The sequence below is a fragment of the Uranotaenia lowii genome, chromosome 3, assembly GCF_029784155.1.
Source record: "Uranotaenia lowii strain MFRU-FL chromosome 3, ASM2978415v1, whole genome shotgun sequence".
Lineage (NCBI taxonomy): Eukaryota > Metazoa > Arthropoda > Insecta > Diptera > Culicidae > Uranotaenia > Uranotaenia lowii.
This window is the reverse complement of record NC_073693.1, coordinates 361,234,981-361,307,069: the sequence shown is the minus strand read 5'-3', so window position 1 is coordinate 361,307,069 and position 72,089 is coordinate 361,234,981. Positions and strand designations below refer to the sequence as shown.

The 72,089-nt window shown below is 35.4% G+C and overlaps 1 protein-coding gene across 1 annotated transcript; it reads right to left on the bottom strand.

Moving 5' to 3' along the window:
* Positions 1 to 24,992: 24,992 nt before the first annotated feature.
* On the bottom strand, positions 24,993 to 38,755 carry LOC129754017 (uncharacterized). The gene is made up of 2 exons (XM_055749872.1): positions 38,648 to 38,755; positions 24,993 to 25,232 (listed from the first exon to the last, which is right to left on the bottom strand). Exons 1-2 carry the CDS (start codon positions 38,753 to 38,755, stop codon positions 24,993 to 24,995), a joined length of 348 nt encoding a protein of 115 aa, XP_055605847.1.
* Positions 38,756 to 72,089: the final 33,334 nt, after the last annotated feature.

The window sequence follows — 72,089 nt, the reverse complement described above, 5'->3', positions numbered from 1 at the left end:
CCCTAGAGTTCAAAAAGTTATTTTTCTTCTAAATGGATCGTGATCATTGCTGATTACAAGATAACGATTTATTTATCCAATAACTGATATTTATACAATAATTGTCTGGGAAGAAGGGCTAAGAAAGTTGATTATCTCTTAAATTCAGAAAATAGCGCCTAAAAGTATGCAATTACACTAGAGTTGAGACAAAGTTTTGGAATTTTATTTTTTTTGACATTTATAAATTGTGAAATGAGAAAAAAAAACATGACCAAAATAGTCAATTGACATGCTTTTTTCAAAGTTTGTTCGATTTTTTCCAAGGACTAGGGCTTCCGGAATGAACTATCTAGTCTCCTTCAATAAGGGATCAAGTCTCCCTTAACTTCAAAAATATTGCTATTTTTTCTAGCTGAAAATGCTTCTAGTTCATCTACGGGTTCATCTCGCGTTCCAAGTTTTGGAGCATATAAATTTGAAATTACACGCTGTCAGAAAATGCAAAAGACGACTAATTTTTTTCAAAAAGATATGATAAAAATAAGAAAAGGGGATCGAGTATCCCCATTTTTTCCTATATTGATCTATGTACATCCAATTTGCTACACTTGCAAAACTTAGTTTTAGGGTTACCGGAAGTTAAGAATTTGTATTTGACAGACCCCCACCTCTGCTTCCTCCTTTTCGAACTTTTTACTCAAGTGAGGGGTCTTTCATAAGCAGTTGCGTTGAGTAGTATGTAAGACATCACAGTTTGAATGAAAGAAGTCCAAAAAGTCAAATTTTCGAAGGAGTACTGTATCTCAAATCTCAAAGACTCAAGAAACGCCAAATTTGGTCATTTAACAGTAAGATAGTTTATCTAACTGTTGTAAAAAGTTTGAAGAAAAAATACCATTGCATGAAAAAGTTATGGAAGGGCAAAGTTTAAAACGCACGATTTTGAAAGTGACTGCATATTGACGAAATGATCCACCAGAATTTGGAATAAAATTCATCCAAATTTTTGGAGTTTTCTGAATGATTGATTACGATGTCATAAAAAAGTATTCGAAACATTCGCCACTAAAGTATTATGGATTATTCACAAAGCTAGATAGTTTAATATACTTTAATTTAATGCTAGAGGTACTTTTGATTTGGCAACTTTCAAATTTCTTTATAAACATCATCAAATTATGTTATTTACTGAGTCTAGTCAAATGTGAAATTTCATAAAAGTCTATTCAAAAAGCGATTTCTGATCATTTTAAGTAATATCACAAATTAATTCATTTTAGGCTGCTGGTAACGACGATTAGAAATGAAAAAAAAGGTAATGGACATTTATTTCGGTAGGCCATACAAAAAAACCAAAACATATTTGTGTTAGAAGTTGTAAACGACAGAAACAGGTAAAAAATGTAAAATCTTGTATGCAAAAAACTTTCATACAATCCTAATTGAACAAAATCGAAAATTCTAGTTCTTTCGAGTCCGCAATTTTCAAGAACTAATGAAAATTCTTACTGAAATCACTCCAAAGCTTGAGAACACGATTTTTTCAAAATATTCCCCCTCTAGCGTTTTTAATATTTTGCGCACGATGTGACCACCGTATTTTGTTTTTATTAACGGCAGGCAGCTTTTTTTTTATTGCAGATGAACTTGTAGAAAAAAAATTGTCGCGCTTGATAAAACTTCTAATATTCCCTAATTTCATGGAATTCGTAATCTTCACTTCATGAATGGTAAAAATTTGAATAAATAAGAACACTTTTAGATCTACTTGGACTCCTCAAACGATTTACCATAGAAACTTTAGAATAGTTGATTTTCAGTTGTTTTTTCAGTTTCCCACTGGGATTTTCCTGAATTTTTCGCAATCATGCCCAAAAAATTGTTCAATGACCTTCTGTATTGGACGATATCACATAAACCACTTGACAGAACATCACAAAAATTTGCACATGAAAAAAATACACTGATAGGTAGCTTCACTGAAAATTTCATCAATTTTCATTTATGCATGCAGAAGTTATTAACAAGACAAAGTGTTGAATATTTTTTTTCGAATACACTCCTGAGTTCAAAACTACTTCCCTTTCTCTAAAAAAATGTTCTGAGATTTTAAATTCTTACTTCAATTAAGCTTTAAATTTTTTTCAGTGTTGCCAAAATAAATAAATTTAATTTTTCAAAGGATGTTTTCACCTATTTTTACATTTATTTTTAACATCTAGGCGTTTGATGGTCGCTTCAGAGTTGTCTCATTATAGTCAAATTTCTTACAGACTGTTATCTGGATAAGGATCAATATTTCAATATTAGGGGTTGAATTCAGAAAAATTCCCGCTTTGAAAAACCTCCAAATACATTATTAATTATTATTATTATTAACTCCAACAATTTTACTGTTGAAAAAAGCCAAACAAAAGTTAGAATTGAGGTCATTTGTAGTTCGTGCACTTCATACATGTTATCCAATTTTAACAGCTCGAAGAGAATTTTACTGATAATCTTCCGTTGATCGCAAAAGATTTGAGAAACTATTTCAAAGACATTAAATCTTGCTATTCAAGTTGAATATAAAGATTTCCATTTTCCAAGAGATTAACAAATCGAGGATGGAAGTTTCACTTTTAAAGATGAAAATCTCCGATGAAGGTAGACATTCATTTTATAAGCATTCAGAATCAACTAGGATAAACGTATCTATAGGGGAGAATGAGGATACTTGATCTCTGAGGATACTTGATTCATTCGCTTTATCTCGAAACCGGAATTTCTTACAAAAATCAAATGTTCTAGAAAAATGTGTTCAACAGAAAAAAATGCTGTTATCTCAATAAATTGTTTTTTTTTTTAATTATTGAACTGTGTTTGAAAAACCTCACAAAATGTAATTTGAAGATCTGTTTTGTTATCACTTTAAAATGTTTCCTTCAAAAAAAGAAAAAAATATCATAAATAGTCAGTCGTTAGAGACTAATATGAACTACCATATTTTCAAAGCAATAGTAAATTTTGATTTTTTTTCAAGAACAAGTTTTCCAAAATGTATGTTATAGGTTCAATTGATCCCTAGAGTCTAAAAAAATATATTTTTCTTTTGAATGGATCGTTATTTTTGATTATCTTGAAGTAACTAATTTTTGTTCTATAACTAATGTTTATCGAGTAATTATCTGTTAAAAAGGACTCAAATACCATATTTGTCTAAAAATTAAAAAATTGCGCCTTAAAGTATGCAATGACTCAAAGGTAGTAGACAAAATTTTAGAATTCTCTAAAAGAATCAAGTCTCATTTAACTTAAAAAATATCACAATTTTTTGTCTCACGAAATTGCTTCTAGTTCCTCTTCGTGTTTTACACGCTATCAGAAAATGCAAAAAACGGCGAGTTGCTTATTTTTTCCATAAAGGTATAGTGAAAATTAGAAAAGGGGATCAATTATCCCCATTTCCCCATTTCCTTATGATATAAAATCAAAGAGCAATGCAACGAAAAGCATTCGATTCAAGAACGCTGTAGGGTTAGTCGTTTGCAATTTGAAATTGTTGAAATAATCGTTAACTAACAAAATCGTGAAAAATTTATGAAAGATTTCCAAAATTTTCAAAACTGGCAACAAAGTCCTTTATTTTTATTTTGTGTATGGATCAATTAATGTGATGAATAATATTAAATAGAAAAAAAATACTTTGTTAGGGCCCAGCTTCAAAGCAACAGAAAAAATTGCATTTGCATTATTAAGTTGTATTAAATTGAAACAAAATCCCATGAAATATTCTATCAGAAATAATTTAACAAACATGGTTTATGTTTCAATTAAGGTATGCAAATTGCCGCTCTGTGCTTTGTGATTTCGACTACGATAGTCGATAAATTCCGGTTTGAAAAACAATTTCACACCTGCTTATCGATGGAAGCCAACCTCAATTCGATCTCTGCCAGAGATAGTTATCGCCCTCCCGAGGATTGGTCACGTTCAATCAACAAGTCTCATGTTTCACCCAAAGTTGCTCCATTTAAGAGTGGGAGGAGGTGGAAAACTTTGAAAAATTTCGACAAAAATTACACTTGACATTTTCATGGCAGCAACACCATTTCGAACTGAATTCATACACGTGGTACATTGGATAGGATACTTTTGGGGCCGCCAGGAATTCCCATCAACCGACTAACGACTTCAGTAGCCAAACCCCAACACCCAACCGAAGGATTTTTTTCTCCCTCAACTAGTGGGTGGATGGGTGGGAAAATAGTTGCTGGGCTCGTTTGGTTTGACTTTTGACTATACCGACTACTGTTATAATCTGTCCGAGTAAAAAAGAGCAAGCCTTCGTCCAAATGGCCATCCGAGGGTCGAGAACGACGCTCTCTATTTGGCTTAGCCGGTTCATCATCATCGTTAGAATGTTAGGAAGGCTGGCAAGTGCTAGCAAGTAGAGAAAAAAAACACTACGTTCCCCCCCACTACTAATGCCCTCAGAAGTGGATAAATTGGGGTAATATTTTTAGACTCATCATGTGTCTTCATACTTTACACTCAAGTGACTCTCGAAGAGGATGGCTTAATGCCTACAACAGAGAATGGGGAATTCGGTTATGATGGGCGCTGGACGTAAAAATTCATGGCATTTCACTTGAATGATATGAATCTGTAATTAACTAACATTTCGAAGTGAAAGGGAACGAAAAATGGAGTAATTCATTTGCATATTTTGTGAGACAATCACCATCAGTATTTTTTTTTCTGTCAAATATTTCAAACGAAAATATCTTTGAGGTCATCATTGATGTTTTTTGAAAGGGATTGTCCAAATTGTTCATCAATTCAATCAAAACGGTTTGAAAAATAAAAAAAGATCCCTAGAAATGATCTCCATTCCTACCAATAATTCATAAATATAGCGCCAAACGACGTCGTTAAATTGAGCACAAAATTCAATAAACGTCCCGAAAATAATCCCTGTTGATTGTTCCTACTTTGTTTGCGGTGCTTTTTGGCTCACATTTGATTAATGTTATTGGAATGGTAATCCGGTGGTAGGATTCTCGTTGGCGAGACGAATGGCAAAAATCGTAAGCGAAAGTACCACATTCAATTTCCCCAGTGAATTTTGATGGGTGGTCCACGTGCGGCTTTTGGGGTCGTTATTGATGGTTTTGAATGGAGCGAGATGACCTGCTTCCCCACGTCATTAAGATTTTGATTGATAACCGACCGCATGTATCGAGAATTTTGTGAATGAAAATAGCGACTTTTCGATTGACAGCAGCAGCTGTGTGTTATCTAAGAATTTCTGAAATAATAAAAGGCTAATAATTCTCGACAATCATCATTGATTTCGAAATAAAGCATTAGAATAATGCAGTTCATACGAGTATTGATTAAAATTTTTTTGGAGGATGACGCAGAAACCTTGAAAATTTCAACAATTTTGACAATTTTGACAATTTTTAAAATTTTAACAATTTTGACAATTTTGACAATTTTGACAATTTTTACAATTTTTACAATTTTTACAATTTTTACAATTTTTACAATTTTTACAATTTTTACAATTTTTACAATTTTGACAATTTTTACAATTTGTTCAATTTTTGCAATTTTTACAATTTTGACAATTTTTACAATTTTTTCAATTTTTACAATTTTTACAATTTTTACAATTTTTACAATTTTTACAATTTTTACAATTTTGACAATTTTTACAATTTTTACAAGTTTTACAATTTTTACAATTTTTACAATTTTTACAATTTTTACAATTTTTACAATTTTTACAATTTTTACAATTTTTACAATTTTTACAATTTTTACAATTTTTACAATTTTTACAATTTTTACAATTTTTTAAATTTTTACAATTTTTTGAATTTTAACAATTTTTACAATTTTCACAATTTTAACAATTTTTACAATTTTTACAATTTTCACAATTTTTACAATTTTGACAATTTTGACAATTTTTACAATTTTTTCAATTTTTACAATTTTTACAATTTTTACAATTTTTACAATTTTTACAATTTTTACAATTTTTACAATTTTTACAATTTTTACAATTTTTACAATTTTTACAATTTTTACAATTTTTACAATTTTTACAATTTTTACAATTTTTACAATTTTTACAATTTTTACAATTTTTACAATTTTTACAATTTTTACAATTTTTACAATTATTACAATTTTACATATTTACAATTTTTACAATTTTGACAACCTTTACAATTTTAACAATTTTTACAATTTTGACAAATTTGACAATTTTGACAATTTTGACAAATTTGGCAATTTTTACAGTTTTTACAATTTTAACATTTTCTACAGTTTTTACAATTTTTACAATTTTTACAATTTTTACAATTTTGACAATTTTTCAATTTTTACAATTTTTACAATTTTTACAATTTTTACAATTTTTACAATTTTTACAATTTTGACAATTTTTACAATTTTTACTATTTTTTAATTTTTTCAGTTTTTTTTTTTAATTTTTATCAAATAATCCAAATATTTAAATTTTTTCAATTCTTTATTTTTTTGAATTTTTTCAATATTTACAATTTTACAAATTTTGAAATTTTTTTTTTAATTTGTAAAGTTTTTAATCTTAACCATTTTTAAATTATTACAATTTTAAAATTGTAACAATTTTTACAATTTTGACAATTTTGACAGTTTTGACAATTTTGACAATTTTGACAATTTTGACAATTTTGACAATTTTGACAATTTTGACAATTTTGACAATTTTGACAATTTTGACAATTTTTACAATTTTTACAATTTTGACAATTTTGACAATTTTGACAATTTTGACAATTTTGACAATTTTGACAATTTTGACAATTTTGACAATTTTGACAATTTTACAATTTTTACAATTTTTACAATTTTAATTTTTTTGACAATTTTTACAATTTTTACATTTTGACCATTTTTACAATTTTCACAATTTTATCTATTTCTACAATTTTACAATTTCTACAATTATAACAATTTTGACAGTTTTTACAATTTTTTCAATTTTTTCAATTTTTACAATTTTTACAATTTTTACAATTTGGACAATTTTGACAGTTTTCACATTTTTTACATTTCATTCAATTTCTTCAGTTTTTACAATTTTGACAATATTAAGATTTTTTACAATTTCTACAATTTTTACAGTTTTACAAATTTTGACAATTTTAACAAATTATATAATTTGTACAATTTTCTATTCCGATTGGTTGAACTTATTTTTTTGGGAAATTGTATTCGGGATTAAAATAAATCGGTACCGTAATCCGGGGTAATATTGATCACTTTTTCCAATATTTTTCGATTATTTTTTCTGTTAAGGGAAATGTGACATGTTTTATATTTTTTAAACCAGTACTGGACTCCTATGAACGTAAAACATGGATGCAGAAATTTATTGAACCTCTTTAAATTTGATTTAATAATCGTTTTCGTTTCTGTTCAGAATTTTATGCTTTGGGGTGACATTGATCAGTCTTTATTCTGACGGTTTTAACGCGTTTTCTTGATCAGAAAGGATACAAAACACCTCCATAATATTTAAAAATGCTATTTTATCAATTTTACCTTGATTTTTAACGTTTTATTTTAAAAATATTAATATCGAAAAAAGAACTATGATGCTGCCTACATTTAGGGGCAAAAATAAATTATAATTGCTAAATAGTTTAAGCTTCGAAATACAAATGAAATTTTACCTTCAAACATTCTCCTAGACCCTCCCACTGTTTCTATTTCATTTTTTTCTTCAAAGTTAACGATTTGATAGGGTTCCTATTCATTTGTCCAATACGAGCTTACTCTTGGAAAATGTCCTTATTTTTTACATATCAAAAATTTATCATTAAATGATTATAAAAATTGCACTATAACTGTTCATATACAAAGAAAAAAAGTTGTTCTTTCATATTAAACAACCCGTTTGCTTCTAAAAGCTTTTTGGAAACATCAGGAGAGCTGTTTGTTTGCGAGCCTTGAAAAAATAGATATTTTAAGATTTTGAAATTAGATTTTTTACTAATACAAAAAAATTCAAATACAAACCAAATTTTGCCTATTTGATACTCAATTAATAGGCTTTCAAACGAAGAAAACAGTTTTGATGAATTCAAACTATAGACTGAGTTATTGATGATAATTTGGAAAAGTTTCTTGCTGATCAAATATACCCCGGTGATCAATGTTACCCCGTTTTACGGTAAACAAAATCGTTTATCGATAAAAATGGGAAGCTTGTTTTACATTTTATCAATTCTTCCATTGATCAGCTTTGTTAAAAAAATTTGTTTTGTTCTGTTTATTTTTTCAAATTTCCATTTCTTTTGAGCCTAATTCAGAAAGCCATGCTGACTAAAATTTATAAAGTCATAAGATATGAGATATATGAAATTTGGATAAAAATTGTAAGAGTATAAAATGCTCTGACTTAGCCATTAGCAGCTCTTTAAAAACCTTGAAACCCCTGATAGTAGGCATATTCACAAGACACTTATCCTCTTTTAAAAAAAAGAAATAATGCATCAAAGACATTGGAAGCATGAAATTAAATGTGTTTTATTTTGGAAACGACTGATCCAAATTCATTTGATCAAATTTTTTACAAAATCCTTAATTCTCCTTATAAGACAAAAACTTAATCTGCCTGTTCGAAAATTTTGTGAAACATAAATTTTGAACATGAAAATTCCGGTTCTATACCTCATAAGCGACATGTAATAACCTGAAAAAAAAGTTTTACGATTTTTTTTATTAAACTTTTTAGTACTCGACTTAGCGTGTTAACATCAAATTTTACTACGCCTTTTTTTTCTCATAATTTCACCATTTATCGCTCTGATGAGATGGATCTATTGTTTTGATATTACAGAAACGTTGGAGGTTTCACAGCTAAACATGACTCCTGAGAGTCCGTTCTAACTTTTGCTAAGTGTGTTTCAAGTTGTTTCTCAATTTTTTGCTTCTTGCACTTGGTCGCCCAGGACAAAACATTTTCCATCAGCATCGCACAAAAGTCTCTAATTTCGGTGGCTCGTTCAAGTTGATGTCGGTTGGCGACAGTTGGCCAGCAATAATGGTAAGAAAATGTGTTGAAACTTCAAGTTTAGTTTTTTTTTTGCGACTCCCCACCACTTTACAAGAGGTTATCAGCTGGAAGTGGTTTCGGTCAAGCGAAGCAGAAAAAAAGTTATTATCCTGCCTGGATGGAAGAGAGCAAGAAAAAAAAACCCCAAAAATAAGTACACACTAAAACCATACACCACTCTGCTGGATGAAATCGAATACCCTCGAATTGGGGGGCCCAGCAAGAAATCGCAACCATAGAAGAAGAAGCAGAAGGATCACAAAAACCAACCCCGAACCTGGACTTGCGCAATAGAACGTACCCGCAGTATCGCAGTATCGCTGATGATGACGACGATGTCCCTTCCAGTCGGCAGCAAAAGCCGAAACGATGTTCCGGAAAGTCGTAGAAGCACTTCCGGTTGGTTGGTTGGTTGGTTGAAAGTGGATGGAGGGAGCCTTGGGGAAGGTCATGGGAATATGTATGCCGGCCGGTAGCCGAGGGTAATCGAGGAAGCCGAACGAACGAAGGCCGCCGGGACGGTTTTTGATGGGCCGTTATTTTGTGTTTCTCTTTTTTTTTGCCAGCCGGAATCTCTAACACGATATGAAGTGTGGTATTTGCACTTTTTGGAACAAAATGTTGAGCAATGTTTTTGTGCTTTATGGTGGAGTAGTTTTTTTTATTCAGAAATATCGCTCGCTTGTTGGTCAGAACAGGAGCATTCTAAAATTAGTTTACAGCGGAACAGAATTTTGAAGGATGAGATATAACAATAGGTATATTGAATATTATATATGCAAACATGCATCATGCATCATCAACATGCATATTAAAAGAATCGTTTAATTGGCAATAATTCTTCATTGAACAAGTTGATCATTTTTTATCATTGGGATGATATTAGTGTTATTGAATTTTAATTTAAAACAAGGATCTTTAAAAACGTCGAATTGATAAACACCTTTCGGTTTGCAAAAATAAATCAACATTACCAATTTAACCATATATTTCCAATTCAAAGTTAAGTATCCAAAATTTATATTGACATAAAAAATTGAATTTTGAAAAAAAAAGACGTAAAAAATATTAAAATTCTGTGAAAGCTGCGAATATTTCTAAAATTCTGTGTTCTGTGACACAGATTCTGTGATGAAAATTGGCTCAAACTTTGCTCCGTGGTTAGTTCGAGATAATCAACATTCCGGAATGAACCAAATAGAAGGTGCTGAATGTATGCAAAACAATCTCATCGTACAGTTTAGAGAAGCTGAAACTTTAATATGAACCAATAACGACGCCGGCCAAGTCCGTGTTTTTTTCTGTTTATGTATATGATTACATAGGTTATATCCTGTATACGGATCGCATTCCAAGGCACGGCGAGTCACCGCCTCTCCCCAGTATGCTACTCTGAGTCCATGGGTGCAATTACTCGACTCTAGATACTATGAACCCCTGCCCACCTGTGGTCTCTGGGCATAATTCCCATCCGGACCTGCAACGAATGCTGTACCCGTGATGGGAGAACAAGTCCGTGCATCTGTGCTTATCGGCTTACTCGATTTCAAGTCAAAACTCCAGCAAATATACCCTCTGCTTCTTGTTACGATTCAAGACTAAGGACATCCTACACCGACTCGTACGACTCACCCGCCGACAACGTGAAGTCACTCTATCCGAGAGTATTCCGCGGCGTGAATATTCTTCTCCCTACAAGTTCGACTGTGGACAAGGTAGGTCTTAACCTCGCAGCTATCGTCGTAAGGAGCGCGTTCTACTCGGATACTCCGCGGCCTTGGAGGTATCCTACTTAGTGTTCGCACCGTACCTAGACGCTCTGCATACGCAGAAGGTAAAATCTTATCTTTGTATGCTTTACTGCTAGGATCGGACGCACTCTACTCGAAAGCCCTAATACTTCTGCTCCGACCGGTCCGGTCTTCCTCCTTCCTTTGGCCGGCAATTTTTGGGTTAGCAACCCAAGGGTTTTGCCCGCCGAGTGACGATCAAGAGCAGCTTATACTAGACTCGCGCCTATCACAGCACACGTACGGGCCTTTTACGCTTACGGCTCAAATGAATCCCGACGGTCATTTTCAACGTGAAACCTCTCTATCCGAGAGTATTATGCGGCTTGAATACTCTTCCCCCTACGAGTTCGACTGCGGAGAAGGTCATGTCTTTTCTCCGCAGCCTCCGCCACAGAGGTCACAATGGGAAGACTCGTGATATGCTCCATGTATCCCTCCTACACCCTAAACTTCATCTAGGGCCATAGACCTAGTTCCCACCTCGACCTGTTTGCCATATTATCCTTCAATTGTGGGAGGTCTATTCACGGTAGTGCGCTTCAAGGTGATACTCGTAGACGAGACCTCTCTGTGCAATACCTTTCTGTAGTAGAGAGAACCTGAAATAAAAGAAAATCAACGAAGCAATTAAATTGAATGAATTACCTTGCGTTGAATTGAATCGATTGTCGTCCAAAAAAACAAAATCTGTTAAGATCGTGACATACTTGGATGGCGAGAGGACCGCTAGCAGGCGAGGCGAAACAAAACTGTTATACAAGTATGTGCACTGGAGTAAATCGTACTTTTCTTTTAAGCTTAGAATATATTTTGCGATTTGTCAGATAGCAATTTAAAGAATTATTACACAAACACTCCTATAGCGAATACTTGGTGTGAAGGAGAGAAAAAAACGTTGGTCAGTCTTGTAACGAGCTTTGGCAGCGAAACACACTTTTCCGCGTTAGCGCAGTACGCTTAAAACATTAATTTTAAATGCTACGAAACTCTCATCATTACGGCTCTAAATCTAAACTCTCCTCTAACGACTTGAGAACCGACATCTCCGCACAATGATCTGAGATTCCCACATAAACCTCTCCTTTCCTCGACTCGAGACCTGATCTCTACTCTTACGACACGAGATCCGACCCCTCCTCGCATCGACTCAAGCTTGACGTACACATACCTCTCCTCCGCACGATTCATCTTTCCTCTACCGACTCAAGATCTGACCTCTCCTCCTAATGACTCGAGATTAACACTCATAACCCTCCTCTAGTAGGTTAAAGGCCTGGTCTCTCCTCTTGCGACTCGAGATCGGACCTCTTATCGTAGAGACTCGGGGTTGACCACACAAACCTCTCCCCCTGAAGACTCGAGACCTGACCTCCCATCTAAAGACTCGAAGCCCGACCACTTATCCTCAAGATTTGAGGTTTGTCATCTTTTTGTCCGTCGAATGCCGATCGAGAGCAGCTTATCCCACACTGGCGCCTGTCACAGGACACGCGTGGGACTTAACACAACTTCCCGACGAAGACGTCATCCCACATCGACTCGAATAGCTCACCAGGCGTATTCCCCGATCGTGGAATAACTCTTTCCCAACGATTTCCACTGCGAAGAAGGTAAAGTCTTATCCCCGCAGCTTCGATCGTTGGGAGCCGCACTATATATACTCTCCGAAGTTGGAGCATCCTACGCACGAACGCGGCGTACCCACGACTTGCGCCAAGCAGAGGATGTTGCCTTATCTTTGTAGCTTCAAACCGTGGGGTCGGATACACGGCCAAGCCCGTGTAGTCGAGAAAGGAAGGGCAGCTCATGTGATGATTTGTTTTGTGGAGTGGAGACCGACTGTACAAATCTCACGCTGAATGTTGGATAACAGGTATTGTGGTATGAATTTCGCTATGGTAAATGATTAGGCCACATCGACCCTTTGCTCCTGGGCTCCTAAGATTCCCTGAGAAAATACATATTAATGTAGGGGAAAGTCGGGTAAGACGGACACCCTAAGGTAGAATCGCAATAAAGCTTAGTTCTTTTAGAAATGGGACACTTTCTTTTGCTAATAGCTCGTTTACTAGTAATCGGACATTCAAAATTTTGACAGCATTTTGTTGCCTGTAAAAAGTACTATCCGACCTATTTTTTTCAAAATTTAAAATTCACGCGTTTTTGAAATATTTACGATGCAAGAGAAAAAGGATAAAATAATTTTGCACAGTTTCATTCAAAATCCATCATTATCAAATTGATAGCCGACAAAATCGTTGATTATTCAAAGAACTACTGTGTGTGAATGGTGGAAAAGTATGGAAATACTGTGAAAAATGTCCACAAAGTTCAAATCAACCATTGGAGTGAAGCATATGATCGGCAACTTCGGCTAAGGGTCATCAGGGAAGTCAAGTCTCATACCAGCATTTTTAATTTTCAATAAGCGAAAAACTAAGGGTAGATCGCTGAAATTTCCTAAAAAAATTTCTCCGATAAGCTGAAAGTGTTGCCTCTTAATGAGTCATTCAAACCTAACCTCAAATAAAATTTTTTTGCTAGTTCCACAGCTCGTAAGCTGTATATCTGGTCTCGAGGCTATGGGACAGATGATTTATGATGGACGACAAAACTTATGAAATACCCTATTTTAAACAAATTTCAGCGTTTGAATCCAATACCACGTCTGCTCGTGGCAAGGTCCCGAGTATATTTAAGTATGTATTTGCTGATTATTTAGTATAAAATATAATGATTTGCCAATATTTTGCTCCTGTTGGAAAAAACAACAATGATCAAATCGAAAACTATGATTTTTACTCTTTTCAAAAGCCTAAAAAGAGTAATATTTTATGTACCCTTCACAACCTACGATCTATACTAACCGATTATACTTTATCTTCAATCTCCTCATGGTTTTACTTCGTTATTGCCAGATTTTGCCAGCAGAAATTCCATTAAAAACGCTCAAAAAGTGGCTCAAAAATAATCAAATTTGTTAATTTCGAAAATGCTGTATCCACTAAAGTGGCCTCAGTTTCTTTTAAAAGAGAAGTATTGGTCCAAAAAATATCAAAAATTGAAGGAGGAGGATGTAGCCACCTAAAATACAGATTAGACGAAGTATTAGTTTGAAAAACTGATCATTATCATGACTGAAAAAAGTGTGCGCTGGTCGAAGGGAGGTACCAAGAATAAAGTAGAGTTTATTCTTACAAAAAACGATAAATAATTTTTTTTCAAATTTTTTCATGAATTATCATAAGATTACCTTCATTTCCTTCATAGAAAGTATTTAGATCAAACGAAAGGTTTTTGAGATACACGCATTCGTAACTGTCCCATTTCTAAAAGAACTAAGCTTTAGAAAACCAGATTTTGCTATTTTCATCGCAGTTTTCGTGCAGATGGGCAGTTTAGGTTGCTACCGCATCAACCATTAGAATTAGTAAATTTTCTTCAACAAGACTGTTTTTATAGCTATCTAAAAGAAGCTTGCAAATTACACTTTTTAAAAATGATCGGGTCAAACGGACACTGCTCAGGAGATTTACATTTTGTCGCAAAAATTGCTGTAAAAGAAGATATTTCTATGAGTTGAGCATTTAAAAACATTTTTAAGCCAAAATGGAACCAACTGGTCCGAGTCCAGAAGCGAAACAGTGTGGTTTCGGAATTTCGTATTTTATAGGCACTTTCTCCACCAGAGGTCCTGTTTTTGCAGTTTTCATGGCCTGTTTGAGATGGTGAGACCTTTTCGACCGACAATTGCTCTTGCCAAGGTCTTTGGAAGGCATTTGGAGGATCAAACCGATTAGAAATTTAAAATACCTGGAGAAACTTATGTGTCCGTTTTACCCGACCTTGAGGTGTCCGTCTTACCCGGCTTAGCAACTTTTTTTTTCAAAAGGTTTGTTGTTCGAGCCCTTTGACCGAAATTCGCTGATTTTCCTCCAGATGGTTAAAAAGAAGCCTAATAAACACTCTACCTTTGAAAACGGTTGACATTATCGAAAATTTTGAGAGTTATGAACTATTTTAAGAGGAGAGAAAATTACATCAAATAATGGATCCTCAAAGTTTTTGTTTGTTTTGTTTACTATTATGGGATCTTGCTTACTATAAATAAACAAAGGGTCTCGAAAGTGTTGATACACTTAGGCGAACATATTCCCATCATTAGATTAGTGACAAACATTGTAATTCTCGAATTATTGAAAGTGTCTGTTTTACCGGACTTTCCCCTAATGGATCTTAATACGAAAAATATATGTAAAAGGCGTTATTTTTCTCACCTACCCTATCCAATTTGAAAGGAAGAATTAAAGAGACTGTAAACAAAGAGGCGCCATCTGATCCCTTTCAAAATAATAAGCTTGCAACCCTGCTGTAGGGCTGCCTTTAAAGCCTAGTCCACACTAGGCAACATGAACTGCGATTTTTGTTATGAGACGAACTTTGTTGTCTGTTGTTGTTGTTGGAAACCTGAGACAGTCTCAGTGTCTCCCGAAGAAAATGGGAGACGCTGAGACCGTCTCGAGACGAACCGTTTCCTAGTGTGGACTAGGCTTAAGACTGCTTATTTCTGCTCGATTGGAATGACACTGACAGAAAAGGCAAAATTCCAATCGTGACATTTCGTCTCTTTGTTTACTATAGGCTCATTAGGAAGAATAAATATGACAAATAATTATAGTGTTCGTGCAGTAAGATAACCGTGATATTTTAATTTTCATAAATACAATGAAAAAGTTCAATGAAACAGTCTCTTGAAAGATTACTCAGCCCTGCTCGAGAGCTTCAGCTCAAAATTTAAGCTCTAATCCACACTTTCAAGATCTATAATCAAAGCTGAGTAGGAGGCTATTCAACCTTTGCATGAAACTTTCAATGAATCAGAAAAAAAACATAGCGTTCACTTTCTTTACATACTTCGAAATCTATCAACTCTAAAATCTGTAGTAGTCTAAATAATTTCATACTAAATGAATTTCATACTTACTTGAAAAATTGACGTGCTTGAAGATTCAAACCTGGACCTCCGTAGAGAGAACTGAACACGAACCCGCTGTACCATGACGAATGCTTAAATTGATGTTATTTGAATTCATCCAGGATTATCACCTTTTGAAAGTATGGTGATTATTAAAATGTAAAAATTTGAAGAAAGCGTTAAATTTGCGCTAAACTCACTACGTTAATCATTTTTGAAGAAAAATCTGAAATGTTAACTCAAAAGTACTACTTTTAAATTCTGTTTTCCATTGTTGAACAAACTTTTTCCTGCTTACATAAAGAAGTTTGCTTCTGTATTATAAAACTATGAAAATTAGGATTGAACGTATTGTAGGGAATGAGAAAGAGTATAAAGGATTATTGAGTAAAAGAAATGTTAAAGATGACCGAAATTCGATGAACGTGCGTGCTAATGAATGATGTGAAACGGGATGGCCGTTACGCCGTTAGGTTTCGGCGAATGCAAATGTGTGAGTACGTACAAATGAACTCTGGAATAGCAAATAGGAGTTGAAATAAATCATGTTTGAATGTGTGTGAGTGTGACCGATCGTTCTACGAATTAAGTGATTGTGGATTCGAGCTGGGTACGCTTGAAGAAAAAAGGCAGTTAAGTGAAATAATTTCGAGAGGACAGACGCGGATTTCAAATATGTAGTGATAGTGAAGAAAAAAGAAACGTCCGGTCACTACACGTATATTTTCTTAAGGATGTAAAAAAACATCAAGAAATGCATAATTTGCATTTCTTATAAGCTTGATTTTCGGAAAAAAAACTTTGCATCAAAAAATAATAAAAATTATCATTTTAATTTATTTTTTTCAAAAACTATGCTGTTACTTTCATGAATCAATCGAACCTGTCTAAGGTATTTTTTTCCTCTTTTTATCTGGTATTTTCATCCTGTGCGGATGATTGATCCCTTAAGCTGAGAAAAATAACAGCTCGTGTTTTGAAAAACAAAAATTTTCGTTATTATTGTCAATCACAACAATTTGAAGTCAGCTGCTCCCATTTTTCCCACAAAGCTTTTACAATATTTATAAAGACATAAAGCGAGTTTGTTCGATTCCAGCATTCCTTCTTGGAGGTCATTTCAAAAAGGCTCAAATCGTTGATGTCATTTGAAGGAGTAATTCTTCCAAATGACAAGCGCACGGTTCTTACACAATTTTTTGAAGGTGAAATTTCGGTTTGTTTGCGCTCCGAGAGTGTGAGAAATCACCATTTGCGGAGGTATTTTTGGGTAGTGGAACCTAACTAGCTGCTGGCTTGCGTGCCGCACGAATCCTGGCCTGTAGCTTTTGGCATGACTTATTCTTCGCTCAGCCCTCCTGCGCTAGTTAGCTAACACGAGCCCTCCGTCGAGTGAACTTTTAATGTGATTTGAATGAATTGGAAAATCAATACGACATCATAAAACTCCATCTGCAACAGTGAAAAATCCGACACTTTTGGCTGTCAAACTGAAGCAAAATGACAGGGAAATGCAAAATTTATTTCCAAAACACGAGCACCTTTTTTCTCGAGGGCACAGTTTTGTACTCACAGACGAAATATAAAAAAAACCAAAAGCAGGAAAACCTAAACAGCAACTGTAAATAACCCTTTTCTCACTCACCGAAAGACGACGATCATTAGTTACTTTTGAACTTTCCAGCTCCTCTGATGTAGAGAAAAACATTTCCCAAGAAACGAGACGTGTTTGCCTGCTTTCAGGCGTCTCTTTCAGTTTCCTTCTTTTTCACTGTTTCCAGAGTTTAATAAATATTTTTCCTCCGCATGCCGAATGCCGGTAAGGAAATATGAAAAAAAAATCTCGAAAACGAGGCCATTTTCCGTCATTATAGGGCGGCTGAGTGGGGCGGTGAAAATTTTGGCGGGGATCCGAGCACACAAACGAAAATGGCCTCGGCAGTTTAATTTTTCCCCCCGGGGTCGATTGCGAGCCGAGTCGAGCTGGGCCAGCTTTTGGAACGAAACAGACCAGGACAGGCCGGTAATCGTTTTCGGAGGAATGTTCCTACTATATTTATATTCTTTTGCGCCCAACCAGAGCCAGAGGAAACTGTTTTTGGGAAGGCCCACGATGTGTGATGTGGTTGTTGGTGGCGTGGCGACTGTTTCTGGTGTTGAAATTGCCTTCGATTGCCTGGAGGCTCGTAGTCGTAAACGTTGTTTTATTTAGAAATTGCTTGGAAAAATCTCCTCTTGTTTGGATGTTTGTTCGAGCAGATCTACAGAATGATTGACACAAATCGGCTTGTTGAAATTGTTACAGCTTTTGCAGGGATTACGTTGGTCGGATCTGAATCGAAACTGAAGGTTTTTGAAAAGCCGCTACAAATGACTAAATATATGAATGCCAAACAATAATTTCAATCATTCTTGAACAACAATTTCGTTTGGACTGGGAATGGTGAAATTGTGACTTGGAAGTTGTTTAACGTACATTTTATCAAGTGATTCAGCCGCTTTTAATAAAAAAAACACCTTTTTTACCCTTAATGGATTGAAATGATGGATACATAAATTAATTTTCCCAAGGAAGGCGCAAGGTTTGAGTGAAGGAAATAAAATAATGTGGATTAAAATAACAGAGCATATAAAGGTACTCATCTATTGGTCCTTTGAGCCGGATTATCCAGGCGCATTTCAAAGTTTTGTTGAATAGGTGACCTAGTCACGAAAACCGATGGTACAGAGTACCAAAACAAATCTTGAAGTGAGCCCATTCCAATGAAACTCCTCATCAAAAAAAAAATTTCAACGAAACTATGACTTCTGATTTTTCAGTATTTTGCCTCATCGGCCCCCAGACTTATCTTTCCTGGAGCTTATAACCCTTCAGTCTTATCGTCCTCCAGACCTATCGTCTCCTTAAGATATCATAACCCTTTTTGCCACTTGTAGTGAGAAATCTGACCTTTTACTGACACATTATTAAGCAAAACTATCTCTAAATCATTATGCTTGCTGCTCGTTTGCTGTACGAAAATATTTGAAGGTTTTTCCCGGTTCTCATACATATACCTATTAGCAAACAAGTCTGCGTGAGTATTATGAAAATCAAAGGAAAAATTTTAGACTCCCAAAAATCGGTTTTTAACCCATTTAGTCTGACTTTTTCCAGCCTTACATCTCCTCATTTTGCCATTCCTAAGTAGTAGAGATTCCACTCGGAATGTTTTCAACTCATCTTCGCTATTCATCTGCGAATTACGTTTGAAGAGTGTTAAACATGATTCAACTTTAATCAGCCATTATTCCATTTTAAATAAAGTTTATTGGCCTCCCAACCATCTCAAATCAAGCGAACAAATTGAGCTCGTTCAAAATTCCCAACTCGTTTTTCGTGGCTGGCTGTAAGGCTTTCTTCTAAAATTCTGAGCTGCAGATGAAGAGAGAGAGAGAGAGAGAGAGAGAGAGAGAGAGAGAGAGAGAGAGAGAGAGAAACTCCTTCACTCCTATCACATAATCTGGAATGATTTTTTTTTCTGTTCTGGTTCTCGTTCTTTTGATGAAGGTACTTGGAAAATTCCTAACCCTACGTTTCACACAACCCAGCTTCGCACTTGGTTCGGTGTGGTTGGCGAATCGCGCGATCTAACCAAAATAAGGTTGAAAAATGCTGGTTTTTCTTCTCCATTTTTCAGCGCTACAAGGAGCGTGGCTGTTTTCAGTTTGCGTGCATGACACGCGAGCACTTCATGAGCATGGCAGTAAATTCCTGCCTGGGGTTTATTCTTTTCTAGCTACTGCATAATTATGATGAGAGGCCTCTGCTCATTGATAGCGTTTGTGTGGATAATTTTATTTTTTTCGTCGACAAAATGAAATTTTATGATGTCAACAGCATCATGGAATGTATTTAATGCACGGAATAAAATTTTAAGTAAATCTTCGAATGAGGTTTAAGTTCAAATTCTAACTCTCAATAAATCAAGAATCTGTTTCGAATCATTTTCAAAATTTCACTCTGAACAGCAAAAAAAAAAGTTTTGGAACAGTCTGATTCATTTGTATCCTTTTCAAATTAAAATTTAAGGATAAGCTATTCTGTAGTTTTTGATTAATAATTCTGTTATAGACCTTTCCAAAGCTATTCACAATTTTGTTTCGATGCCCGTTTTGACTTTTCTAACCTCTAAACAGGTTTATTACCATTTTCCGTTTAAGCTTGATCGACTGATTTCTTTTCAAATCATTCGCCTTTACAGAAAACATAAACCCTTTCGATCCTTTAAGTTCCAAAGGCCATTGCTGCCTTCTTGGCCATTGATGTCGGCTTTGCCTGTTTTAGATCTTCTGACTAATCAAAATCTCTTAAATGCGTTTACATAAATATATCTGTGCGTTAACTTACTGCAAGTTTCACGTTTATCAAGATTTGTTTTTTGCCTTACAAACACTCACTTTCAATCACTTTAACGAAATGACTTTTTTCAAAATCAACTATCTTTCAAGCTTTCTAAACCATTTTTGCCCAATCAACGTTTTTCTGCCTTATTGTGCTTATTTGACAAGCCAAATCTAATACAACTTTTCCACATTGTGAAGTGTAATACACTTTTTGTTCTATATTTCATACCTTCCAATTCACTGCCAATTCCGTTTGTACTCGCATATTTTTTGGATTTTATGATAATTTATACTCTTCGACCTGTCACAATCTGTCGAGTTTTTCGCCTTATTAACCCCTTTAAAACATTGAAATTTTTATAATTAAAGACTTCATTGACCATATCAATATATCATGGTAGCTAATCTTCTCGATTTTTCCTAATATATTTCAGCCTTTAAACATTTTTTTTAAAATATCTTTATTGAGAGATTTTCAGATTTCACTGATCCATCTCTTTGTACACAATCTGTCCAGTTCTAGTTTACAATTGCGCCATAGCTTTAGTTTCGACTGTATACATTCATATACGTCACAGGAATCTTCAAATCATATCGAATTTTTCGGTCATGTTGACCTCCTAATATCTTATTGAAGTTTTTGAAGCCCTTACAACTTTGTATGAAACGATAACCTTCAGACTCCAACAACCTTGACCTTACCATCCTTCTTGTCTGTATCCTTTTTGTTTATTACCATCCCATTCTCATTGATCCATAACCTCACACACTTGCTGCTTTTCACTACCCTGATCGATTTTTTACAGTTCGTTTGACATTTTTGGTATGTCTGATCTATTCAACATGTGCCAAGTTTCGGTCTTTCCTACCATTACTTTTATTTGTATTTTTCGATAATTTTACTACACTTTTACGCCATTTTGGCACTTCCTAATTTATCGTTCAAATATTATTGAATTGTTTGGCTATTCTGACTTTAGGAATTTTCAGCCAGTTCGACCATTTAACCATGGCTTATTTTGATAATTTCTCTCTTCTCGGTTTTTTCAACCTATATAGCTTTGTCGGCTAGATTGACTTTATGATTCTTACAGAACTTTTCGGTTGTATGGACACTTCACAAATTTTATTGGTGACATAAACCTTTTTTTAGCGTCTTTGACCTTTGCTGTCTTATTTACCTAATCAACAAGTTGGAATTTTGTGTCTTTATAAGGGAGAACAGTTTGATAATCCTTCATAAAACTTTTCAATTTTGTATCACTTTGCTTTATCGAGATTGATCTTTTCAGCATTTACTAAAGTTTCGAACCAAGAACCTTGAAGATAAATTGGACTTTTTTAATAGTGCATTGTATCAAAAAGTGTATAAACCGCGAAACAATTAAATATTGTCTCTCCTATTTACACTAAAAAAACAATGGAAATATACTTTGATCTAGTGAATATTTCCGGAGTGCCTTTTTAACACCCAATCTCCTATATTTTGTCAACAATCCAGAGAAAAAAATTATTTGAACTAGAAAATTTTGAACAAAAATAGACCTATCTTGTGTGATTTTTTCGGAGCAATCAAATAAAGGCTATTTTAGCCACCGCACGCAAATTAAGTTATGGCTGTTTTACCCTAGATTCCCCTACATTTTTCAAATTTGAAAACAGGCATGTTCAGCTTGAAAAAAAAAAAGATTTTTTTCCGAGAAATCGAATGAAGGCTATTTGAGCCACCGCACGCTTTGAAAAATGACTATTTTTACCCTCAAATCCCCCTACATTTTTCATTGAATTTAGAAAAAACAAGTTCGGACTAGAAAATTTTGAACCAAATGAGACTTACTTTGTGTGATTTTTTCCGAGGGGGGGGGGGGGGGCTGTAAATTGAGGGTAAAACAGCCATAGCTCCAGTTTCCGAAGCATGCGATGCTTCAAAAAGCTTTAATTCGATTTCTCGGAACAAATCGCTCAAAATAGATCGAATTTGGTTCAAAATGTTCGAGTCCAAAAATGCTTTTTTCTTAACTAATCAAAAAATATAGGGGAACTTAATGGAAATTATTTGGATTGATATTCTTGAATAGGATTGAACTCATTTTCAACAATGAAGAATTTGTTTCAAGTTTTCATAAAATATTATAATCATATATAGATAATTTCGATATTCATACAACTTTCCATGCAAAACGAACATAGAATTCAATGGTCCAAACCGTACTTAATGAGTTTCGCTAAACAAATTCATTAAATTGAGTCCAATTTTTGGGATACCGAATTCAAGCAAAAAAATGTGGGTTATTGACATTTCTCTAGAAATTTTTCTCAAAGCATTTATATCTTGATGAGTTATAATTTTGTTAGCTTTTGTTCTACCCAATATCAAACTAAATATGCTACCTGAATGAGATATAATTTAGCTATGATCGTAAAGATTTTTTGATATAAATTTAGATATTTTAAACTCCTTGAAGTACTGAACAATAACTCATATTGATAGGAAAAATGAGGTATCATAACCCGATCAGGAGGGAAAAACAAAATTATATCAAAATGAGATATTTTGTTACTTATTTTATTCTATCTAAATGAGTTATTATTCAGTACTCATAGGATGTTAAAATATCTCAAATTATATCAAAAAATCTATACGATCATAGCTAAATTATATCAGTTTTTGATATGCTCCTATCTAGATTATATCTCGTTCAGATAGCATAGTTTGATATTGGACAGAACAAATTATATCAAAATTATAACTCATCAAGATATGAGTGCTTCGAGAAAATTTTCTAGTGGAAGGTCAATAAACCACATTATTTGATAAAACCATGTCCCATTTTTGGTTTTCCAAAAATTTGATTCAATTTTATGAATCTGTTGAGCGAAACTCGTTAATGTAAGGTTTGAGCCGTTGACTTCGATGTCCGTGTTTCAGAAAAAGTTGTGCGTATATCAAAATAAGATATAATCATTTTATGTTAGGACAATCCGAAAAAAATCTTGATCATTGAATATGAGCTCAACCCCATTCAAGTTTGTCAATCAGAATAAGATATAATTCAGATTGGAGAAACTTAAAATCGAAAATTTGGAGTACTTAATTATAACTGAATCAGATGCAAATATCTTGGTGAGATACGTTCGAGTTATTATTTTGATATGCTCTCCTGATCGGGTCTCCACTCTACCGTTGAGTGTAGTTAGTATCTTAGTTTGAATTGCGAAATACACCATCAAAATTCATGGATGCGCTTTGGGGAGGAACGGAGAATGACCACTCCAAGATAACGAACCTGTAGAGGCAGTGTGATAAGGCCAACAGAGCGCTAGTCGACGCCAGGTGCAGCTGAAGGACGCGTTATTGTAACGGAAACGCTAACGAATCGAATCGTAGCAGGACATGACCCGTCCAATAAAGACGGACCCAAAATGTCACTGGCCAGAGTACGAGGTCAATAGACTAGCGAAAAAAAACAAGCTCACTTGGAACCATAAGCTCGAGACGTCGACACCGCCAAGAACCATTCATACGAAGCGAGTTATCTGGGACACAATGATTACCAGGTAACTTCCATTTTGAACCCCGTACCCGGCGTCCGACCAATCAATTTCCGTATCCCATCATGTGCTTTAAGACCACGTGGTTTTTGGTTGAACAACGCCGTAAGCTTCATCTGTCGATCTACCGAAGGTTTACCCTTGAGTTCTGGGTCAACCCTGAGGCTAGAGGCCTCCCCTCTACTGAGCAGTAAATTAACCGTTGGTTACATCCATTCCAATAAATCCTGGGTGTAGTGACAGCTAGCAAGATCGGGTCAGAACTTATCGGCGCTTTCTAGCATCGACTTGAGGTTGACCTCTCGTCTGCATCCTAGGATTTCCGGCCCGCGTTTTTTTCTACCCGTCGTGTGCCAGATCGAGCAGCTTGTCCTGGACTCGCGCCTATCACGGCACACATTCGAGACTTAGATCGCTACGACTCGGATGTTTCCCGACAGTGACGACATTCTACACCGACTCGAGAGGCTCGCCTGGCATAGAGAGCCTCTCTACCCGTGGATATCCCCCGACAGTGGTTAACCCTCTTCCTGCGAAGTCCGCTACGAGGAAGGTATAGTTTTATACCCGTAGATTCCCCATTAAGAAGGGGCACTACTCGAATACCCCCCGGCGTTGGGATATCCTACACCGTTCGCGGACTGCCGTCGTCTCCAGCTCCTCTGCAGGGCAGTCATGATCCGAGTGAACCCATCGCCGACCGCGTGCCAAGTGTTGGAATCCGTACACATCCTCTGCACCACGTTGTCTGCTGGCGTGTCGGGCCCGCAGGCGGCAAGTACCACATGTTCGGGTGATTCCTCTACATCACCACAATGTGGCCATTATGGCGTAGCCACATGTCCAAACCGGTAGTGGTACTTCATGAAGCATCCATGACCAGTCAGGAATTGCGTCATATGGAAGTCCACTTCACCGTGTCTTCTTCCGATCCAGCTCCCGATGTGCTGGATCAGACGCTCTCGCTAAGCTGTCCCACAGCTGCTGCCAGTTGAACATCGTGTCCTTGATGGCGAGATCTCGAACGTTGGGCGTATCTTTGTTGTCGTAGCAATAGACATCAACCTCTCAAAAAACCGAGATGGGCATGACGCCTGCCACTACGCAGGCGGCTTCGAACGACATGGTCCGGTATCCACTGATAACCCGCAGGTTCATCAGCCGCTGAACGCTTCTAAATTTTTGCAGGCTATATTATTGTTTAGGGCCTCCAGGCTTCTTCTCCGTACCGCAAGATTGACGTGGTCACGCTTGTCAGTATCCTCCTCTTACAACTGTGGATTGCCGATGAGTTCGACATCGTCCGTGTGAGTGCGGCCGTGGCCATTGCCGCTTTCTTATCCACGTAGTCGACATAACTCGTAAAGTTGAGTCTGTCGTCTATCATCACCCCTAAGAACTTAATTGGACACGATGTCACTCGGTCCAACTGCAAAAGTACCTGTTTGGAATGAGGTCAGGTTGGTGATCAGCACCAGCCGATATACTCTATCAGGATTTGGTAGTATCTATAGCTTTCATTTTCGGGTTTTTGGCAACGAGGTTATATTTCAGCGCTCTGTTGGGTTGTTTGCTGGCTGATTCATTTTCAAGCCAAGAACTTGGGTTCTGTAGGGACACGATGGGAGGATATCATGGGAATCAGTGGATTGTCTGGTACGAGGTAAAATATGGCAGCTACCTGTAAGTTCAAGCTTTTCAAGCTAAGCTGGTCTTCAGAGTACGTAGTGACGTGACCTAGCGCTCGAACCCAAATGAGGCTTTGTCTTCATCCATCAATTCTTTCCGTCATGCTCCTTTCATAATCCATGTCACTCCAGGTACCAAACTGTTGACCTAACGCACTGTGCTGCTGACGTGTTCGGGAAGTTTAAGGGCGATCCTTCCTTCTCCCGACTTAGACACTTCCTTGGCATGTTACGCGTACAAACAAGAATCCTATTAAAACAGGTAGTAAGGTTAACGTACTGCTTACATTATCCACTTCAAAGTTTGGTTGGTTTAGCGCAATCGTCCGTCAATGTATCCTGGTTACGTTTGAGCATGGTATTCACAGTAGATTTCAAGAGTTCGAGAGTATTGGCGTCAATTCCTCTTGACGATGTTGGGTTTTCAATGTGGTTGTGCAGAATTATTTCTCATCTCTAGCGTTTCTTTTTGGACAACTTTTCAACGCGTGAACCAATCCTGACAAAAATTCACCACTAGGTAAAAAAACCTTTCAGTTAAAAACGCCGTCATTAGTTTCTCGTTACAACAACTTGAGGCGCTGCTGTAAATAAAGAAAAACGACCTTAACGGCACAAGCCTAAATGAATCTTGTTTTCAGCTCCATCGTCTTTTTTCTACTTTGCAGACCTCACATTATGGAAATTTCGGACCTAGTAGAGCATTTTTAAGTATACAAATTCTCAGCCTCATCGACCATAACAGCCTTACCGGCGGTTGTGTTCATTGTGTCTTCGCGGGTCTCTTTAAAAATGTTTGCCCTATCGGCTTAACCGGTGTCCAAACGTGACATCTTTTCAAATCTGATTGTTTTCTCAAACTATAAAATTCTTTCAATATATCGGCTTTAGCCCAAGCATTGTTGATACAAAATGTTCTTCTTTGAGGTACATGATTAAGTTTTTTTTAAAAATTGAATACATTTGTACCGATCCGGTATTTGAATGCCAGTACAAAACTGAATCGTCTAGAGCAGGTCGCTAATGACATAACATTTATAAAATCGACTAATTATGATCAAATCAAAAATGGAATTTAATTCAAAATATTTCTACAAAATAAAACTTCAAAGAACCACTCTCTATTTAGTGTTTGCCAAGATGTGTTAAAGTTCTGAACAATTTTTGAAAGGCAAACACAAAAAAATCTGCTGTGTTAAAACACTCTTAAAATTCCATATAAAATTAATGAAGTGAAAGGCGATGCCGTCAAAAGAATAAAGTCAGAGTATCATAAATTTGACGCGTTGGGTGCCGATATCTCGTTTTAGAGCGAACGAAAAGAGTTGAGTATCAAGTATATCGTTTGTGCACGGGAGCACAAACAGTGCTCCAGCAAAGGAAAACTTGTATAAAATCGAAATCTTGCCGGTGAAGCAATTGTTTCAGGACAATTTCCGTTTTTTTTTCTTTTCCTGAGAAGGACTTTCTGCGTCTCGTTAAACTTTATTGCACCAACCCTCGCCGGATCAAACCGAATCGAACGACAAAATGTCTCTCTCTTTTGCTGAGGGACGAAATTGAAGACAAAAAAAACAACCGGTGTGCTGAACTGATTCAAAGTATTGATAAAACTCGGAACTTGGAAAAACTGCACCGAGGAACAACGGAAGTCCAGGTGGAACGAATTATTGGGAATTGAAACTTTAATGGAGGGAGGCACACTTGTCGACACAACAAAACACAACACTAAACTATAAAGTAGGGGACACACAACAAAAGTCCGCCCGGCTTCGCCGTTGTTACAAAAGACCTTTTCCGTGGGTGAATTTTATTTGAATCGAATTTGCGTTTTCTGTGTTATTTCTGTTCGAAATCCAAACCTATTGCACCCATTGGTTAGATTTACGAGGGGGTGGTTTCAATTCGTTAAAATGTTTCACTTCAGGAAAACTCAAAACACGTAGCGAGTGAAAGACTTGCTGAAGGTGACAGTTTATGCCGTTTTTTGCCTTTATTCAGCTGAGGGCTTTTTGTGGTTTCAAACTATATTTGTTCTAGAAGGCGTTTTGCGAACATTTTTATCACTTTGTTGCTTAGTTTTTTGTGATAGGTTCAAGATAGTTTTCAATGATTTTTTCATGAAAACTAAAGGGCCCTTATGACGACCCTAGGGAACTTATTCTGAAAGTTGTCTCCTGTCACTTAAATTTATTTCCATAAATTTCCTAAAAATATCTCGAACTACAAGTTAACTAAAATTTGTCAATATTTGTCAAGCTCATACTTTATTCTAGGAAAATTCGTTTAAAGTTTCCGACTAACACCAACTTGTCGCCTTCCAGTTCAAATATTGATTCAACCTGGCTGGTTTTTTCTTCCTGCTGTCGACCTGAAGCCCCAACTTGATTGCCCCTGCATGTCAAGCACGCAAGCCACCTTTTTGGTTTGATAATATTTCGTCTTGATCCATGTTTGTGCACCACATACATACATTGTAGGTACGACGTCTCACAGCACATCGGCCCAGTAAGTAAACAACAAATCCGGTAAGTAGGGATATAAAATTTCCCGACTGTCTTCTTGTCGTCGTCGACGACAAAGACGCAGGCTTTTTTTGAGCGTCTTCCTCCAAAAGAAATGACAAAATGTTTGTTCTGGAATCAAGGAAACAAAATAACACCATGGTCGACCACAGACAATCAGACAAAAAAGTTATATTGATTTTCGTGGGCAGATCGAAAGTTTTACGAACTTCTATAGACGTGCTATAAAACTTTATATCACACTAACCCCGTTTAGAAAAACGGACATTCTATTGTATCTAGTCTGTCTTTCTGTGTAAAAACCAGCCTAAATTTGGATTGAACCCAGAAGAAAAACCACAACAGCTATCAAAATCCCAAAAGACGGCGACGACAGTGGCGAACATTTGACATTGGCGGGGCGTCGTCGTCGTCGAATGACATTCGCCGGATATGAGGCAGAATACGATATTTATTCACCGATATCCGGTTATTTTGTGTTGGTGCCGGTGGCTTTCCTTCTCACTTTTTTTTCACCAGTCTTCATCGACTAGTCACTAGGCCATTGTCTGTATCCATTCAGTGCAGTGTGGCGGTTCCCATGGATTTCACAATCCACCATCATTGCGTAATTCCATAGCTTCGAAAAAGGAACCACAAAAAAAATCCCCTAAAAGGAAATATCTATTGAACGGGGAACCCATAACTCACCCCCAGTTTTGTTTGGATTGGCAGGAACCGGCTGATGATGGCGTCATTCTAACAGTCGGGCGGAGATCGATTCAATTCACTTGCCCGAGGTTTCGGTTTCAGTTTTTGGCGGAAATTTGGAACAAACTTCGTTTTCGTTTTTCTTCGATTGATTCCTTCTCGTGCCCGGAATGATTATTTCCAGATCGAACATTTCCGTTCATTAAAAGAAGAAGGCTTTGTACGCGAGCTTTTGTTCAATCGGCAAGGCAAGTAGCAGATAACTATTGTTCTAGCTCATCTGGTTGGATGGGTTTTTCCAGTCGATGGGTAATGAGAGTTATGAGCTCAGCCATACGTATGGTACTAGCATATGTATGTAATCATATTGATTCTATAGAACAAGACACTCAATAATAATTAGCTTGATATACAAATCTGGCTTGAGCATGTTATTCTAGAATCCTTTGAAAAAATATTCAAAAAAGAATAAGAAATTGATTCCCCCTTTTCCTTTAAATAATTTAGTGATAACGACGGGTTGAAGCCACGGCTTTAAATATATAATTATAGGAAATTCGGTAAGTTAAACTATGTTTTCGAGCAACTTAATCTACACCCAAAGAAAAAGTTGTAAAATTCCAATGCAGATTGAAGCTAATAATATGCCAAAAATGAAATTTAGCTTGCATTGCACCAAAGATGACATGATTGATTGTGCCAGCACTGGATTAGAGAGAGATTCGAGCTACATACAAACATTCAAGCGGAACAAGATTTTTTTTTCTTCAGAGATTTCCACCCTATTAGATTCGATCTCAGATACAAGACAATTTAAAAATAAAAAAAAACCGATCGGAGAATGAGTATCGAAAACAAAACATCTCGTCTAGCCAGTTGCATGACTTTGCCAAGTGTTCTACCTGGATCAGTTGTAGAACGCAGAAGCATTGAAACTGACCGACTTACCAACACACGCACATATGCCAATGATGTGAAAATATGTTCATGCCATGATAGGAGTTGATCCTGTGGGTGTACAGAGCTTAAAATTAAGGTTTTGGTTGTTTCTGTGGAAGTTCGAAATTTAGTTGGTATTTAAATCCGCTTAACAGTACTTCGTGGCATTGAAGTATTTCTTGATTTTTTTTCTCCCTCACTTTGGAATGGTTTCTCCAAATCATCATTTGAATATTATCCACAATCAAATATTTGAAAAATCTAAAGATTTTGTAAACTAACGCTACAAAAATGGTTAAAATCGGTTATTATTTGACGAAATAACATGCACTTTGAATTGAGTGTTCCGGTCGGGGTGATTAAACATTTTGACACCTCATTGTGGTGGATAAGAGTTATACCGTATTTTATTCACCTGGAGGCAAACCAGAGGCAACCTGGGTTCGCTCTAACTGCTGTCATCGTGCTCATTTATTGCTCTAGAGGCAACCTAGGTTCGCTCGAAAAACGGACGGAGTCGCCCTGAGAAGAAAGTCAGTTTTGCGAGAAGTTCACCAATGCTCTCAACGTTGTTGTCAAAACATTAAACAGCTGTTTTTGGCTGAAAGCAAAACAGTTGAAATAAAGAACGGGAAAATGATTATTGCCGCGGTTTTGAACCGTTCAGCCAAGCAAAATCGTACTATCTGCTGTCCAGTGCAATCCGGACACGAAAAAAGGCAATCCGGATGTGAAGAACCGAGTGAAGAAATCCAGAAGGGAGAACAAAATGACAGCTGCATGTAAACATTGCGCTCGTTCTTACTCACACCTACATACGTATGGAATAACTCGAAATCCGAAAGTCGTTTTTTTTTTATTCGGATGGTTCCAGAGCCAAATCCGGATTAAAAAAAAAACAAATTTTTAAAGATAAAAATCATTTTTATTGTACTGCCCAGTTTCGCAAAAACGTGCAAAAAAAAAGTTTACAAAAAATCACACCAATACACACAAATAAACAGACATCGTCTGAAATCGACGAGCTGATTCGATAGATACCTATAAAGGTATATCTAATAGAGAATTCGTTTTGACGTGGTGGTGCACCGGGGCACTACCGGTAGTGCACTTTTGCACCGTGGTTGAATTAAAAGGAATCTTTCGATTGCTTTGATTCAGTTGAATCATTCAACCAAGTAGGCTCATACCACAACACACTTTTTGCAGTTTCATGCTCGTTTTCACGATGAGTAGTCCACTGGTAGTGCACCATAAAATGGACGGTGGAACACTCTGAAAATATTCGGTGTTGCTTGCGCTCTCACCAATACTATCATGAATTTTGACAGCACGTGCTTCCCGATGTAAACAAATATCAGCTGGTTGGTTTATTTCTATACCGCAAAAATTGGGTTCGAGCTGTTTGTTTCTCTTCATTATCCCGAAGAACGGAAACTTGTTCCGGATTCGATACCAGTGCCGTTTCCAACAGAATTTCACCTGGATGGCACGCAGCAAACAACGCTCCCAAGAATAAATGTGCCCAGAAGGCTTGCTGCAATCGGTTCCAGGCGATGCCGAAAAAGAGCAGCAAATCCGAGTGCAAAAAGGCCAACCCAAAGATCTGATGGAATCGCCCAAACCGAAAAGTTTTCTTGATCGGGAGGGTCCTATAAGTTGGTCTCCACAGCAAGAAGCGTTCAGCTGCATCGAAGCTACTCTGCTACAAGCTAGCTTCGAGCTGTGCCTTAGGGTGACGATGCTCGGTTGCGCCAAGTCCCGGATTCCCACCCGTTGCCCTTCAAAAACGGTAGTTCGAGACTACACCCGCATTGGGAGCTTGAATTTCGTTCGTTTCGGTCTGTTAGCAAAATTTTCTCCCCCGACTTCCGCGATCCGAGTTCGCCAATTTGACTTTCAAGAATTTTTCTTTTGTAATCTGAAAACGGAAATAGGTTCTCGAACGAAGGTGAGATTTGCGAGGAATAAACGTTCAAAATACCGGAACCTTCAAGCTGGGGTAACTGCAGTCTAGCAGCAGCAAACATAGACCGCCCAGAATCAGCCGGTATTTCAGTTATCATCAGAGCCAGAGGCGAATCTACCAAGCAAAATAAATCTGAAATCTTCACAATTCAACATAATATATAAATTCATGCTAAAATTTTCATATTATTTAAAAGATAATGATCAACTAAAGTAAATTTCATTTCAATTTTCGAAGTCAAACGAAAACAAATACCAGCTGTAATGGATTTTTGACAGCTTGATGTTTTCTGTTGACACTGCCGATTTCACGCACACCAACAAAGATGAATGCAAAACTCGATTCATGCTCGTTTTCAGCTTGGAAGGTGCAACACTTTCGGGTGGTGAAAACAAATACGGTATAAGACCCATAATTAATGATCTCCCAAATCGACCGATAACTATACCTTTCTGAAAGAAAGGCAAAAAAAACGCCATTAGAATCGTTAAAATCTATGAAACTATAAAATTATTTATTGACAAATGGTTTATTTACCATATATAACAAAGCGTTCATTTACGGTTATGTTTATACGAAGTAATATCCTGCATGAAACTTCCGAATGATTAAAAATTAATTAAACTCAAGTGATTGTTTCATGTAGGATATTACTTCGTATAATCATAACCGTAAATGAACGCTTAGTTATATATGGTTAATAAACCATTTGTCAATAAATAATTTTATAGTTTCATAGATTTTAACGATTCTAACTCTTATTCACCACACTCATTAACAGTGATGAATATTACACACAAATTTTATGATGAAAAACTGTTTTTTCTTGTTCCTCCGGAACTAAAAACTTCAGGCTCGTTGAGCAACCTCTTCCTGTGGCCCGATCTGGCTCAAATTTGGCTAGGACCTTGACCTAACTTTAGCCCGCAGCGCATAACATTTACAAAAATTTAGACATGCCCCGCTTTTTTGGAAAATGTTCCGCCGTCCCACTTTTTACTCTTAGTGAGCTATATATAGTGTTCACAGCATTGAAGATTTGTAGAGTTATCTAAATTATGCCTTTGATTACATACTTTGGCAAAACAGCGGTGAATCCGCGCACCCATGGTGGATTACCAACATACATACATACATAGAAGTTGATAATTCATAACGCAAACAGAAAATCAACACAAGGATTATCGGATGGCGGTACAAAAACATTTTTTTTAAGTTTTGTGGGCAACTTTAAAGACATTTGATCGGTATTTGAATTCTTATAAAGTTTCATAATTAAACGATTTGCCATTTAATTTTGTGATTTTGATTATGTTCCTGATTGAATCCTTCTCACAATTATGTTTGATGTTTGTTACTTTAATTTATCGGCCTTATCGGTGAAAAGTGATGTCTTTTTTAGTAGGGACACCTAAAGATTATGAATTTTTTATAGATGGATAGAAGGTTAGATGAAATGAAAGTTAGTGAAAATGAGCGGGTAGAATTTATTTTATTATCATCACATATCAATTTTTTTGTTCCTCACGGGCCAACTACTATGAAGTGGTAGTGGTGGTAGGGCATGGTTCGCCCTACAAGATGAAGACTTGCAGTGCGAACGAACAAAAAGATGATATGTGATCGCTCAGATATGCTCCCTTCAACTCAGAAACGCATCTATCTATGTCTTCTCAGATTGTTATCATCGCATTTGTTACATCCGGGGTTTATATGCGAAACATAAATAACGGTGATTAATCGTTGAAAAAATTATGTTCAATTTAAACAAAATAATGTTAATGTCAGTTTTAGAACGGAGTGTGCAATCAATCAACGACCAAACCATGAATTTTGCTTGAATTTCTATCTTTTCAAGAACATAAATTGTTTAATTCTACAGTATAAAAGTAGGTTGAAATATACACAGCAAATTTTTAATTGCTAGAAACCAGCAAAATTGCTGGAAATGGTCAGCAATCTGAAAAATATGCTTTTCTGGAAACTTAGAAATGTTCGGTTCAAATAAATTTGTTATTATTGCTTTGTTATAATTTTCTCCCGAAATAAGGGAAATTTGCATTGTTTTGTTTCATTTATTCGTTTTATTCATTCCAAACTAGAATTCCTCGGGCCATTATTACGAATTGATTATTCTGGGTCAGTTTTATTGTGAATTTTATTCAAAAGGTTTTATAAGAAAACACCGAACTGGCCGATACTACATTTTAACGATCGCACGAAAATAACAAGTCTAGAGTGTCCTACCCGGGATTTCCCGGGAATTAAAAAAAATCGGGAATTCCCGAATCCCGGGAAACGCTTAAAAAATCTCGGGAGTTCCCGAATGTTCTAAATTTTACACTACAAATTTACACGAGCTAAATTGGAAAAATGAATCTTATTGAGCAAGGAAAATGATATTTCTACGATACTGGCTGGACACTCGATTTCGTTGGTTGGATAATTTTTCCAACAGTACGCAATATCGATTCCAGAGTGCGCGTCGATCGATTTGAGAAATGCTATCCCAGTTAGAAAGTGCCATCCAACTTTCAATTTTTTCGTCGGTTTTGCAAACCTACAAACTTTGACAAAAAAAAATAGCTTGAAAATGGTTGAATTTGTGTTCTAAGTGTCATGTCAGTGTGATCAGTGACCTTGATGGCTTAGTCCTAAATATTTTTTTTTCTTATAGCTGGTTAACACAACATGTTTTTCCTATCGAAAATGTAATAGTGAAAAAACGCCAAAGAATCTATAAAACCAATAATGAAAGGCTACGGAAAGAATCTGAATGTTCTATTTTGCAACACTCATCATTTAGAACCTCCGTTTCGGATACTGTTTACAGTAGCAAAATCATCACGCAAAATCATTGACGCATTATAAAAATTTGAAATATTTTGCAATACAAGGTACTGCTTTAAATTTAATAATACCATATTGATAAGAATTCACACGCAGTTGAGGATTAAGATCTCCATGTTGAAATCTTCATTTTCAATTTTCCCGGGATCCCGGGAATTCCCGGGAAAAGGATCGTCAGATTTCTTGATTCCCGGGAACGCTAAAATGGCCGGGAAATGGACACTCTAAACAAGTCCCAAATTTGATAATTCAATTGCTGTTTTTCCAGCAATACGAATTGTTTGCTGGAAAACGAGCTAAATAAATATTGTTAGTATGTTTCCAGCAGAAATGCAGATTGCTAACATTTCCAGTAATTTTTTTTGCTGATGATCAAATCAAAATCTTAGTGTGTGACCTCAACGAAAGTTTGTCAATCACATATAAATAAATTTAAAAAAAAAACCACAAAATATTTCAAAGTGATTGGAAAAAGATATATCACCCGATTTTTGAGAATGTCAATGTGAAGGGTAGATGATAGAAAAAATGTATCAATTGCATTCATTTTTTTGACTTTGCAATATTTTTTGTCTGATTATTTAAGAATTTGGGTAGATAACTTTTCAAATCTACCATTTGACTACTAGGACGTGGCCGGCGCCGTTATAATGTTCAAAGAGAGAGCATCAGTTTTGGGCACTTTGAATGTGCTGTCAGTCCCAGGCATCATTCGTTTGCTCTCAGGACAATTATGGCCTCTATCAATCAAGGAGTAGCAACCATTGGCGATGTGAAACTTTTTTTTAATGAGTCACGCTTGCGATTATGGAATTCGGAATGTTTGTAATGTCAATCTTCGAACCAATCAGGGATAGTAAGATTTATTCTGATGATGAAATTTGGTGATGCAATTCGGGTTCAATGAGACCAGGTGGATGTAAGTAGCTAAGCTAAGCTAAGCTAAACTCAAATCTAGATACAGATAAACTAGAAGTTCTTACAATATTTTTTTTTATTTTACAATATTATTTATTGAAAAGTGCGGTTTTACATCCCTTTTTAAACTTTATGTGTCCATGATCTTGAAAATTGCATAAAATCATCTACAAGACAGGTGATTAACAGCCTTTATATTGAAGCATGTTTTGTGGATTTTTTTTATTTTAGATAAATATTGACTGAGGATCATATTTAAGGTGCAAGGTTTCCAAAGCTATGAGTTTTGTACGTAATCCTTTGAAGTTCTCTGCATTTTTGGGTTTTGCCACGCTATATCCTATATAAAAAAATCGTATCGTCACTTAAGTTTTTGCAAATCGAAGTTTTGGGACTGAGACTGCCGATTATGTGAAAAACTTTCAAGAAAGTCGCTTTTTTGATCAGTTTTTTTAAGATAACACCTGATCTCGACGTTTCATGTAATTGAAAATTTGATGTTATATCGATTTTGACAACAATTTTTTTTATGATAACAACAGATTTCAACGTTTTATGCAATTTTTAAGTAAATTGGCATAAAAATTAAAATACCGATTTTTCCGATTTTCTTTGGTGATTTTTGAGAGCCAAAAAAACTGAAACTTGAGCACTTAGAGGCATTCCTGAATAAGGTCCGATTGGGCTGACATTTTGCACAGGTTTGTTGTTTTGGGCGAGTCTACAAAATATAGGTCGGTTTACAAAATTCAACATGACTCATTTAGCTGCCATCATATGTGTAGCAGTCAATGATCCAATGATCCCAAATCCAACTGTTTTAAATGAATTTTAAGAAAAATCATTAAATTAAGGGATACGATTGTCAGAAAATTGTAAAAATGTATCGATATATGATCGATAATTTAATGATCTGGAGACGGTACGAATCCAGTACTTTACAGCATCCGTTTTTAAATAATAAACAGCAAAAAATGTAAAACTTCACAAAAAAAATTAGAAAAGTGGAAAAACCTAACTTTATAAAATCTTTTTGTTTCTGCTTATTTTAAATACGAGATTAGAATTGAAAGTGAATCATACATTTCAGAAATTGAGCATCATCATTAATTCCGCCAGCAATCAGCAATTATGCAAAACTGCAAACGCATTTACACAGTTGATGGGAGGGCTTTGGGTAAGATTGCCAGAATTTTTTCAGCACGTATCCGGGCCGGACTAATCCGGACCGTTTTATCTAAAAACCTGTCAAAATCCGGGCAATTTGATTTTAAAGTTGTCGACCTAAATCCGGGCAATATCCGGGCAAATTTGGTCAAAACCTATGAATTATTCATTAATTCTTGGAATATTTTAGGCTTTCAAAAAACCTTTCATGATGATTTTTATAAAATTTGCTCAAAAAATTTCATTTTGGACTCATAAATTCAAAAATTTACACCACAATTTGATTATTTAAGTTTGATTTGAGAATGAGAATGAGAATAATCCCGGGCATAATTCGGGCTTTTCCAATGAAATCACGGCAATCTGGCAACCTTAGCTTAGAGTATTGATCGTACGATATTGAGTGATGTCGTTTATTTCAACATCGAGGCCAAATGGAATTGCCTTTGTTGAAGCGCCGCCGGTCGTGGCCTAGAGGATAGCGTTCCAGTCTTCTAAGCCAGAGTCCATGAGATCGAATCCCGATCACGGCACATATAGTACTCTTTCTGTGGTCTGGTGGTTTAAGCATTTGTAAGATGCTAGCCATAATATCCATGAAAGATGTACGCCTTAGAGTTAAGTAAAAAAAAATTAGATCTCTTCAAAGAAACATGAAGTTTCACTGAGATCCTATATGTGTGTGTTCGTTTTTTTTTTAAATTGACCTTCTGTTTTTTCGACGGCAAATGCACTTTCATTCTAACAAATGTGATCCAAGTAGAATATTTGTCAACGAGTTTATATTTTGATATTGTTAAAAAAAATAGTGAAAGCATTTGAAAAAGTTATTGATTAAAACCTAACAGTGATTATAAAATTGGCTCTGTAACACTCAAATGTATCAATTGTTTGTAATGAATTTTCAAACGAATTTTTTTGCATTGATATTGATGTCAAACCTGTCCCTTACCTTTTGTTACGTCCTTGGTATCTACTGTATATTTGTACAAAACGTTACCCCAAAATCAAAAGGTTTATGTTTGTCATTTTGTTCCGTCTCCAGCCACCAAACAAGACAAAAAATGCATGAATAAAGGGACGATTCCGGTGACAAAAGTCAAGTGGAAAATCTGCTCTCCCCATTCAGTAGCTTGAGTGAGTAGGTAGGTACTCAGCCCTAGCTACCTGACTGAGTTGTTTGTGAATAATCGGCTCTGGAAGAGCAATTCGGCAAACAATAGAAGTGTGCGATGTGCTTTTGAATATAACCTTTTCAAATGGTCATTCAAGAAAATGGATCCTACCTTTGTTGGTTGTTTTTTTTATCTCACAATTCAGAGGCGTAGGAGGTGCTGTTGTTTTTATGGAAGTTCAAATTCATCCTAGTTTGGTCCTAATTTAAGTCAATTGATATTATCAACTAAGGCAATTGATTGGTTCATCTGGACAACACCCAATGAAATTCACAATTTCTCGATGAAAAAGTTGTTGGGCCCTTTCAATTCGAAAAAAAAACAACTGTAATCAAGAATCAAAGGCAACGCCGGAAAAAAATTGGCAACGCCGAAATGTAGGCAACGATCCGCATGATCCAAATTGCAGTGCAGATAAGTGACCTACTCAGCAACAAATGACGATAAACGTGCCATCCAATTGCCGATGGCTTGGACAGACCGGACATGGGTCACCTGCATTTTCCCGTACTTATGCTGCCGGCCATTTTCATACACATCTCCACCGGTGGATGTTGCATCATTTTGCACTTGCAAATGGCAAACCCATTGAGGACAGCCATTAATCATGTTTGGTCCTGTTCGTGCCATCTTTTCCACCCCGGAGGAATCCTCCCTTTCGGAACACACATGGCAAACTCATTGAAACATGTTGGAAGTGTGCCATACTGAAAGCGGGAAACGGGTTTCGTCCGTTCGGAAACCGGAGATTCGTTTTTGCTACCCGTTTTACTGAAAATGTGTTTCAGAACTTCAAAGCAAGTCACGGTCTGGTAGACATGGGTTTCGTCTTTTTCGCCATGGCAGGAAATCTAATCCTTCTAAAGATGGGGCCAAAGCACCAACTACGCTGTACGCTCTCAGGCTGCAGGATATTCGGTAACATGCCCACCCACCTTCACATCGGTGAAAGATTGTTGTAACCTACCTAACGTAGGTTCCTTGCTCTTCCTCAGCTTTTGGTTCAGAATAAGCAGCAGCGGCGTGGAAGTTGACGTTCCCATCAAGCCGTTTAATCTAATTAACGACTTACGGAATAATAAGCCTAATGCTCGGTCTTCTGTGGGTATATCTTTGAGCGTTCTACTGCCTATGTAGGTGGTAAAGGCGTGGAAATCAACGTTGTTTGAAGATTTCAGCTTATCAGGATGGAGACTCAATATTCAACGAGAAAAAAAACAAGATTATTCAATCAATTGTTTCCAAGGAGCTTCCACCTTGAAAGTACCTTTGATGGAATCAAAGAAACTTCTCATATGGTAGCTGTGTCTAGCGTTCGCGAAATGGATTCATGGAGTATAATATTGATAGAAAATATTCTAAAAAAAAATTATTTGAATTGGTATTACATAAAGTAAAGTTTCCGACGTAGTGTAACGATTTTCTAAGATTTTCCGTACTGGTAATCTGCAGAAATTGTGGTTTTGGTTCTAACTTGAACAATTGGAGACTGATTGTTCTACAAATAAAATTGATTTTTTTTAATGATTATACACAAATGCTGTCAGTTGCAGTTGCTTTTTTTTGTAGCTCATTGCAACTTGTGGTCTTCATAAATTTGTTTTTAATTATTGTAAACTAAATTCAAACGGTCTCCTTTTATTGTTCAAGTTAGAACAGGAAAAGTGTGTTTTTTCAGATCAGATAGAACAAATGAAAGAATATTTCAATACAAACATGAGTGTGAGACCCCTTAAAGACAACATATAGAGCTCAAAGTTGACATGGGGTTTTTTGCTATGCAGACATAGAAAAAACATTGTAAATTCGCATCGCTTCGCTGCAAATAATTAAACCATCGCTTTTAACCTATAACTGTAATAATAGTATAGCTAAAATTAACATGGGTATCGATGAAAATCACTAAATGCAACAAAATTTAAGCATTTGGTTATTTACATCGTCATATTGAACGATTGTTTGTGGCCTATATAACACGTTGTTTTAATATTTTTTTTTAAACGGTGTTAGTCTAACTTCTGCCCCGAAATGCCTGAACCCATGCTCAAAAAATAATTTTAGAATATTCTGTAGGCATGAAATTAGGTTTTTATCAAATTTGAATAACATAAGACCCATTCCAAGCACCCATCAACTGAAGAACCGATTTTTATTTTTCATTATTACAAAATTAATTACACACCATTAGAAAGGTTATTTCTAGAGCTTCATTTTCCATCAAAAGATGACACAAAAAGACCTTTTTTGTGCATGACCATATTTAAGAAATACACTGATTTTATCAATATTTCTTTATTTGAAACATAATTTTGTCAAAAATGTAGTTATGTCAAAAAAAAAAATTGAAAAATGATGTTGAAAAAGCCATATTTCAAGCATCATGATCAGAATGCATCATGAGAGATAATGCATCATGAGAGATAAAGAAGTGCAAGTGCTCTGCAAGTGCTCTAGAATCGGTTATAAAGGTGTATATTTTTAATCGTAGTGACTTCGCGAAAATTCTACTGTTTTTCAATTCATGGTTCCTTCAAACGTCACATATTGTCGAAAATTAGTCGCCTCTTCAAATGTTTGGAGAGAAATTCAATGTTATTTTCAGGATGAAAATCGGTTCAGGAGGTTGTGAATGACGTCACAAAAATTGATTTTCTTTTTTAAAAAACGTTCAAGTGTTTTTACTTCTACTTTACTTTCTACTATTTCTTCAATACAAGTTTTACCATTACTATGCGCCAAATGAATTCAATTATCAAATTTTTAACGAAACTAAGAAACTTAATTTTTTATGGCAACCGCGTTGTTTTAAAACATCCCCAGTAAAAATATAAGAAATCGCGCTTGTTGAACACTTGATTCGAGAATAAACAAATCATCGATTTTTCAAAAGAATCTTCTTGAATCATAAAGCAGGTAGTTATTTTCGATTTGAATAAAAATCTTGCAAGAAGATAAAGTTCTCAATTTATCTATATTGGAATAAAAAAATATGCTAATAATTTCTATTAATTGTTAGCATTATGGTCAAACAAAATTTAGTATCTATGAAATGAATGCAATGAGATTAAAAAAAACTTGCACATGGTAAACTTTATGAATAAACATTCATATCAAACAAATTCATAAATCTTTCCAAGGTTATAAATGTCTTATAAAAGTATTTGAAAAACTCTGTCCTTTATTGAAACTTTCTCCTCGAAGAATGCTACTAGAAAATCCAAATCGGACCCTTGTTCACAACAAATCCCTCAAAAGAGACTTTAAACTGAATAACGAAATTAAACAAATTAAAATTCATGGGTACTTGCACAAGCTTTGAGCAAAATTTTACTACGAAAGGAGTCGCTCAACAAACCTGAAGTTTGTATGGAATTATGTGAATTTTGATGAACAATATTTCATTTGAAGAACGCATTTCGATTAGAGCTATCATATAACAGTTAATAAGCTTCAAAAACGAGTTTCTAAGCGTCGATTTACGACCATTCATGCATTTTCGTTGATTGACCCTTCAGAAGCTATTTTTTGAAACTCATTTTTTTTATCGCCCCCTTATCGAAACGGGTCCTTGGGATGAAATATTTGTCATAATTAAAAATTCCTGAAAAACTATTATGAAAAGAAATCGGCCGATAGAGACTTAAAAATTTGGTGGGTTTTCATGTTCCTTTCAAAGAAAATTTTGCAAAATTTCAAACAAACTTCATTGAGCCATCTCTTACCGTAGCCCGATTTCCCAAATTTAGCATTGGATTTAAGCTTACAACTTTTGAGATTTTCATAAGTCGACTGATTTGGGCGCTCTAAGATTCATTAACAATTTTTTAATAGATCGAAGGCTTTATAATTATCATTTATTTTTATTTTTCTTTGCAATTAAATATTAAAAAGATTCAGAAAAGCATTTAAACGCTATTTCGAATAAGTTTTTCCTAATAATGTTTTTTTATAATATTCTCGAGATCACACAAATTAATTTCGAATAAATTTGATGTGCGCAGTGTATCAAACCATATCTGCTGCGTCTTTTTGGATTCAATGTACTTAATTTTTTGGGAATAAATGGATCTATTTCATCACCAAATCACATTATTTGTTAAGTTTCTAAGCTCTTTCAGTAAATTGACATTAAATTTAAGATACTTTGATTTATTTCATTTAGCTGAACATAAAACTTCGTGACGTCACAACGCCTAGCAAACCTGTTTAGAAGATGGCGCATTGTGACGTCATAAAACTAAATCACCATAAAATAAATTGAAATCAAAATTTAAACAAAAACAGCGATTTGTTGAATGTAATAAATTGATACTTTTCTCAAATATTCATAAAGTTCGATCGAATTAAACCCACCATTTGGAGGATTAAGACAGCTTTCAGAGCAAATTTCTCAAAAAAAATTAAAAAAATGAATACACTTCTTGAGTTAAATTTGAATAATAAGTTCTAGAGTGATCCCCAAACTTTGTTAAAAAAAAAGCCTTTCTCTCCCTCCACCCTCTTACCATTGGAGAGCGGGAGGGGTCTCAACTCATGCTCGCGCTCTTATCCTATTCAATGTGGAATTCGGTTCAATTTCTTCAATAATCTCCCTTCTTATTTCCCCAATGGAAGAATGGAGGGATTTCAAATAAACATGTGCCCCCATGCCAAATTTGGTTCCATTTGCTTGCATAGTTCTCAAATTTTGAAAAAAAATTGTTAAGTAGCCCCTTTCTCTTTCCTGTCTCCCAACTGGGAGGAGGGAGTGGTACCAAATATAAATAGATACCTTTTTTGTTCTACATTGTTTTCGAGATATGCAATATAAATTGTATGGGAGTCAACTTCTTCCTTCCTTCTGCCCAATTGAAGAAGGGAGGAGTCTCAAATAATCATAAAAATATCTTTTTTTTTTCAAATACCCTCACATAACTTGAATATATTTAAAAATAAAAACCAGGTGCCCCACTCACTCTTCCTAACTCATCACTGGAAGGAAAGAGAGATAAATAAGATTCACGGAAATATTTATCGTTCCCTAACAACACTCTAAAAAATACCATCCCATGCCAAATTTGGTTTCATTTGTTCGATTTTTTCTTCAGATTTACAAAAAGTCTTATGGAAGCCCTCCTCTCCCTCTTCTATTTCCCCTTAGGAATGAGGGAGGGGTCTCAAATAATAAGAAAAAACATTTCTCGTACCCAAATACCATTCCATGCCAAATTTAGTACCATTTGCTTGATCGGTTCCCGAGTTATGTAAACATGTGTCTTTTACTCCAGAGACCTCTCAGGAAGGGGGAGAAGTCTCAAACCATAAAAAGAACCTTCCCCGGCCTCCAAGACCAGCCAGGTTTTATATAACTCGATTCAGTAGTTTCTGAGACTATAGGGAACAAACAGGCTGACAGACAGACAAACAGAAATCCATTTTAATTTACATAGATCTGTCGTGACGATAAACAAAAAATACAAATTAAAGAAAGGCAAATAAAAAAGTAAAAGTAAAAGGTATTTAAGGTGCATGTAAAATTTATTGAGGTTAATTTTTTTTTAAATTTCATTCAAGACCGATAGAATTGAGTTGAAATTCTTAGGTTCATCCACAGATGAATAGATGTACTAGCTAAACCCTGGAAAGTTTGTAAAGTTGCAGCGAAAGTTTTGAATCAATTTTAAGTTTTTTGGTTGAGCCACCAAATGTCTCCAAAGACACCGGAGAGAACTGTCAAATGTAAACAAAACAAAATAACAAAAGTCCCGTCACTTTTGAAGGGGTGTTTTTTCTATTTGAAGAGTTTCGAGAAAATCGATGTTGAAGATTCTTAACACAATTGTGGTTTAAGACCGAAAAAAAGCTTGACATTTGAAGTTACCGAGAAAGGGGAAATGTAAAAAAAACTAGAAAATGTTTACAAAAGCAAGACGATTGACATCTCAACATTTTTTGCTTTTTCTTAGTTGATCAGCGAATAAAAAATGGAAAATTAAAGTAATTTATAACAAATGCATTGGGATTATTTTGAACTCATGAATAAACACTGGATTTTTTTATACAATCTTATTTTATACGATTTTTTTAAAACGATTTTCTCGAAACAAGACTATTTTCGAACATGTCAAAAACAGGTCCTAGACATTCCCGTTTCTTTAAACCACTCTCGGGTATTCAATAGACTCGGATGAAGCTTCTTGACAGATGCAGATGCAAAACAAATGCTTAAGCTTCGATAATTTTTCCCGGTTGTCTAAAACTTTTTTTAACGATTTCTTTTGTTTACATATAGGGGAGAATGAGGATACTTGATCCCTGGGGATACTTGATTCCTTAGCTATATCTCGAAACTGGAATGTCTTACAAAGATCAAATGTTCTAGTAAAATGTGCCAAAATGATCAAAATAACAATGCTTGTAGTTTAAAATTTTTTAACAAAATAATTGTTTGAGTAATTGAACTTTGTTTGAAAAATTTCACAAAATGTAACTTGAAAATCTTTTTTCATCACTTTAGAATGTTCGTTACATGGGAAAATTATGAAAAAAATATTTGTTCCAATGTATCAATCGTTAGAGCGTAAAATGAACTTCATAATGCCATATTTTCAAAGCAATGGATAACTCTCAACTTTTTTCAGAAAAAGTTTTCTAAAATGTTGATTATGGGTACAATTGATCCCCTAGAGTTGGGTACAATTGATCCCCCTTCCAAACGGCATATTCTTCTTCTGAATTGATCGTTATGATTGCTCAATTGCGAAATTACTAATATTTATCCAAAAACTAATATTTATCAAACAATTGTCTGAAGAGAAGAGTAAAAATAATTAATTTTCTCTTAATTATAAAAAATAGCGCCTTTAAGTATGCAATGAAATTAGCGTTGAGACAAAGTTATAGAATTTTCTTCTTATGTCTGCTATAAATTGTGAAATGAGAACAAACATGACCAAAACAGTCAAATAACATTCTATCTTGGGGTTTTGTTTGATTTTTATACAAGGATTACGGCTTCCTGAATAAAAGATCAAGTCTTCTTCAATAGGGGATCAAGTCTCCCCTAACTTCAGAAAAATCTCAATTTTTTTACTCCCACGAAAATGCTTCTAGTTCATCAACGGGTTCAAGTATCGTTCTAATTTTTGGAGCATAGAAACTTGAAGTTACAGGCTGTCAGAAAATGTCAAAGACGGCGAGTTGCTAAATTTTTCCAAAAAGATATGGTAAAAATAAGAAAAGGGGATCAAGTATCCCCACTCTCCCCTACCTACATAACAGCAATTTAAAAAAACACCGGGGAATTGTAGTTGAGTCTGAACGTATCCAGACCACAGTAACCCACAATAGCTTTACTAACAAGTAAAATAAAACAAGAGAATACCTCAAATGTAACCCAACATTTTCAAGCATTTTTTAAACGAACAATGAATCTTATGAAACTTTATGTTTCCTCGAAGAAATTCCTATTATTTCACTCTAAGAGTACTTCTTTCGGGGGTATGATTGCTTGCATCTTACAAATGCTAAAACCACCAACCCACAGAGAGTGTAGTGTACTGGGCATGCCGTAACCGGGAATCGATCAAATGGCCGATGGCTTAGAAGACTTGAACGCTATCCTCTACGCCACGGGCTGTGGCTAAGCATGCTTGGCATCGCTCCTCAGATTTGCCCGTTCAGAGTAAGAGCGTGTATTTTTTTCGCTGTGCTCTTCCCAAGCAGAGAATCTTTAAAAAATGCTCCGTTTCCTCCAGAGCGACCAAGCGTCCACCCAAGTGTGGGCAAGAGAAGCAAGCAAACTGATGAAGTGCGTTCTCGGTGCAGATTAATTCGTTCGCACTCGGTCGAAAGAGAAGCTTTACAGAAAACTCGGTTTGTCTTCATCGGTTGCGTCTGGATCGATGTTTGGAAGTGTGTCAGAATTTACAATGCAGAACATAAATCTAACGGAACTAAATTAATAACGCCAAAGGAAGAGAATGCTGGTGTTTTCGACAACAGTGCTCTGTATAATAAAGCGCATATTTTGATATGAAATATAAAGTTTAGAAGTCCACCAATAGCGAGATATAAATCATAACTTTCTTGTTTAGCATTTTAGAGCTTTAGTTTCTTCTACAAAGTTATTTATCTCAACAAAATACACAACTTTGCTTAGCATATCAAAGTTCTACAATCTTAACCCAAGGAGATACGGTTGAATTAAAAAAAAAATACTTGAAAAATGCTCTACAAAAAGTTATTGTTATTATCGCGCTATTTTTAAATCTCTCGCCTTTAAATTTTATATCCAAATATGCGAATTTACAACTTTGCCCAAAACACCTATCTTTTCATTCCTGAGCGAGTTCCTCTAGATTGATGTTCTGCACCAAGACAAATGATTAGCTACGAAAGCTTTCTTCGGTCGAAAAATATCAAAAGCGTAGCGGTTAAGGAAGATAAATCCTAAATTTTACGATTTGTGAAAGTTTTGAAGTTTTATTATTAAGATTTGTCCCAGATCCCTGCGTAATGTTCACGGTTTGTTTAAAAGACAAAGATTTTTGGATAATTTTAGTAAATGTTACTTTTCGAATTGCTGCTTTTGTAAATTAATGCTTCCCACGTACGATATTAAAAGTACATAAACCTAGATATACAGCATTTTGCGCATGCCCGAATATTGTGAAAAAACTACTTGGATTTTGCCCAGTTTTATCCACATTATTTGGAAAATAAAACAAGAAAATCAAATTCAGTTTAAAATTGTTTGTCAAAAATTGGGTTTGTGAAAGTTTATTTCATCAAAAATCAAACCAAAACTTTCCTTCGTATGCTTTCAACATAAATGACACTGCTGATGTGTTGCAACAAAAAAATGTAAGTCGTTTTCCTTCACTAGATGAATGTCTGGAATTTCCTCAGATTTGGCCGGATATTGCTCGGTTTATGGAATGGAGAATTTCAGATTATTTACCCGGTTTTTCAAATAATTTGCCAGGAAGTGCCCGGCCCGGCTACGTACAAAAATAATTCATACATAAACCAACATTGGACCTCTTCAACTGATGCACTGTTCCGCACTGCATAACGGCTTCTTTTTTTTTGAAGAAAACATTCCTGCATTGAAATCTTTCTGGCTGGATACACTGAGCTACACAGCAGCGTCGCTAGAGCACAATTTCTAGCCAGCTCCTTCTCTTTTCTTTAGAGCGAGCGACGTCCACCCGACCGTCAGAGCAACCGCAATCGGGCGCAATAAGATAAGTGAAGGTTGATCGGCTGAGCAGTGCACTCGGAAACCGAAATGATAAAAGTGTTATTCGTTCTCTGCTCTGTTCTGTTTGCGAGGTGTTGGACAAGCATGTGGCTAAACATATCCATTTGCATTTTCAAATCCTGTAAAGACAGTAGTGTCTTGTCGTCAAGCTACTCATTTTGATTCCCTTTCGTGTCTATGACTCATCCAAGAAAGGGGTGATTCAGTGCGTGAAACCAGAGTTCACCCTTAGTCGCACGTGTCAGGTCATTTCCGGTGCGAATATACTGACTGTTGTTACTTAAACCCTATCTACCTTTATTTTATTTTACTTTTTCCCTGTTTTGTATATTGTATGATATTAATATATCGTCTGGAATGACTCATCCTTAGAATGATATAAAAAGTTGGATAAAATGTAATGATATGAAGATTCTATTGTTTAGAGTTCCAATTTTCTACAAAACCGGATCCCGTTTGTTATTAATATACAATCTTCTGAACAAATTTTGACAGTTTACTTTAATATTTTTTGTTCTGAAAGCACATCACAATTCTCATCTATTTTGTTACTTCAAGCAACTCGGTACTGCTAGAAAATTCATGACAATAAGAAACAAGTTGTATCGTTCGCAAACTGTTATCGTTTCCATGAACTGATAAAGGATGGACTCAGTTCACCCCGAAAGGTCAGGCTTTTCTTCTAATTATAACGCAAAATAAACTCATTAAGCGCCTAATAGCACGGCACGGCCACACCGAATCGGTCCATGAATCCGAAACCTTCGGAAGTGTTCACTTCCCCTGGACACATCTTCTACCCCATTTCTGAGTCTAGCCGGTGGTCCCCAACAGCAAAGGATTGTGAATTGCTCGGAATCATTCATGCCTGAAATAGGATAAGGCTTTGTGGTGGGTTCTTGCTTTGACTGGGGTTGGCCTTACGCACTGAAAAGAAGGAAAAAAAGAAAAACCTTAAAGGGGGGGAAAAGCAGAACCAAAACAACCCGTAGACCAGTCAACGAAGCCTGTGGGATGATGGATGGCAACCCTTTCGCGTTCGTCTTTCTAGCACTTTCAAGAGTTTCCTCGAGTGACGATTATTGCATAAAGCTCTTTATTTTCGCTCTGCCGCATTGCGTTTGAAGGAAGAATCCCACCCTTCCATACACTCGCAAGTGCAGTTCAGTCGGAGCGAAAATTTGCATTTCTTTCAGTGGTGTTGTACGAAGCTATTGCCTTTTGAGTGAAAAACAAGTGCGAGGGGAGGAAAACAAACTCAAAGAAAGGTCACGGCAGAGTTTTGGATTATTTTTACCATAACGGGGTCGAGGAGTGCTCAGAAAAATTAATCTTATTCGGAAAGCTTGAAGCGTTTGCCGGTATAATCTCAGTTTTTCTTGGTTTAATTTGAAATTCAATTTAGTTTTGTGAACATATTGGATCACAAGTTTTCAAAGAGGTTTTTTCTTCAGGGAGATTTTTTTTATTTTCTGCATTTTTAAACATTTCCACGCAAACTAGTTTCTTAAAGATATTTATCAACAAACAATTCTAAAAGCTCTTATCCTAACTTTTATAATGTAATTTATCACAAATAATTGAAAAATAAAACATATCAAAACTACGGTACTAAGTCTTGTTTTTGAGATTTCTGTGTAATTAGGTGTAACATTACTGTAAAAATGTACCTGTTGGTAATGTTTGTCATTTTTGTCATTTTTGTCATTTTTGTCATTTTTGTCATTTTTGTCATGTTTGTCGTTTTTGTCATTTCTGTCATTTTTGTCATTTTTGTCATTTTTGTCATTTTTGTCATTTTTGTCATTTTTGTCATTTTTGTCATTTTTGTCATTTTTGTCATTTTTGTCATTTTTGTCATTTTTGTCATTTTTGTCATTTTTGTCATTTTTGTCATTTTTGTCATTTTTGTCATTTTTGTCATTTTTGTCATTTTTGTCATTTTTGTCATTTTTGTCATTTTTGTCATTTTTATCATTTTTGTCATTTTTGTCATTTTTGTCATTTTTGTCATTTTTGTCATTTTTGTCATTTTTGTCATTTTTGTCATTTTTGTCATTTTTGTCATTTTTGTCATTTTTGTCATTTTTGTCATTTTTGTCATTTTTGTCATTTTTGTCATTTTTGTCATTTTTGTCATTTTTGTCATTTTTGTCATTTTTGTCATTTTTGTCATTTTTGTCATTTTTGTCATTTTTGTCATTTTTGTCATTTTTGTCATTTTTGTCATTTTTGTCATTTTTGTCATTTTTGTCATTTTTGTCATTTTTGTCATTTTTGTCATTTTTGTCATTTTTGTCATTTTTGTCATTTTTGCCATTTTTGTCATTTTTGTCATTTTTGTCATTTTTGTCATTTTTGTCATTTTTGTCATTTTTGTCATTCTTGTCATTTCTGTCTACTAATTTAATGTACGAATTTCTTTGACTTTTTACATTTCTGAGGAAAGTGACCAATTTACTGAATTTTTACTAATAAAAAGTCCGATTAAATCTCAACTGCTTCGCTTCTGCCACATGAACGAGCAACGAGTATGGCATTTTAAGCTTTATGCAAATCATAAAACAGCACTGTTTTCCCTCGAAGCGATGCATTTGTAGTAGCGCAGCACAGCACAGTGCATTCTATGTGTAGTTCTGAGCAAACACTTTCGGCATTCAAATCTCATCAGAGAGTGGATTCTGGGCTGCACCACATTCATCCGAGAATGTGGGTCCCTCCAGTGGATTTCTTGGCCAGTTTGGTCATGTAAAGCTGGTTCATGCTGTGTTTGAAAATGGTTGAGTGGGTGGATTCTATAAGCATGCATGCAAGGATGCATATGTTGTCGGAACTGGACCACACGCTCGTGGGACAATCCGAACACGTGGCTTGGGTGGGTAGTTTGTTGCCCATGATTCTCAACCGAAATCCGGTTCACTGCGTCTGGGATGAAAGCTTCCTCTTCCTTGCGGGCCTTTGCACGATTCTTCTTTCACATGAGTATAGGGTAACGTGAGGCAGATTTTCTGTTCGAAACATAATAATAACAATTATGCTCATTAAATTGTACGTTTCATTAAAAATTTTAGAAAGGTCGTTGGTGAACTGAAACTGAACACAGACTTTCGACAATCTAGTACTTCATTAGCCTTTGTCGGAAGTCTTTCGAAAGTCGGCATTCGGACTAAAGTAAAATTAAGTACTGGCGCAATAATAGTTGAACACGATTGTAGTTCGTATAAGATAAAACAAAATTTCAGAAATGTTTTAACAAAAAAGTCTACAAATCTCATTATTTTTACTGAAATTCTATTAAATGTAAGGTTCATATTTGAATATCATATATCATATAATACCGACAGAACAAATATTTGCCTTAAAGAAATCACTTCCACCTATGGAGACATCTTGCTCCAAACTACTCTATGAGCCTTAACAGCGTAATGCAAATTTCATGCAAGCTAATGGCGTTTATTGCTTACGGTGCTCGGTTACCTTGTTCCGTATCTGTGGCATTTAATTTTTTAATTTTCGTCAATGAAGTCAATATTGATTATTAATTGGGAACAGATTCAAGATAAAGGGCGAACACAAAATTATTGCGACACATACAACAGGGCGGTAAATGCTTTGTGCTTCGGTTCGTTTTTTTTTTTTTAAATATGTCTTTATTTGTATCAAATCATCATTACACTTATATTACATTATTGCATTAAACTAGGTGTTCAGCTCAATAATGAACTGTTCATAGCCCTATAAGTAACTAGATTATAAAGATTTATTTATAAGATTTTAATTTGCTGAGCGCAATCAAGTTTTTAATGTAGGAGAACATCCTGTAATAGCAAAAATATTTTATACTTAAAACTAAACACTATCTTAAAATTAAACTAAACATAAAGAGAACGAATCTCTGCGATGGAAGACTGCATCGATTTGCCTCTGAAGTTGGAGATGATTTTGTTGGCCATCTCTTCGATCGATTCAATGCCCGCAATCCGATGAAGATCTTCGGTGCTGTGCCAAGGTGGAAGCCGCAAAATCATTTTCAGAACTTTGTTCTGAATCCTCTGGATGGCTTTCTTCCTCGTCGCGCAGCAGCTAGACCAAATCGGAACTGCATACATGATCGCTGGTCGGAAAACTTGTTTGTAGATGAGCATCTTATTTCGCAGGCACAACCGGGATTTCCTGTTGATGAGAGAATAAAGAGATTTAGTGTATTTATTACATTTAGATTGAATATCTTCAATGTGATTTTTAAAAGTAAGATTCCGATCAAGTGTAAGTCCCAAGTACTTCACGTGATCAGACCATTCTAATGAAACCCCATTAAAAGTTATGGAATGATTTTCATTAGGTTTTAAAAAATTTGCTCTTGGCTTATGGGGAAATAAAATAAGTTGAGTTTTGGAAGCGTTAGGAGAAATTTTCCACATTTTCAAGTAATTCAAAAAGGAATTTAAATTTTGTTGCAATCTACTGCGTACCACTCGTAAATTTCGACCTTTGGCTGAAAGCAAAGTGTCATCAGCAAATAATCTTCTACCTTTTCCTTCTGGTACATCAGGAAGATCAGAAGTAAAAATATTATATAAAATTGGCCCAAGTATACTACCCTGAGGGACACCAGCTCTAATGGGTGTCCTTTCAGAGCATGAATTTTGATAGCTTACTTGTAAGGTTCGGCTAGTCAAATAATTTTGAATAATTTTGGTGAGATATACAGGAAAATCAAATCGAGCTAATTTAGCTACTAAACCTTTGTGCCAAACACTGTCAAAAGCTTTTTCAATATCAAGAAGAGCAACACCAGTTGAATAACCCTCAGATTTGCTAGCGTTAATCATATTAGTTACACTCAAAAGTTGATGTGTAGTAGAATGTCCATGACGAAAACCAAATTGTTCATCAGGGAAAATAGAATTCTGATTAATGTGAATCATCATTCTATTCAAAATAACTCTCTCAAATAGTTTACTTAAAGAAGGAAGCAAACTAATTGGTCGATAACTTGAAGGCTCTGAAGCACTTTTTCCAGGTTTCAAAATTGGAGTTATTTTGGCATTTTTCCATTTATTGGGAAAATAAGCCAAATGAAAACATTTGTTGAAGATTTTAACTAAAAAATTTAAAGTGCTTTCAGGCAACTTTTTAATAAGAATATAGAAAATCCCATCTTCCCCTGGAGCTTTCATATTTTTAAATTTTTTGAAAATCAATTTGAGTTCATCAATATTTATCGCACAAGAACTTTCAAACACATTTTGCTTGGAAAGAATATCATCAAATTCTAGGGAAATTTGAGCATCAATTGGACTTACAACGTTTAAATTAAAATCATGAGCAGACTCAAATTGTTGGGCTAATTTTTGAGCCTTTTCTGAATTAGTTAAAAGAAGTTTATCCCCATCTTTCAAAGTAGGAATTGGCTTCTGGGGCTTTTTCAAAATTTTAGTTAATTTCCAAAATGGCTTTGAGTAGGGTTTTATATCCTCTACTGCTTTAGCAAAATTTTCATTACGAATGAAATTTAAACGACGTTTGATCTCTTTTTGAAGGTCGCAATAAATTAATTTCAAATAAGGATCCCTAGTACGTTGATATTGGCGTCGACGAATGTTTTTCAGTCGTATCAAAAACTGAAGATCATCATCAATTAAAGGTTGATTAAATTTATGTTTAACTTTAGGTATTGAAGCGGCTTTAGCATTGACTATTGAAGTTGTCAAATTTTCTACAGCCAAATCAATATCTTCTATTGAATTCAGTGGAACGTTGACATCTAAAATACGTTCAATAAAATTCATATATCGCTCCCAGTTAGCCTTTTGAAAATTAAAAGTTGATTTTAAAGGGTTTTCAATGGGACTTTGAGATAAAGAAAATGTTACTGGAAGGTGGTCTGAATCGAGGTCCGCATGAGTAACTAATTGACTACAATGCTCGCCTAAATCCGTTAGAACCAAATCAATTGTGGAGGGATTTCTAATTGAAGAAAAACAAGTATGCCCATTAGGATATTCAACAGTATAATAACCTGTAGAGCAGTCATTAAACAAAATATTCCCATTTGAATTTGATGAAATATTATTCCAAGATCGGTGTTTTGCATTAAAGTCACCAATAATAAAAAATTTAGATTTATTTCTGGTGAGTTTTTGTAAATCTCCCTTCAAAAAATTTTTCTGTTCACCGCTACATTGGAAAGGCAAATATGCGGCAACAATTATAATTTTCCCCATAGAAGTTTCTAATTCAATTCCAATTGTTTCTAAGACTTTTGTATTGAAAGAAGGAAGAAGTCTAAATTTGAGACGACTATTGATGACAATAGCTACACCCCCACCTTGTCGATCAAGTCGATCATTTCGTAAAATTTTAAAGAAAGCATTGCTTTTCAAGTTATCGTCTGGCTTTAAAAAAGTTTCAGTGATGGCAGCAATATGTATGTTTTGAGTTTTCAAAAATAAAAAGAACTCGTCTTGGTTAGCCAGCAAAGATCTAGCGTTCCAATTCATAATATTTAAACATCTATTTGGATCCATGAGGGAATCGTAAAGTCATTATAATTTTGTTAGCATAATTAAAAGAAGTTTGGAAAGCTTCAAACATTGAATTTGCTTTCAACATAAGTTGCATCATTTCCATTAAATTTTGATGCAAAAATTTTAATTTTTCCTCAGTAATCTCACCCAAATCAACAAAATTGTTAGGATCAGAAAATGAAGGAGAAGAAAAAGTATTTGAATTTCGGGGATTTTCCCAAGCCTTCGCATGAACGTTGAGACTTGGTTTTTTCCCATTTTTATTAGTTAAACCTGAAGAGGGAAACCCATTTTCAACCACCTCTGAGAACGATAAACAACGAGTCTGGGGCGCAGATTCAGCACAGGTAACATTAAAATCACTTCGGGTATTACCCAGCCGTGATTCCAATGCCGAGGCTGACCGCGAACAGGCAGGTTGTTTACCGGCCCGACGTGTGAAGACGAAAAAGAGGAAGGAGGAGAAGAAACTTTTCTGGAAACTTTGGGATTTTTCCTAGAAGCAATAATTTTTGCCCTGATGGGACAATCTAGCGAATTCGAGGGGTGATTACCTGCGCAATTCGCACACTTAAAAAATTCTGTTTTTGGCTTATCACCACCAAAAAGGCATTTAGATTTTTCATGATCGAATGAGCCGCAAAACATGCATCTGGCATTCATTCTACAATTTTTAGTGCCATGACAAAAAGCTTGACAACGACGACATTGCGTAATGTTTTGTAAAAAATTGGTAGAAGATTTACGAAAAGGTTCGAATTTGACTCGACAATGAAACATAAGACGAGCCTTTTCAAGAATTTGCAAATTATTAACCTGATCCTTTTTAAAATGGATCAAATAAAGTTCAGGAGCAAAACCAACACTACTGGTATTATTCGTGTTGGTTCTTTTCCTCATTTGAATTACTTGAATTGGAGAAAAACCTAACAAAGAATTTAATTCAGCTGTGATCTCATCCGGTGTCTGATGGCCAGTGAGACCACGAAGTACAACTTTAAATGGACGATCACTTCTAGCGTCGTACGTAAAAAATTGGTGTTTTTTATTATTCAAATAATTTAAAACCTTTTGAAAATCATTAAAAGATTCCGCCAATATACGAGCAGTTCCCCTTCGACCGATCTGAAAAGAAATCTTCACATCCTTGACGGAAGTGACGATTTCTTTTCGAAAGGCATTGAAGTCAGGAATCGTGACCGTTATTGGTGGAATCTTTTCGTTTTTAAGAGTATAAGAAGAAGAAGGTTTCTTAGTACTCTTATCAGAATTAAATATGAATATTTCCTCATCACCGATGTTATGAAGGACATCGAATGAATTGGAAATTTCAACTTTTTTGGCAGATGGCCCTGGATTAGGTTCAGCAATCCGTTTTCTTCCGGCCCTTGAGCCGGCCGAAGACTTCCCCATGCTGGAAAGAAAAGAGAAAATATGAATAAAAGAAAATGAAAATAATTTTAGCACTGAAAAGTGCTGATTGAAATACAGGTAAGGAAAAAATAAATAATGTAAAATGTTCCTGCAGGTACACAGCAACGATACGATGCTCCGGCGTACGTGTTGACGGCTCAACGGTACAGATGGAAGTGACATACAACAGGGCATAAAATTTTTACCATTGGGTATAAATTAACCTAATTGTGTATTGTTTACATGCTGTCAAACTCGAAAGCGTGTCTTTCGATTCAACGTAAATGGAAGTGAACCAACGAGAGTCGAAAGAAGAAATTCTTTCCAAACACCTGGAATTTCCTGACCTGTTGCACCGGCATTTTTGAACAAAGTTGAGTATTCAGAGGTTTCAGAAGCTGTTGATGTTGGCGCACGGCAAAGGAGCTGAAAGAAAGCGGATGATTAAAGCGAATCCCAACGTCTTAAGCCGTGATTTGGCTTAAAAGATCGGCATGTCACAGAGCCACGTCCAAAATGCAAAGAAGAGAGCTGGACTATATACATACAGGGTAGAGAACTTCTCAAAGCGCGATGAGCGGTAACGCGGTAACAATCGATGGCGAAAACTCGGGCACGAAAGCTCTAAGAGAAGATGCTAACAAAATATGGCTGCTGTGTGATGGACGATGAAACGTATATGAAAGCCGATTTTTGAGGGTTGGAGTTTTCAGCGGCAAGAGCAAGTTCGATATGGACGACAAATTTAAGAAGAAGAAAATGTCGAGGTTTCCAAACAAAATGTGTTTCCAAATATCTCGTCTGCTCTTGCGGACTGAGGAATGATCCTTTAGTGACGAATGGCACACTAAATGGCGAGATCTACAAATCTGAGTGGCTCGAGAAGCGCCTTTTGCCGTTCTTCCGGCAGCACGACAAAGCTCCGCTATTTTGGCCAGATTTGGCATCATGCCACTATTCTAAAAACTGCCTAGAGTGGTATGAGGCCAATACTGTTCATTTTCTTCAAAAGGACATGAATCCGCCAAACTGTCCGGAGCTGCGTCCGGTGGAGCAGTACTGGGCAATAATGAAGCAGGAGCTTCGGAAGAGCAAGAAGGCAGTCAAAGATGGGAAAGGAGATGTCAAGAAAAAGGAAAAAATATTCAGAAACTGGTACCGGATGACATTGTAAGGACTTTGATGTAGGGCATCGTGCAGGGCTCGATCCGCGAATCACCCAGAGCAGCGACCACTACGAATCAAACACTTCCACTATTGCCTACTGAATGAGGCTCGAATGTGTGCGCGCCATTATGCGCGAACCTTTGACGACATTTTGTTGACTCACCGTTGCTGGCAGTGCTGCCTTACACTCATTTGTCCGACCCCACAGATCCATTGACCAATAGATTATTTGTAGCAAAGCTGATCATCGGCTACACATCTCTCCCTTACAAAAAAGAAAAGAAAAAAAAGATTGATGTTCAACTCCATTAAATGATCCACGTAGATATATCGCCTTACAGCATCAGTATTTGTCTTTCTAATTGGATATCTGTATTCAACGCAGTTTGAGTTGTCGTGTGGTTTTCCGGTATTTTATCCGAACCAAATTACTAGCAAACAGTTTGACCTCAGACCTCTTCAATGCGTCAACCTATCGAAACATGTATCGTCTGAATATAAAACCCATTTCACTGCATTAGAGACTCTATGAGAGATAAGGCGGCCGTACAATAGCCCGTCCGTCGTCGCGTCGCGTTGACATTTAATTTTGAGGATGCCATTTTCCGTTTGAGTCACCACAATGGTGCGTCGCGTCAGTGAAGGCATTGTACTAAAATGCAAAACTTGTTCTAAACGGCAGCGTTTTCCAGCGTCGACGTTTTGGTTTTGAAATAAATCAAAATTTAAGCGCGTCAGCAAGGATTGAACTATTTGTTTTTGATATTTTTCGTCAAAGATTGACACAAACAGATTCAAAAATCATATCACCGTCATTTTATCTCTTCGATGATACAAATTTGTTAGAAACCTCATTGAAATTTGTTTTTAATTTTAAAATATATGTATTTGTAAGTTCCCGTTTTTCAAAAATAAAAATAATAATGAATGAAACATTTTGTGTTGGAGTTTGCCGAGTTTTATCTCAAATATTTCCCTGTCAGCCCTGTCAGTGGACGCTTTATTGTAGAGCGAAAATTGTAGAGTGCGTCGCGTCAGCGTTTTCGTACTCAACGACGGCTTTGACAGCTGACGCGACGCAACGTCCAACGCGGTATTGTATGGCTGCCTATAGTCATTCGAGCAAGCGGACAAACTTAGGGGGAAGTGTTCCTAAATGCGCATGTTGGGTAATATGCGCATACAACCGATTGACGATATGGCTGGAGATTCAACGTATTTATCTAATCAGTGCAGTTTGAGGGTAATACGCTATTGAAACATGGCATGAATTTGATTGTTATATGAAGTCAAAAAAAAATCTAAAAATTCAAATAAGATTTTTGTCAGTTTTGTCAAAATATATTGAACTTTAATTATCGTGCGTACAGATTATGTGAACATAAGTTTTATTAGTTTTTCTTTCTTATTCATCTGGAAATCATCGATGCATTGTTATTTTTTTTTATTTGAATGTGTTCGGAAATTAGTGATTTGGGATTTCAAGAGCATTGATTATTAGGATATCGCTGAAAACATTAAAATTAAAGATTCAAAAGTAGATTTTTGAAATTCATGGTCTTAAATAATAAGAAATTTGAACTGTTTAAAAAATAAACTTGAAAAACTGGAAAGTAGGAAATTAAATCATTTAGGGTTTGGGAAATATGAAAATTCACCACGTCTTGGCAAGCTTCCCTTGTATGAACATAAACATTCGGTGGGGTTGAAAACAATTTTTTTTTAAATTTAAAACAAACAAGAAAATTTAAAAATCTCTGAGTATTTTTGATTTCAGATTGATTTTTTCTTTAACCTTTGGATTTTTTTTAATGTATTAAATCGATGACACGCGACTAGTTTTGAAAACGGTTCTCTTACACTTTTTTGTTTAAAAAAATATAGACAGTTCTCTTACATGTCGGACAAGACTTTTGCAAATTTACAAAAAGTGAAAAAATGAAAAAAAAAACATTGTTCAGTGAAGATAAAGATTCAAATTTAACGACCAAAATTGACCACAACAAGAAGGCTACCGTTTTTGATTCCAGATTTTTCTCCGTTACCGGATGACGGTTTTTTTTATTAATATTTTTTTAATGAGTTGAGTTAGTTTTTAAATAAAAGAACTGACAACCCTTTTTAGTGGTAGAAAAAAATAGCTTTCATCTGAAATTTGTTGAACAATTCTTTTTGCCATTTATGTTGAATAGAAATATTTTGCGATCCAATTTTGGGTAGGCATTCTTGTCATACAAAGATAAAATAAATATAGCGAATTAATAAACAAGTGAATCATTCAACAGAAACAACAGTATCGACCTTAATTAAGGAACTGAAATAATCGTTTACATTAATATGAGGCAGAGTTGATTTACGTTGATGGGTTTCCAAACACGATCTTATTCAATCATAACAATTCACATAACAAATTGATAAAGTAAAATAAACAAAAAAGAGGATTACTTCATTCATTAACAAAACTTTAATCTTTTATCTATCTCCTTATAACTATTCTTTGAAGTTTGATAGAAATATTTTTATCCTGAAAGGTCGTTTTTGAAAATACATCAATGTATCAGGAATAACAGCTAGGAAAACAAGTTAGCTAAGAAGATTTTCGAATATTTTTTTACTTTACTATTAAACTTCTTATCACTGCCTCAAAGATAGAAATAGAAGATTCGTTAGGAAATATCTAGTAGCATAGGGGGTGTAGGAAAACTCGATCGCACTATTTACCAAAATGGATCCTGATCTCTACCTTTCACAAACTAACACAACTCCTTCCTTGGATACTTGAATATAGATTCGCAGACGTACAGACGGTTTCCACAGTTGGTGATACTAACTTATCTCTGGTTCTGACTATTTCAAAATTATTTTTGGACTATGCAGGAGCAAGAGGTTGCTAGTTGAACCTAAAGAATATCATACTAACATTCCTTCCTTTTTTCCCTTATTGACTACTAGGACGTGGCCAGCGCCGTTATTAATCATATAAAAAAGTGAGAACATCAGTTTTGTACAATGAGAATGGCTGCTAATCCCAAGCACCATTCTTTTGGACTTTGTGCAAAATTGATGGCCTCGATTAATCACGGAGTAGCAACCATCGGCGACGTGGAACTTGTTCTGCTTAGCCACGCCAGCGATCATAGAATTCGAAATGCGTAAGCTGAGTAAAGAACTAGATAAATATGTTATCAGAAGTTTCATTTTTTATATATATTTTTGATGAATGATCATATCTTCACAGCATTTCAAGTTCAATTATTTAAGGTGGATATGAGTAGTCAACCAAGCTAAGCTATAGTTTTCAGACTCCTATCTATTGGAATATGGGAGAAAATGAGTGCTTTCCTTAATGTATGTATGTATGTATGGTTCCCCCATCGGTAGCAAGGTCCTGCCTATGTCTGTGTGGCTTGGCCTTCGAATTGCTTCTAGGGCTTCCACGGCCGATGGTTCGTCGAAGGAAGGCATCCAACCCGCAGAAACCTACAATGGTTGGCAACCCACTCCGCTTGCAATGGTTTCTTCGGATTAACCCCAGATGCATTCCTTCTAAAAATATATGAAATGATTTGGTGATAGCAAGGAAAATTACAAAATAAAAGGTAATATATAAAATAACAATGTATGAAATATTGTGATAAACGAATATAATATATACATAATATAATTAAAATCTGAAAACAATATTTTTGTGAAATATTTTCAAAAGGATACAGATCTGAAATGGTAAAGTTTTGTTAGGGTTTTTAGCGACATGGTACTATTTGACTGTATGATGTAGAAAGAGCAACCAAACATATAAGTAAACACAACTACCCAAGAATATTTAGTTAAGTTTAAACCTCATGATTGATAATTATTTATCTTTTACATGACTCTTGGCCATTTTTCTCTTTTGGCACATTCACCAAGCAGCTTTAATGTAGAATATAGTAATTACGTAATTTAATTAATAGCAAATAGTGGAAACAACTCAGTTTGGATAATAAAAATATAATTCCTGTAATACAACAAAAAAAAAACAACATTTAAAACATCGAAGAATTTTGTTTTTCGATATTTTATATAATAAGCTGACTAACAATTTGGCTTTGAATAAAAGGTAAACGGTTTTTTAATCAGGCCTCAATATGATGATTTAACAGTCCAAGTGATCAGAGTAACTAGTAAAAAATCATTTTAAAAAGTTCAGAATTCAGAAAAATCAGAGTAAAAAAGTTCAGAATATAATATTTTCAACTTTAAATTCTTTTAGGCATAATCATTAGATGTCAAACAATAAAACAAGACAATATTTCATATAATATTAAAAAAAGTAGTGATTGTTTAACTGAAGAAGGAACCTTTGAGTGATCCAAACAAGATCTTCTATCCAACGATTTCAAATTACAGTTAATTTGTGATAACGAGCATTGTGATAATGAATAAAAAGAATACATGCAATTTTCCCCGTTTTCTCCTACCATAGCGACACATTCAAGTTTTCAAAACTGCTCTTCTCAATATTGCCCTTAGCTTACACCAACATAATGGCTTTCCCTATCCTCTTCGCCGCCCATCACCGTTTCCCGACGAATGCCTCTATCTATCAATCATTGAAGATACTCTTCTCTCTCATCCCCCACTGTACATCCCAATGATAATGGGAATAATGTTTCATTATAAACATGTGATTGGCTTGTGAACTTTATTAGCAAAAAGCTCACACACAGTCTTCCAAAGCCCCTATCACGATTTGAATCCACTGATGCTTTTGCACTTCGCTCAAGAGGAACCTTTCTACTCTCGCTCTAACAACAAAATCGAGCTGCAAGCCGCCGACGGCTGGATGTGCAAGACTTCCTGTTCTTTTCCCCAATACCTCTAAACAGACTCGTATGGTCAAAAAATTAAATTAAACACCAATACCAATATAACAGAAACGAAACCTAAACGTTTTCTCACGTACAAAACGTACAAACATCCCAAAACAAGCTCAAACTGTATGGAAATAATGGAATCAATCAGTTCAGCTATTCGAATTCATATGAAAAAGAATGTGTAATCAGCCAGTATTTAGTGTGAATCGGGCATACTCAATTTAGCTGAAAAAAATACGTTTATCAAGACTAAAATATGGAACGGGCTCACCATATGCAATCATTCATTTGGAATTGCAACTATCCGCAACGACCACAAGTACAGCATGCGATAATGCTCTCCGGCTTGCAAGAGACTTGTAGTAAACCTGCGCACACCACCACCATAACGTCGTCCTCGCCAACTCGCCTATGATTCTGCCATTCACGATTAGCCTCTCTTCTCTCTCTCACGTACTGACTACACTTCAACGACCAATGTCTAACGATTCAACACACATACATTCAATGCTTCCACTAGTCAAGCCGAACTCGAAGCGTGCTTCATATTTTGACGCCATGTTTCATTTTTCGGCAATCGATTTGGGCCATATTTTTCAATTTTCACAATTATTCACTAGGCCCTTCACAATAGGTTTTTCTACACTTTTTTTGATTGGTTCGGACAAGTTCAATCGAAACTCGCTTCTACTGACTATCCCAAACCGCCGTCGGTCCTGCCTGCCGCCAGCTGCGCACGGAGCAAACACTTTAAACCAACCGTCCCTGTCAGGATCTCACGAGCAACTGAAAATGAGTGCTTTCCTTAATATGCGCATATAGCCCGCCTCTCCCCTATATTAATTTGATTTTTGGTTTTATCACCACCATTGTTTGTACTTCGAAATTATCGACGATGTCCGGTGAGTTTTAAAAATAATCAAACAAAATTTACTAGTTGTCTATACGTTTCGAGGTACTCGAGAAGTAGCTTTTCTTTGACTATTATTGAAACTCACCGAAAAATTTCGATAATTTCGAAATACAAACATATATTGAAATGTTTTCAACAATTTTACTGTCATTACTTTTGGTTACGATCGTATTGATTGATGATGATGATGATGATGATGATGATGGCCCTCAACTTTCCCCCGTACATGTTGAGCTGGATTATCTTGTAAGATATTTTGTACAGTCTGAAAAAAGGGATATTTCAGGGTATTCAACCCTTCCCACACACACATGAGTCCATTTCAGGGTTTTACCGCACCCCAGATCGCGTTGCTTTCGATATTTGTCATGTGCGGCTCAGAGACGTTTGTTCAGTTGACTTCATCATCATGTGGTAATAAATTTCTCACATTGAACACGTACTATAAACTAAAATTAACGTTTACAAACGCCAAACACTTAATCTTAGAACGATTGAAATAGTCTTCTCTTTTGATTTCCGTTGGTAGATTATTAGAAAGTCTTATGCCTCGATAACACAATGAATTTTGCGAAGATGCCAAAAAAAATGATGCAGATCGTATTTCACAAACAAAACGTGTTCCATTGTGATGCAGGTCCATTCCTCTTACTATTCGTTCTTGAAGATATTCTTGTGCTATTCCTTTCACTATTTTAAAAATTAAAATCAAGGTGAGGAATGTTACTCGTTGTCTAATTGATAGCCATTGTAGAGCATTTAGCATATTTTGAACAGGCGTCCTTCGATGGCATCTGAGGATCAACTTCATGATTTTGTTCTGAAGCTTTTGTAGCCGAGCCATTTGCTGACCGTTTGCGAAACATATTATTGACAGAAGTTGAAATGCGGGGATATGATTGCTTCATACAAATAAATTAGACTCCACTGTGACAAATCTTTACGTAAACGACACATTAAAGCAAATTTTTTGGCAATTTTTTTCACTGCATTGTTGATGTGATCTTTGAAGTTTAATTTCTCATCTATTGTTCCACCGAGATACTTTATTATATATGAACTATATCGAGACGTACACCATCGATACAAACATTTACTGAATCATAGTTCATATGCTTGTTAGAGACGACAAAACATTTAGTTTTAGGCACATTTGGTTTAAACATTTTAAAATTCAGCCATTTGTTCAAATTCACGAGATCACAGTTCAATTTATGAACAGCAGTACCAGCATCATCACAAGCAATAAATATCACAGTATCATCGGCAAATAAATTAATACCACAGTGTTTGAGAATTTTCTTCATGTCGTTTATATATAAAATAAAAAGCAGTGGTCCTAGAGCGCCAAGCGTGTTTTCTTTGGTATTTGATATCACATCCCAAGCAACCAAAAGTCCCATAAAACAGGTACAAAAACGCTTACTCAGCCCCATCATTGATATGAAGTACGTTTTATGCAGCTCAAAATTTAAGTTCTTATTGATACTTTCAAGTCCCAAAACAAGTCTTAATGATCTTCTATTCAGCTCTCAACGGCCTCTTAATTCAGCTTCCAAAAATTCGCAAAATGAGCAAAAAAATTTCTCTCTATCTCAACTGAACCTTTGGCTTCGGTTCATATCACCTTCTCTTGATTATTTACTGTGTCCTGTACCGGTGCCGCCATGATGCCAAGCGCCGGATTCCAAACTCGACAAATTGCTCAATTGCTTCTTTCTTACATTTCCTACATATATCGCATCAGAATGGTCACTCAATTAGTAAATTTCTTATTGAAAAAAACATGCCCGGCTTGGAACACGCTAACACAAGACCATGCCTACATTTTCTTCTAACTGAAACTAAAACTCGAAGTGGTGATTTGACTTTGAAAGCACATCAATGCACTTTTTGTGACTTATCAAATCCCGTTTTGAGCACTTTTGTGCCCTTTATGTGACTTTCAAAATCCTGTATTGAGCACTTTTGTGCCCTTTATGTGACTTAAGTCCCGTATAACGTACGTATAGATCACTTTTGCTACTTTCAAGTTCGTTAATGAGTACATAAAGTTCACGAAAGGGAATTGGGCAAAACAAGTCACATACAACGTACATATTAATCACTTATGCAACTTTCAAGTTCATCAATGAGTACATAAAGTTCACTAAAGGGAATTGAAAAGTTGATTCTCTTTGTCAGCCAATATGTAACTTTCAATGCCTTCATTCAAGTAAATATGTGACTTTTGGTTCTTGGGATCTTTGCAATAAAAATTTAGTTGATATTTTTTCCCGATTTTTGTCCGCGTGATTTCTCATAGTACAACATTTGGCCATGTTTTGTTGATTTTTCTGTGATTCTCTGCTACTTTAATCATGAAATTTGACAGCTCCGAGCGCTCCACTCGGAAAATTAGCTTTTTCCAGTGATCCATTGGGAACAGATTCAAAATAAAAAAATGCACATTATAGCTGATTTATCGGCACGCCAAGTGTCATCTTGATTTGCTCTGATATCTGTAAATTTATCTGAAACGGAACGACTTATTGATTATGATGAGGTAATGTCATAGCCGAAACGTTTACCTACGACCAACACAAAAAAAAACCCTAACGACAATTTGTTCATTTGCTTGGTTTTTCCAATTTTTGTTTAATAAAACTTCAGAATTTCGAAAAAAAAAAGTATATCTTGCAATTTCCATGTGTTTTGGTAAATCTTTCCTAGTAGCTCTTAGGAATGTATATGCAACTGTTGAATAGAATTTATACTTACTTGTCTAAAACAAATTGGAATCAAAAAGTTTCACAATCACGATAAAAAATGTGGTTCAAGTCTTCAAGTTCAAGTCTTTTCCCTCTTTCATCTCAAGCTTACCAGATAAATTTCCGACACCTGGATCGCCAGAAATATTAATCCCAGTCGAACGATTTTTCATCATCAATAATTTCTCTCGATGAACTTTTCGACATGTTGCATTTTTTTTATTCACTCCCAAAGCCACCAAAAACTCAACCAGCTCAGACCTTCACCAAAATTTGTGAGAAATTTTTCTGTTTTGAACCGACCGTCGCGTCGTCTGTAAATCCCGGTGAGATGCAGCAACAGATCGGTAGCGTTAGCGCAATAATTTTGAGTTCGATAGAAATTCCATAAATCTGCAAAGTATTTCACACGATATGGTAGCCGGTAGGTAACGAGCTGAGATGGAAGCCGTTGATTGAACCTTTCCTCGGTTTCTTTCACATTGCTTCATCCAAGAGCCGAATTTTTCGCAATTGCCGATAACTTTTATTTTCCTATTCTGTTTAAGTTCGAGTTTTGTTATCCACTTTTCGGTGGTCGATATCTCTGTCGCCGCGCCGGTTGGAGAAATTTTTCAGCTGATGAAACTCGAAATTGCATTGAGCGAGAGTGAAAAGTTGAATCTGATTCAATTTTATCTGCGGTGCATTTTATTCGTGTCGGTGCGATTCTGTTCGAACTGTTTGGAAGACTGAGGAGGGATTTTATTGATCCATTGAACTGAATTTCCATTCCATCAACTTTGGAATAACCAATAAGTTGGGGAACCAACTATTTTCATTGCACCGCATACAAATGAATGCGTTCCGTTTATGGTGCAGATTGCAGTTTGGAATAATATTAGATAATAAAACTGTTTTTGTAATGATTTTTGACTTAGATAATGACGCATCAAAATATTCTATAACAAAAAAGTTACTTGCTTTTACCTTTTGACACTTTTTATAAGTGATTACCATTTCAAAACGTTATTAAAACTAATGGACTAAAATATACACCTTTAGGCGATAAAATATAGTATGGAAGTTCTATTAAAAAAGGGAAATAATAAGAATTTACTTGGATCACCATATAATTAACAAATTTGGATGAGAATCTATCAAATCATCGAATCAAATTCAAAATACTTTCAGATTTATTCGAAAATTTAGAAAAAAGAAATCTAAAGAAGAAACCAACAAAAGTAAGAAATTCATAGTTTACGGTTCAAATGTCTACTATTTTTTTCTCTCGCAATAATGAATTTAAATTTTTTTCTTTAAATTATTGAAAAATCTAGATTAACACAATTTAAAATGAAAAATTTTGATTTTTTTTGTGATAAAATCATTTTGAAAAGACACCGTGTTTGGGTGATCAACAAACAAAGTAGATTCCAAAAATGTAGGTACCTATTTATATGATGAGCATGAGTAAAAAAACACAAACTATGTATAGCGAATTGGGTTTGGGTAAAAAACTGTTCGGATTTGTATTTCATTCGTTCGTAAATGCAAAATAAGCTTAACCTATTCGAGGTTGTTATTTTATAATTTTGTTTTCAACATATTAATCAATTTTGAAATTGAAAAAATGGCGGATTTGCGGTGATTTATAACGAAAATCGGAGATTATTCCCCTTGATACAAGATCTCCAACTCGATAGCACGAACGATTAAAACTTTAATTGAATTACGTTCCGCAGTTAATGAGTTTGGTGCCATCGACACACAGCCCTACTTTCGGATGATGGCGCGATAATTTCATTTAAAACTCCCTCCTCTTCTCGATACCAATAGCAGTGCGCTCAAATATCAGCCCCAATGTAGGCAACCGTCAGCAACAGCAACGAAGTCACTGTTCCAATCACGAAACTACCGGAAGGCTGACAGCTCGCTCTTCTTCCATTGGACTCAAACTGATCCAGAAAACCACCGTTGCAGTAATCCCGATCCTGGCAAAGCACACACTCCTGAACCGAGATTCCGTGCTGCCAGTTTGCCTGGCAAATGTTGACGTCTCCAAACGAACAACTTTTCATCACTTCCGTCCGATTGCCATCTGTTAGTGTAAGTTGGAAACATTGAAAATCGTTTTGCAACTGAGGCTCCTGATCGTTAGATGGGTGTTCTTCCTCCGGATATTGCATCAATGAGCTAAGATGCTGATGCAGCAGCTCGACGTCTTTCTGAGTACACTCGATGAGCTCTTCCGAATGGCCGCACTGCTCTGGTCCACAATGGTGACATCTAAGAGTGGACGCTTAAAGTAAAAAGAAAACCATTATTTTATTATACCACAGGAAATAAAGAAATATCACTCTTTGCAATTTTTTAATGAATCTCTCACTTGCATCGAAGTTCAAAAACAGAGCAACGCATAACTTGCGATGTTTCTCGCTCATGGAAACATCACTAGGCGAAGGTGCTGTTTTCAAAACTTTCTCTACCAAGTTTTTAACCTCCCTCAACAAAGCAAAAAAACCCACATCGATTAATCACCCCGCCCCGCGAGCAAAGGAAAACTTCTAACCGACAACATATTTTCTTTCTCTTTTCAAAAAACCCACACAGGTTTCCTATCCTGGGATGCATCGGATTGCCATGTGGACCTGGAGGAGGAACTTCACGCTATCACGCTGCAGGCCCTCGAGGGCGAGGAAGGCAAGCACGGTAAGTTTTTAGCACTAACTATAGTATACCAGCACTAGAACTCCCCGGAAAGATTTGATCCACATTATCATTTTCTGGAAGGGGAAGGAAAACTTTTCCTGAAGATAACCTTTCTCACTTGGTTCTGTTTTTTGGTAAAACAAGTTAAAAAGCAGCAGAATGAAAGGAGAGAAGCAGATTTGAGCAGGGTTGAAGTGAAGTTCTTGTTGTTCTTGTGTGGGGATTGTGTTTTTGGCAAAGCTTGGACTTTTGGTGGGTATTTACAAAACTAACGAACGACCTTTGGTCACGCAAACTATGCGTGAAGTGAAGGCTGTGGTCTAAGCTCCGATAAACTCCCTAAAGGTGTCAATGGTAAACTTTGGGACAAATATTTAGGGAGGCTCCACCCACACTTACGCAAATTATGAATTTCTTGATTTAATCTATTCTGAAACTTTCCTCAAAAGTTTTGGTGATCGTGCCAGTTTTTGTTTATTCGAAAATTTTACCGAAAAATGCAGATTTTATTTTTATTCGAAAATCTTACCAATTTAGAGCTATGTATGTATGTTACTTTTAGTACAGATATGTATCTACTGTTAGTACATAACATTTTTTTATAAATCTGAAAAAATTACAAATTTTTTTCAAAGAATAGTCAATATTATCACCGTTTATTTTGTTTTATAAATTATTTTATCGGCTCTATCGGTGATTTTTTCATCATTTTTATACCTTAACGCATTATTAAGGACCGCAGGAAAATTGAAGTTGAAAAACACCGAAACTCGGCATTCGTTATCTTAGAAACCACTAGACCAAATTCTATAAGTTTAGGTATAACTAGCTAACCCGGTAAACTTCGTTTTACCCGTTACTTAATAAATTGTTGTAAAATGTTCATGAATGTTCATGAAAATCGTCTTCAAGTTGTTCGAGTTTTGTCCCGTTTCTAGTTGATTTTGTATAGGAGCCCCCCTTCCATAAAAGTAATAATCTCGAAACTATTATACAAACGAATTAAGTGATAGGCATAGCGGATATCGGCAAAGCTGGCAAAAAGTATACAAAGGCTTAGAAAACCGAAGTTATTTTTCTCACGTAGGGAAGAGGGACAACTAGAAAGTGTTGAAAAGAAATGGTTAGAAGAAGGAGCTCAGTGGAAAACTCGGCTTGCTTCGATTTTTGAAATGTAGTGAGAAAAGACCGAGTGAAAAGTAGTTTGGGCAAACGTCGATTCGAGATAAAGTGGGAGAGGGAGTGTGAAGTGAAAAAGAAAAGAGCGCTGAAAGGGTATTGAGTGAGCCTGCAGATAGCGACCGCCGCGAGAAGAATGAATTAAATGCTTTCTGCTTCCGGGGAGGAAGTGTGGGGAAAAATTGGATTAATAGTGAAGAGGGGAAATAGATTCAAGGTGGCATATTTGAAAATGGGTTCTATAAGTTTGATCAGTCGATTGAAGGAAAACAACTTGGCCTACTTTCGCTCTGAGTATTGGAAAAAGTAGTCTAAAGAAGAAGAAGAAAAAAAAATGGTTATAAGGTAAGGTAAGTAGAGTGACGGCAAGGTAAGATGTCTAGGCTTTCTGAAAACTCCATTTTTATATAACTATATTATTTAGAATGATCAATCACTTGCCAACTACCCAGGTATATACACGGATGCCGGAATACCTGATGAAAATTTTTACAAATTGAAAATTTTTGTAAATTTTTGAATGGTTGTGGAGGTGATTGAAACATTCATCCAAAATAAACACCAACATTGACACGAAGTACACACAGCCACAACAGAAAACACGAAGCCATGGTGCCGGGTATGGAAAATTCTGCATTAGAGATATGCCGAACTGTAATATGAGAATGCAGAGGTGTTCATACTTTGGTAAAACTGCGGTGAATCCGTGCACCCATGGTGGATGACCAACATACATACATACAATCTCGAAACTATTATACAAACCATCTCTGACTTGAAAAACCCTCGGATACCAAATTTCACTTCATTCCGACCGACCATTCATACGTGATGGTGTAACAAAGAAAACGCCTCCATTTTTTTATATAAGATCTTTGGATTTAAAAACACTTTGACTTTTCTTTCTTGCCAGAAAAACATTGAGACTACTAAAAATTCACAGAAACCTTGATAAAATATTATCAAAATATTAATAGCTATTTGATTACTTTGAATACTAAGAAACTCACTTGAAGTTGAAATTCTCACATAGCTATGTAGAGTTTTAATATAAATGAAAAAAAAATTAAAAAAAATATTTAATTTTTGGTTTTTGGTATAATTTTTAGAAAAAAAAAACATTCATAATCTTTATGACAAGTTTATGGCAACAATTTTGAGCAATAGTATTTAAAAATTTAAAAGGTTTGTGAGTAAGAATGAATTTTTCACTGAAATGTAACACCTGTCGAAAAAACTAAAATTTTCGGTATACTTTTTGAAATCCAAACCTTCTAAAATATAAGGAGCCTTTTGACATCTAGCACAACTTATGTAACTCGCCAATATGAAAGCGATTTCGAAATAATCAAATTGTAGGTAGTGTTGTTTAGAACCAATATTGAGAATTGAAAAGTTTGAATAGAAAATTTTTATTAAATTGTTGCCAATATAACATTAATTTCTGTGAGTTCACAAATCTACGATTTGTCAAAATTAACAATATTTTTTCTATCTTTCGCTATAATATCTCAACCATCCTGATGTATAATCCTTTTTGTGCTCTAAGATGATTATGAAAGATGAGTCTTGATTGAGTTTTTCATTTTTATTTTATTAAGTAACCACTTTTTTTTTTTTTTTTTTTTTTTTTTTTTTTTTTTTTTTTTTTTTTTTTTTTTTTTTTTTTTTTCTGGGATTTTCATCCTGTAGGATGATTCATCCCTAGTCATTAAGTAACCACCTTGGCCTCGTTATAGATCAACTGTTTGTCTAGAGAAAATTAGATGGAAAAGTTTCAAAATAAATGCATTTACCCGATCAGAAGAGAAAAACAAAATTATATCAAAATGAGATATTTTGATACTGATTTTTTTCTATCTGAATGAGTTATAATTCAGTACTCGTAGGATGTTAAAATATCTCAAATTATATCAAGAAATCTATACGATCATAGCTAAATTATATCAGTTTTTGATATGCTCCTATCAAGATTATATCTCGTTCAGATAGCATAGTTTGATATTGGGCAGAACAAATCTTATCAAAATTATAACTCATCAAGATATGAATGCTTCGAGAAAATTTTATAGTGGAATGTTAGTAACCTACACTATTTGCTTAACCCATGCTCCATTTGTAGGTTTCCCAACAATTCGATTCATTTTTATGAATCTGCTGAGCGAAACTCATTCAAGTACGGTTTGGGCAGTTGACTTCGATGTCCGTGTTTCATAAAAAGTTGAACGTATATCAAAATTAGATATAATAATTTTATTTTAGGATAATCCGAAAAAAATCTTTATCATTGAAAATGAGCTCAACCCCATTTAAGTCTGTCAATCAGAATAGGATATAATTCAGATTCGAGAACCTTTAAATTAAAATGTTTGAGTACTTAATTATAACTAAATCAGATATAAAAATCTTGGTGAGATACGTTTGAGTTATTATTTTGATATGCTCTCCTGATCGGGTAAACTTAAGAAATTGGAAATTTTCCCATAACTCCAACTGACAGATAGTTGAGATGGAAATGTTATTATCTTATATTTTTCATATCTATGAGCTTCATCATCTTTAAAAATGCAGATGCTTGAATCGGAATTTAATAAATAAAGAAAATATCGAGTTGCGATTTATCGGTTGGGTATACATTCCTCTTAATTTTATTATATTTTGAGGGAGGAGAAGAAAGTTTCAACAAGAAAATAAATTATCGCTGTAAAACTATCTAATAAGTAAAAAAGACATTTACAAAAAAGACGAAGATTCATGTAACAAGAGTGATAAAAAAAATTTTTTTTGATTGAGTAAGCACCATTTTATGTGACGATGCAATCTATTCAATCATTCAAAAAGAAATCATGATTAAATGAAAAACTGAAAAATGTTAAAGCTTGCAAATGGAATTAAATTTTATTTTAGTTATTCAGAATTTTTGGATTGATTGGATTTGGATTTGGATTGATTGGATAAAAACCAAAATATGAACGCTAATAACCATAGCAGCTTTGCCTACTAGCGACACGTCACAAACGTCACGAGGCGACGTTGAAAATCATTACGAAGCATCGTGAGTTTCCTAGGAGATTCGAAGAATGCGATTTATGGCCAAAGGAAAATTAACATTAAATAACGTAAACAATGTTTGTGTACTATATTGAAATCGCCTACTGGACAAAAAAAAGAATAACAAACTTGCGAATGATGGGAATCTCACTAGTAAAAAGTGTCGCTAGTAAAACCTTTAGAATTAGTGCTATAGACTTAATAACAGTTCAATCCAAAATCATATTACTTTTGAAAATATCGATTTTTTATAACAATTTTCGAAAATATGATCAAAACACTCGTCAAAAGTGTGCCCAGATCATTTTCCTTTTCCCACACTCCCAAACAAAATTATTTGTTAGGATGCAGAGTTGACCTCGGCCTATAAATTTATCTATTTCTTGTATCCCATTTCTCTTTTTTTTTCAACCTATCTAATGACTACTAGGACCTGACCGACGCCGTTATTGATATTCAAATATTTTGTCATTTGGTGTTGAAACATCACAAGGAGGGGGGGAGGGGGAGGAATTTAAAATAAAAATTAATTCAAATTTTCAATAAATTGGAAAAAAATGAAAAAAAAGCTGGCTTGCAACAA

Coding starts and splice junctions, on each gene's coding strand:
- LOC129754017 (XM_055749872.1), bottom strand. CDS start 38,755: ATGGGAACGTCAACTTCCACGCCGCTGCTGCTTATTCTGAACCAAAAG. Junction 25,233..38,647: donor AATCTTTCACCGATGTGAAG/GTGGGTGGGCAT, acceptor CATTCCAAACAG/GTACTTTTGCAGTTGGACCG.